The sequence below is a fragment of the Schistocerca nitens genome, chromosome 3 (genome assembly GCF_023898315.1).
Source record: "Schistocerca nitens isolate TAMUIC-IGC-003100 chromosome 3, iqSchNite1.1, whole genome shotgun sequence".
NCBI lineage: Eukaryota > Metazoa > Arthropoda > Insecta > Orthoptera > Acrididae > Schistocerca > Schistocerca nitens.
Window position 1 is genome coordinate 703,463,431 of NC_064616.1, and position 72,089 is coordinate 703,535,519.

The window sequence follows — 72,089 nt, forward strand, 5'->3', positions numbered from 1 at the left end:
GGTGGCGTGCGGAATATGGATGTAGATGTAGATTGATAAAAATAAACTAAATATAGTGACAATTAAATATCCACAAGGAGAAATATTATCAGTTGGTGATTAAAATTAATATTCTCTTAGTTTTTATCCTTTTTTTCTTGTTTTGACGGGCCATTCTTTCAGGTCATTTTGTTGATTATCTGGTGTGACACCCGTGTTTCATTCTAACCCGACCGTATCAACTTCATATATACAACTGGGTTCAAATGGCTCTGAGCACTATGGGACTCAACTGCTGTGGTCATAAGTCCCCTAGAACTTAGAACTACTTAAACCTATCTAACCTAAGGACATCACACACATCCATGCCCGAGGCAGGATTCGAACCTGCGACCGTAGCGGTCGCACGGTTCCGGACTGCGCGTCTAGAACCGCGAGACCACCGCGGCCGGCATATACAACTGGGCAATGAATTCCCACTAATATCATAGTCTAACAAGTATTAAATAATATGCAATCTCTTATTAAAGTTTCTCCATTTTCCTCTTCCAGTCTTGTTCACATGAAGCTGGGGCTATAATTACCCGAAACCGGTCATAATCGAACCAATAACTCTATTTACAACTGAAGCGGTTTATTACCTGATTCCTGAAGTTCCATTACTTAGCAACTATCAGGCAGTACCGTGATTATGCTACCTGAAGAATTCTGGTGTGTTTTCATAGTTATGCTGCTCTTAATAAAGAGTAATTTGTTTGTCTGCTTGGGAGCCAGTTTATTCTATGTTCGCCATGCCCTGGTTACGATATTATTAAAGGCAGTCATCTGACTTGATACGTGAATCTGCATCGCGGTCGGGGTGGGAGAAGGTTTCACAAAAGCCTTATCTTCGATTTCCTAAATGGTGCGATAGTGGTTGCTTACAATATACCTCGTTTGAGCCTGGTTCTTCAGCACGGAGGTGGGGAAAGGTTGCAGTTAAGAGCTCTTGTGGCACTCTGAGATGCAGCGTTGGTTTGTGTGTGGTGAATTGTAAATAGTTTCCAAAAATACGTTTGTAACTGAAAAATTTGACATATGTGACCAGTAATTTGCGCTTACGGAAGCTGACATACTAACAGATACATGTATTGGTTACAATTATCTGCCAATGTACAATGACGTGAAACAAAATCTCGAGAAAAGAAATTACAGTCTCTCGAAGGTCATTAAAATCTTGCATATAATGGCAGTTACCGGTACTACAGGACAAAAGGTGCTTTCGATATGCATCTATCTGAAATGCAACACGGGCCCTACGGTTTAAAGCATTCCCACGCAAGCAGTGAGCATAGAATTACAGACCACAATGAAGAACGTTCTTCTAACTGAAGCTTTTAAAGTACTTTCTGAAGCATTACTTCTGATGTGTGACGTCTGTCTGACCGATTTTACCGTGTGATACATGACTGTATTAACACGAAACCTATGTTCACGAAGTCTACGGAAATACACTGGTGTCCAGAATTAAAGCAGCAAAGGAAAATTTTGCAAAGTTGCGTTTATTTTGCTACAAAACAGTACAAACAGGTGACAGTAAAGTAGAATGAATGTAAAGAATAAAGAACGTAAAACTGCAACATGCATCTCGGTAGGCAAAAAATGTTCGTTCTTTTTTCCCAACTTAACGGATCTGCACGCATATTCCGACAACTGGTTAATGTGCTCATGTGCTCAGTGTGATGTGTGATCACCTCTGGCAGCGATACAGGGCTGACAACGACAGGGCATACTGTAAATGATGTCATCAATCTCATGTTGAGGCAATAACGCTCATTCTTCATACAGAGGTGCTCGCAAGTCTTGGAGAGTGGTTGGTGGATGCTGACGTCATGCAACCCGTCTCCCTAGTGCATTCCGTAGGAGCTCTATTGGATTCAAATCGGGAGAGCGAGGAGGCCACGCCTTGCGTGCAGCACCTTCCGTTTCCAAGAAAAACATCAACCACCCGTGCCGTATGAGGTCGAGCATTATCGTTCATCAATACGAAGTCTGGACCCACAGCACCTCGCAACAACCACAAATGAGGACCCAAGATACACGGCAGCAGTTAAACCGTACCGATTCACCCCTACAATTTCGTGAATAGGTGTTCGAGAGGTCAACATAATCCCTGCCCACACCAATAGGGATCCCACTCGATATTGGTATCTTTCCACAATGTTTGGGCCCCAAAATCGTGTTTCACGTTCTCTCCAGATGCGAATCCATCGAGAATCACTCTCCAGACCAAATCGGGTCTCATCTGTGAAGAGGACATTGGCCCATTTTTCGACCGTACAGGTAGCATGTTGACGACTCCACTCTAGACGCTCCGCTCTGTAAAGACGCGTCAGAGGTACACATGCAGCAGGTCTCCAACAATAAAGGCCGCTCTGTCGAAGCCTTCTGTGTACCGTTTGCCTCGATACAGAACATCAAGTGGATGATGCCAGGTCAGATGCCAGTGGCCGTGCGCTACTAAGGCGGTACCGTGTTGCCATTATAGCCAAATAACGGTCCTCTCTTTGTGGTGTAACAAGTGGTCGGTCCTGTGCTGGTCTTCGGGCTACAGTTTCGGTCTCTTATAAACTGTCTCCACATTCGAGGAACAACAGAACGATTCACATTAAGCGATCGGGTCCCATCAGTTTGCGTCTTTCTGGTTCGTTCCTTTCTATGGTCCTCCACCGCTGAGAGTCGGGTAGGCATCTTCTATGTGCAATACTGCACTGTCTGTGACTGTGTACTCAGCGATTGTGGATGTGGGACTACCCGACAAACACTACACCGCTTGATAGGTGCCCTGACGTCATCGTTGGCGTGGATCTCAGTTGACCGGGATGCCATCCTCCGCGCAGAGCACGATCGTACGGACATCTGTTGACATTTTATATGAATATATCCTATAGTGAGTTAGACACAGGACGCGGGAATAGTGGTTTGTTCCTTTAATATTGGGCGCCTGTGTAAAACCGTCGATAAAGTACGCTAAAAGTTTCGAAAATAAATAAATGACAGAGCAAATAGGAAGAACTTATTGAATTACAGAGATGATTTTATATATTGTCTATGTCAAGGAAATATTACGAATGAAATTTGTAGGTGTGAATTGGGGAATGTCACTTAAGCAGTGGATACGGACCATGGCATTAGTATATGTGTACAGTCAAGAAAGGTACATTAAAATGTCTGACTTCAGTTAAGCAAATTTCTTACAGAAATGCATACTAAGAACTCCAGAAATTACTGTATCCATGGGAGGAGAGTATTAAATGCAATTTAAAGAGTAACTTTACATGAATACTTCCATTTATGAAAGTGATTATGAAGTGTAAAACAGTGATGTGTCAAAACAGACTAGAAGAACGACTACAACTCAAAGTTAAGTGCTACATACAAGGACGGATTCCTGACTGGAAATCGAGGAAAAAAGGTCCTATGAACATGAAAGCTCATCTGACCACGTGCCGTGTGTTCCTTGTGTGTTGCAGGCTGTGTGATGAGGCATTGTGCTATAAGCTGCAGAATGGACCGTTATTCACGTCGGGAACAAGCCGAGATGGTGTTTCTGTACGGCCAAGCGGATAGAGACGGCCGAGAGGCATCACGGCTATACCAAAACAAGTACCCTCACAGACACCGACCACATCACACAATATTTCATAATCTTTCTTGGTGTCTGTGTGACCGTGGGTCCTTTCAGACGGACGAATGTGCAGAGAGGCGGCAGACTGTGCGTACACGAGAATTGGAGGACCGGATTCAACAGGATATTGAGACGAACCCTAATAAAAGCTCCAGGTAAGTGGCGAAAGAGTGCGGATGTCCATGATGCGACGTATGAGCGCGTGCCTTGCATTCAGTAGAGATCATTTTGAACATCTGTTGTGACGTGAATGAGCTGCAGGTCTGTACAGTGTGCCGGGAGGATTTGTTGTCGCTGCACGCACCCACTCCATTTATGGACACATGTTCATAGGACCTTTTCTTCTCCATTTCCAGTCGCGAACCTATCCCGGCAGTTTCTCGGCTTATTAATGTTCACCCTGTATACAATGGTATACCAAAACGTTATCTTTCGTATAGCGTCCCATCATCTAACTCAAGAAGCCGGAGGCCTGTAGCATAACCAGGATGTTCCTGTGACACATCATGGAGATGAGCAGTACATAAAGACTGAGGTTATTTGTGTATGGAGGCCGATTTGAGGTGTCTCCAGCAAATGGGGGTCTAGAATTGAAGATATGTTGGAAGTTGAGTCTCAGAAGATGTCTTGAACCTTGAACCTTGAGCCGTTTTTGCAACTCTAAAAGATGTCACAGCTCAACGGTAAGAAAGCAGTTTTAAGTGGACTCAACCGCACTGTAATGTCTGCAGCCTTTTACAAATGATGTGAAATAGAAGACATAAAGTACCCTCAACGTTAAGTGATGTATGTAAAACGAGTTAACAGCTGGGAAAATGTGGCTAACAAATTCGAGTGTCTTTGTGCCGTATTTGGTGTTCACAAAGTCGACAGGTAAATTCAACAGTTCTCACAAATAGTGGAAAGCAAATCGTGCCATTGACAGCTTGTAAGAAGTGTAATGGGTGTGTACGTCGGATGGTCTCGTGCGATCAAACAGGAAGGGGCATATCCGTTTACGCACATATGAACTGGTCTGGCAGTGCTGATCCGTCGAATAGCACAGCTGCTGTCCGCCAACAGCAGCATAATCGATACAGTCATCAATCCCATCAACGTTTCAATTAAAGCTCCTGTGTCAACATTCATCTCACGGACACCACAGAGGAAAACAGACATAAGGGAGTATTGGCGCTCGAAATCTAAAACTTATCAGAGGGTGGAACATACTTAAAGAAGACGTCTAGCAAGCAAATGGTGACCAAGACACCTGCAATGGCAGATCAAATTTCACCTTTTGACATGTCGTAACCAAAGATGCACCGAGAAAATCTCCAGAGTTTAACCGGATGCAATTACATGGGGTGAAGTGCGCTGCTTCACGAACAGGATATGAAGACTGCCACCATTCACAGTTTCTAGTAGTATTGTATACATTCTGGTAGAAAAATTTATTACATTTGCCGATATTCATGAGCGCAACTTCCAACCTATCTAAGAGCCATAGAACCCAGCACAAATTCAACTGGCAGAACAGATTCATGTCGTACGTTTCCAAAGAGGATAAAGATAACCACGACGTAATTAACAGGACTGAAGAAGAATAGCATCAAGAATCTATCCAAAAAAGGAATCCTGGGCATGATAAAGTAAAGCAAAGTCGTAACATATGAATGGCTGGAAGGCCCCGAAATGCAGGTTCAACCGATGAACTGAAAGTTGAGTGAGAGTAGATTCCGTTGTCGGTTCTGTTGGGTTCATGTAGATTCAGATCAGTTTTCAGCTTCTCAAGGCTTGGATGCGCCAGTTACAAGGCGGTTTACTGAAGGTGCTCCCTAAGAAATTGAAGTATTGCTTAAAGCGTGAGTTACATGTTAGGACGCAGTGTCGTTCGTTGAGATAATTCCAATATTCTAGCACTGGCTTATTGCCAGAATTAAAAAGATAACGGATTCTCTGATCACAGATCCAGTTCACAGAGTGAGTTTTTGTGGTGGGGCAAAAAGTCCGTTCCGGAAATAAAAGTGTATGGTTGACGATCTGAGAGGGTGTTCGGAGAGTAAGAAACGCCAAACCACGCCGCGTAAGCATCTGGGGCAGTAATTGTGGTGGGTACTCTTTTCTGCTTTAGCTCTGCTTGAAAATGCGTCAGAATTTCGTGTACAGCTGCTATCATTTTTGAACCCATGTTTGTACGTCTAGGTGTTACATCCCCTGTTGGGCTTGCTCGTCTGGTTGCTCTTTGTTCCCATATTGGTGTCTTGTCATCCCCGTTTCCTACTGATGCTACAGAAATGTATAATTTAGGGTCTGGCCACCTAGATCGGTGTTTGATGCAGCCGACGCCAACTTGGCCCACAATGTATGCTTCAGTGTCCGCATGCTAGTGCGGACTTCGAGATTAGCCTAGATGGGAGCCCGATATGCACGTGCTCAAAATGTTTCACAAAGTGAGGTAGAGGGTGCCCACACCGTGTGGTACTTGGTTACCGATAGTCAGCTCCCGATATCTGGGTCTAATGTACGTGAAAAACCGTCTTATGTCCTAGTAAACGCTGTTAACTCGGCTTTTGTGCTCAGGCAGTGTGCCAATGTCAAAGAAGCGCGAGGGAACAAGAGCCACATGCCAGTAGAAAATACCGGCAGCCAGCTTTCGGTAGACGGCGTCCCCAGAGTCGGCCGCTGTGATCTGGGATGCCTGATGCAACGAACAGCTGTGGCTCGCGCAGTGAACCCGCCGCAAGCCGCGCTGTCAGCACCGTCCTGTCCGACGTCACTCCAGCCCGCTGCACGGCGCACCGTCAGCGGAAGGCGCCACGCGTCGCCGCCGCCAGAGGACAATGGACACCTGCTCCGACGAAGAAACTTGGTACACGGCTCGCAAGAATACATTCACTATCACGGAGAAACAAACCTTTCACGGCCAAACTACAGTCTCGAACTAGTCTTTATAGCGTAACGTGACAGATTACACCTTTAACTAGCCGCGCAGAAACTTAGCTGCACTCCAACTAAGTCTTCAACTACAAAAGCGAAAAAAACCAGAGCTCTCGCCGAACACGTCCGCACGCCACGCCATGTCACGGTAAGGGGGGCGACACTTCTCGCCGGTAGGCCCTTAACAGTGAGGAAGACATTGCCTTGGACTTCGACACGTTGAGAGAGCTGCCCGGTGCTTCGCAATAAGTCACCACCCTTTTCAAAGCTGCCTGAACTTCATCCTCACTGCGGAAATAAAAAACTAAGTCGTCTGCATAGACCATGCAACAGAAACGGTGCCCCTGTAACGTCAAACCTTCCAAACGTTGGCGCAGTCCCTGGAGCGGGGGTTCCAAAGCGAAACTATGTAAAATCGTAGAAAGGGGCCAGGCTTGCCGGACAGATGGTGCTATTAGTTTGGGCGCCGTGAGGCGGCCGTTGTACATGATTCTGGAGGTCGCGCCGCTCAGAAGCCGCGAAACTACTGTGACAATACCGCTGGGGAAACCCATGCTCTGATGAATTGTCCGCATGGTATCAGACGGATGCCACATTCCTTGACTTCCGGAAAGCGTTTGACTCGGTGCCTCACTGCAGACTCCTAACTAAGGTACGAGAAAGTGGGATTGGTTCCCAAGTATGTGAGTGGCTCGAAGACTTCGTAAGTAATAGAACCCAGTACGTTGTCCTCGATGGTGAGTGTTCATCGGAGGTGTGGGTATCATCTGGAGTGCCCCAGGGAAGTGTGGTAGATCCACTGTTGCTTTCTATCTACATTAATGATCTTTTGGATAGGGTGGATAGCAATGTGCGGCTGTTTGCTGACGATGCTGTGGTGTACGGGAAGGTGTCGTCGTTGAGTGACTGTAGGAGGATACAAGATGACTTGGACAGGATTTGTGATTGGTGTAAAGAATGGCAGCTAACTCTAAATATAGATAAATGTAAATTAATGCAGATGAATAGGAAAAAGAATCCCGTAATGTTTGAATACTCCATTAGTAGTGTAGCGCTTGACACAGTCACGTCGATTAAATATTTGGGCGTAACATTGCAGAGCGATATGACGTGGGACAAGCATGTAATGGCAGTTGTGGGGAAGGCGGATAGTCGTCTTCTGTTCATTGGTAGAATTTTGGGAAGATGTGGTTCATCTGTAAAGGAGACCGCTTATAAAACACTAATACGACCTATTCTTGAGTACTGCTCGAGCGTTTGGGATCCCTAGCAGGTCGGATTGAGGGAGGACATAGAAGCAATTCAGAGGCGGGCTGCTACATTTGTTACTGGTAGGTTTGATCATCACGCGAGTGTTACGGAAATGCTTCAGGAACTCGGGTGGGAGTCTTTAGAGGAAAGGAGGCGTTCTTTTCGTGAGTCGCTACTGAAGAAATTTAGAGAACCAGCATTTGAGGCTGACTGCAGTACAATTTTACTGCCGCCAACTTATATTTCGCGGAAAGACCACAAAGATAAGATAAGAGAGATTAGGGCTCGTACAGAGGCATATAGGCAGTCATAATTTCCTCCTTCTGTTTGGGAGTGGAACAGGGAGAGAAGATGCTAGTTGTGGTACGAGGTACCCTCCGCCAGGCACCGTATGGTGGATTGCGGAGTATGTATGTAGATGTAGATGAAGGCCTGGCTGATGTCCAGCGAGGCCAAGGCACCAGGGGGACATTGGTAAAGAGCAAATGCTATCATGTCTCGGTAACGGTAAAGGGCAATACAGATATTGTTGTCGCCTCCTATGGAAGTCTGGTCGCAGGATGTGACGTAACGTGTGTCATTCTTGACTCGCATTGCCAGCAGCCGTGTAAATATTTTTAAATCGCTGCTGAACATCGTGATTGGTCGATAACTATGCACCACCGTTCGCCCGTGAGGTTTATGAATGGGGATAATGATGCCATCGAGAAAGGCGTCAGGGGCCACTGTTACCAGAGACATCAGCTCTTGTGTGACGGTCTTCCATGTGGAAGTCAACAAAGAGGTAAAACTTTTGTAAAAGTCGATGGGGATAGCTTCGGGTTCAGGGGATCTGTTATCAAGTGCCGCCTTCAAAGCATCGAGCACGTCATCTGTGGTCACGTGCTCCTGGAGTTCATGCGGTACCTGCAGAGGAAGAACACTTCTAGTAAGTCGTGCGACCTCTGTGATCAGTCCCGTGGAATGCGGTACAGCTGCATACAACCCAGCGAAATGGTTGTTGACAGCACGACTGATGGTTTGTTGGGTATCATGCGAGTGGCCTTCCGCATCAGTGAGGACGTTGATCAGAGCCCTGCATCGTATTTGGTTTTGCTGGAGGAGTTAGTACATCGACGTTTGTTCTTGAGGTATACTATTAGAGGTTCGAGATCGGACTACAGTTCCTTCCAGGGCATGATCAAGGAGATCTGCGCCTTCGATCGATGTGCCATCGTCTGCAGGGCTGGTGAGAAAGATATCGTCTCACATTCACGGAGAACTGAATAATGGAAGTGCAAGGTGTTAGTTCGCCAGGCCTTGACGTCCTTACAAAAACTCATCAATGTTTTACGCAGGATCGGCTTTGCACAGGAGAGCCACAAAGATAAGGTGGAGTCATAGGCGTCGCGATGACGCCAGAATCGTGCCCACACATCCTCGACCAAACGGCGAGAGTCTGTAGAGGTCAGTGGGCGACACTGAATTTCCACAGACCATGACTATGCCACAGACGCTGTCGGGCGAGAATGACGTCGCAGATGTATGCTTCATGGTATGATAAGGCTATGGGCCTGACTTCTGCATGGCGGGTGCCATCAGCAGGAGGGGGGGAGGGGGGGGGAGCGTTAGATGCGGTTTACGCTGCTTGACAAGTGAGTGGTGTAAAATGTGTAACCCGATTGGGTTCTGTGGAGCTTTGTCCAGGTGTCAACAAGTCGCAAGCGATCGATGACTACCGAGAGAGCAACACAAGGGTAACGCCGTGGGAATTCGACAGTGGGCCCTTGTGTCAAGTTCCCACCAAGCACCAAATTATCTTATGGACCTGTGAAGAGCAGTGTGACCTCCTTGGCGAAGAACGTATGTCGGTCATGACAGCGGCTAGAGCCAGACGGTGCGTAGGTATTAATGATGCACAGGCCAAATTGGGTGAGGGCCATACCCCTCACTCCTTTGCTGCAGGGAGCCCGTTGCGTAAGAGGATGGTGACACCGCTACCAATGTCCGAAGCATAAGAAGCATGGGTGGTGTGCCCAGTGGGCACTTGGAAGTCGGCGACGAACACTGCAGTATCAACATACGCACTGTAGATGGTGTCTCGGAACATGACCTGTTTTTTAGGGGCTCAGATGGTGGCAAGATTCATTGTGGCGACACTATATTGCTGTGAACAGTCACTTGCAGTCGATGAAGAGTGCGTGATGGAAGTATTCAGTGGGTATAGACCGGCCGGGTCTGCCGCTGTGGGAATAATTACTGGCAGCGCGCCAGCTTAGGCGTCTCCGTTGGGTACACCCGCTCGGACACGCAGGCTGTCTGATCCGCAGAATGCTGATGTCGAAGACTCATGACGGCCGTCTACTCTCGGAGCGGGTGAAGCGGGTGCTGCGACAAAATCTGTGGGGATTCAGTTATCCTAATGTACTTGCAACATTGAGCACTTGTTCTGGATTGAGAGAGGATATGTCACGGGAGAGTCTCCTGGAGTGGCCGCACTGTGTGACTGGACGCAATACGAGTGGTCACCGTCAGACATCTGGTTGTCATATCGCGAAGCCATCTGAAGGAGAGCGTCGTCGGAGGTTGTTCGGTGTTCGACGGCGTTTCTTGCGCTGCCGGGGGTACCGCTGTTTTCAGATGTGTTGTTCCGAATCTGCATGTGGTCGCCCATCGTCCAACGCCATACCCGTCTGGATAGGCAGAAGTCGACACGACATCTAGTTCGACGTCCATGGCGCGAACTGTCTTCCGTCACTGTAGGTGGCGCCATGCTGATCTCGTCGACGCGTTTTGGTGTGTTCGGGAAGCGTTGACGAGGCTTCAGGCGTGTCCTGGAGTGGCGTGGCAGGGTTCTGTGCTACCATCGTGTAGATGAGGGGTAGGGACGTGAACGTCGATGCCACGGTCACTTCGTCCAGCCGTGTCTGCATCAAACGTCGGCGCAAACATCCTAACTCGACATGTCTTTCCTGTCCACATCCTGCGCACGTCCATGGCTGGCCATCGTACTGGCCAATCATTAAGTACGATTGAACGTGTTTCGTCAACTTAATTTTGACCTGCCGGGCACCATTTAATATGTTTGCCACTTCTCCGCGAGGTGGCCAAAAACGTTGCCATACGGTTGGAAAGTGGCAATGACCACTTCTTGAGGTACTTCGAACGGGAGCTCCAACACCTGCTGGGTCCATAGACCGAATATCGCATTGTCCACCGTCACCATACCTACACGTCAATCAGAGTGTTTAAATATTTTCCGGTGGCATGTCGTTGGACAACTTCAGCACATAGCGCCTCCGTCGACATCTTGATGTATACAACACTTCTTCTGATGGAAAAATGTGTTCTGACCATTTCCAGGGGTTTCAAACGCAGGTCCTCGTGTGTGAACTGTTCAACTCCAAAGGCTCTTGGTCTTAGATCTTCGGCCTGAAACGTTACTTTGAACGTCGCACTGCGGTAAGAGTGCGCCATGAGGTACGTTATTAGTGGGCCCTAGATACACAAATAACATGACACAGAAGTAAACAACTCCGAGAGCGGAGCTCTGGCCGGCTCCCGGAGCAGTTCCGCACGCTACCAAGAGGAGACTGCGCTCGTGCGTCACCACACAGACGTGCTTTAACGACCTCGGCCACGGGGCCAAGTATGATGAGGTTAATACGATGATGATGAAAATTCTGCTTGCAGCGGCTGTCATATATATCACACGTGCCTTCAAACGAATGCTACACCAGAGGACTTACCTAACAGAGTGCAAGGGTGCCGTAATTAGTTCGGTATCAAAAGCCGGAATAACCCCTTGAACTCCAAGAAGTACAGGCCAGACCACTTACAATCAACTTCGAGCAAGTATTAGAAATTTTTTTGAAGGGACTCTACCAAGGCTGACACATGACGCCGTCCTACCAGGTAAGCAATTGTGTTTCTGTGTGGGATATTCAACACCGCAGCAGCTACTGATAATTGTTAAGGGAAACACCTTGGCTATCAGCGACAGAGACCACTGTGGTATGATTCTGTTAGATGACACTTGGGCGCTTGACAGCACTTGGAAGCACAGATTTGTTTATAAATTCTATAGTCACGGAAGGTCAAGCTCGTTTGTGAAGCTGCTGCAGAACTACATCAGTGGGTGTATTTTCTGCAGTAGGAACTGTAAACAGTGAATACGCTCACCGCTAGATTCATGCAGGTGTGCCCCAGGAATCGGTGATAGGATTTGTCTTCCACGATGCCTATTACGTCATCTTCCCAACTTAACCACGCATCTCGAAGTACATTTGCAAAAATGCACCTATCTAATTACCAATTACCAATTACTAATTACTAATTACTAATTACCATTTACAAATTGTAATTCAGAGCATAGGATGCTTTCCGAGGCCTAGATAAATAAGAAACGGCCTGGCCAGTGGGATTCAGTCGAGCCAAAAATTAAGCACTCGTACTCAGGAAGAAACGTCCTCCAGAAATCGGAGTGCTTCGATCATCTCACACTCCATTTCGACCGACTGAGATAGCCGAGCATAGCGATGGTTTATAAACGGCTTACGTGGAGACAGCATGTACACGAAGTATGGGAAAAGACCTTCGAAACCCTCAAAGCATTGCACCCACTAGGTAATGTAATGAATCTCCATTGCTGTCTGCTAATTTATAGGGCCTGCATCAAGACTGTGATCGACTGCGTCTGCCTTGTGCGGCACCAACCAGCAAAGACTCACTTCGAAAAATAACAACGATTTAGATGTGCATCCCACCATTTATTCCACACACCAAGAAACACCCCAACATGGTTTCTCCACGGAGCACCTGAGGATGAAACAAGTGATACACTATTCCAGAAAAACTTCTGAAAAATTTAGTCTACACTTAAGATCTCCCATAATCCCTTTAACAGGCCATGCAGAAGAGTGTAGTGAGAAACAGACTGCTATAAGCAACTGTTGGTCCTGCTGTGTTGGCAGTAAGGCTAAGAAATGGTAGCAAACATGTTTTTCAAAATCCACCTGATACCAATAGGACCAACGTGACAACCAAACAGCCCATCATAACAATCACCTACGAATGAGAGGCAATACATAAAGAACTGTGTCAAATCACTAAAAATAATGTGTAATCCTTTAAGAGAAGATAGACTTGGCGACGGGCGAAAAGGCTTGTTATTATTTATCTTATACCCCGTCATTCTAGCAGTATGGTGGTAGGCTTGGAGAGTGGCGGCTATATTATTTGTGTGTCATACAGTTCCGTTTTTGGCTATCGCAGCTGAAAGAGAGGCGGCAAACAAGACACACGGGGATGGCCGCTGGCCATCTACAGGAAGTAAATACTCCTCGTGGCGAGTGGATCAGAAGAGCTTAACTTGTAGGGTTGCGATCTACCGGAGCTAATGTACTTTATTTTTGGCACTGTACATAATGACGTAGTAAATAATAGGATTACTGGTATTGTTGGTAGCACTGGTAGGGAAAGAAAACTAAATGAATGCGTGAGAGAGAAACTGGGAGCTAACGACTTCTGTTTGTTTTTTTGTTTGTTTGTTTTGCACGTAATTAGAGCCAGAAGTAGTTCGGTCTTAGTATATTGTGTATCGTATACCATTACAAAATATAAAATGCATTTTAGAAGAAATAAAAATTAATTGATCGCGTAACTTCTGCACTTTTATGTAACCAAAGCAATTACTTCTGATGCAAGTACAGTTTACATGCGCAAACATAAAAATTTATTTGGTATAATTACTGTTTCTTTTACTCAATGGAACGTTCTTTATCATGATCGAAGGCAAGAGCTTCCTGTTGTTGTTGATAAGTGGAACAATTATTTATGAATAATAGAAATTTGTTTTATATAAGCTCGACGATGTACTGAAGGGACGATTGATAAGTTTTTGTTTTGTGTCCTTTTTTGTTTTTTTAGGAAACTGCTTTTTCTAGAGCTGTGTAATAAATTATTTAAGTTTTTATCTTTACCACAACATCCCTCTGTTCCACGTTACAAATCAACAGTTTTCAAAACCTGATTTAAACATTAACAGTTTCAATTTTGCTATAAATGCTGTTTATTTTTAAGTAACAGACAGAAAGATAATTACGTAGAACAAAAATGTTCCGTAGGTTATGCGACCTTGTATATATTCCCTCACCTACTTGCTAGACGGTTCACCGTTTTCGGTTCCTGGGGGCATCTAATACGACACTGACAGCATAAGCGAACAAAGCGATTGAAATGAGGTAACGCCCGACAGATGTGCAACACAACTCTCGCGGTTATGAACTTAACTGACCAAAGCTACTAGAAAACTACCGCACTCTGTGTTTCCTTATGATAGTCTTCGGTAGGCTACAGTAGTTTTACAACGACAGTATCTCATTATTGAAGCCTTTATACGCCGATTTACGTAAACAACTGTTATTTCAATTTGTGGACCTGGACGTTGATTTGGATCACTGTGTGATTGAATGTTATTACTCAAGACGATTTTGCCTTCGTTCATCTACCATCGACTTAGCGTGAAATCTGATTTCCACACAAAAGTTAAAAACACGACTGGCGATAAGTTATGAGAAAAAAATGCCTACTATTATATGCATAGGTATAGACGTCTCATCTGACTTCAAAGTGAAACGACTGCGCAAAACTAGTTGTGGGGTATGTAGATACCGGTGTCTTAAAAACAGATTTTCCCACGAAGGAGCTAGCTTATGAAATTCTCGTTTGAACGATTCTTAAGTACTACGCAGGAGTTTGGGGCCCTTACCAGGTATGATTAATAGAAGAGAGCGGCAAGTCGTCTATCTCCTGAGGTAGACATTGTGTATCCCGGCGTGATTTATTCTCAGAATACCTAGATTTTACTTTACACAGTCAGAGATGCTCCTCTGAACATAGTTACAGTTATTGAACGCCTTGACGTTAAGTCAATCGAGTTCTTGCGAAACTCAGCTTGTCCTTTTATCGCATGATATCGCACAAACCATGGATGGGACACAATAGGCAGATTCCATATTCCTCGATTTCTGGAAAGCGTTTGATATGGTGCTCCACTGCAGACTGTTGACGTAAGTCCGAGCATACGGTTTAGGTTTTCAGATATGTGAGTGGGTCGAAGAACTTTTAAGTAGTAGAACCCAGTACGTTCTCATCGACGGGGAGTGTTGATCAGAGACGAGGATATAGCCAGGAGTGCCCCAGGGAAGAGTGATAGCGCCGCTCTTATTTTCTATTTACGTAAATGCTCTGTCTGACAGTCTGGATAGCAATTTACGGCTGCTTCCTGACGAAGCTGCGGTGTACGGGAAGCTGTCGTTCTTCAGTGACTATAGGGGGGGGGGGGGGGGGGGAGGGGGATACAAGATGACTGAGACAGTATTTGTAGTTGGTTTGATGAATGGCAGCTTGCTCTAAATGTAACAAAAATAAAAAGAAAATGTAAGTTAGTGCCGATGGGTGGGAGAAACAATCCCGTAATACTCGAATACAGTATGTAGTGTAGAGAGGATATAAAATGTAGACTGGCAATGGCAAGGAAAGAGTTTCTGAAGAAGAGAAATTTGTTAACATCGAGTATAGGTTTAAGCGTAAGGAAGTCGTTTCTAAAAGTATTTGTATGGAGTGTAGCCATGTATGGAAGTGAAACATGGGTGATAAATAGTTTGGACAAGAAGAGAATAGAAGGTTTCGAAATGTGGTGCTACAGAAGAATGCTGAAGATTAGATGGGCAGATCACATAACTAATGAGGAGGTATTGAACAGAATTAGAGAGAAGAGGATTTTGTGGCACAACTTGACTAGAAGAAGGGATCGGTTGGTAGGACGTGTTCTGAGCCATCAAGGGATCACCAGTTTAGTATTGGAGGGCAGCGTGGAGGGTAAAAATCGTAGAGGGAGACCAAGAGATGAATACATTAAACAGATTCAGAAGGATGTACGTAGCAGTAGGTACTGGGAAATGAAGCTTGCACAGGATAGAGTGGCATGGAGAGCTGTATCAAACAAGTCTCAGGACTGAAGACCACAACAACAACATGACAAAACACAAAAAAACTTTAAAAGAACATACATTTCTTCATTTGCAGCACATTTAGTTTCGTGAACATCTGTAGTTTGTTTACACATTGAAGAACTCTCTTGAAAAGTGATGAAAAGGGGATGAATTTTCTACAAATTGACAATCCATATTCAATGATTTTCAGCTGGGTTCTCTACTCATATATCGCCGTATTCGTCAATATTATGAAGGTGTTAAATCGTGATACCTACAGTTTTACAGAAGATTTGTTCGACCACTGTTGGATTACGGCTGAATTATGTACGAGTCAGCGTGACCTTCATACCTTACAATTCTTTACTCAGTACGCCATGATGGCATCTCATTAGGTCCACTAGAGGAGGTAAGATGTTATTAGGAGTGATAATTCCTGAAGCGCTCTCTTTCCTTTATAGCATTGCAGACCACTTAGCGTTTGTTTCCAGTACACAGATCAGTACACACTTCACAATTGCAAAGAAAGGAGAACATTGTGTCGTAACGTAAGGTACGAGGCGACGTGTGAACTAAGTAACTGAACTGAACTGGCAAATACCACAGTCAAAGAGACATGTTGTTCAAATTACGTAACTCCCCTTACAATTTCCCATCATTCAGTGGCATGACTGATATTTTAAGTATCATTCGGAGTCGGGGCGGTCGGAGGTGATTAACAGAAAGTATCTATACATCAGGTCAGTAACACGGTCGTGTCTTACATCTCTCCAGCCAAAGAGATACGATGAAGTTAATTCCAGTAGACTTGGTATCAAGTATGAAGCATGTCGCCATTTTCGGGCGAGAAATCCCAACATAATGTGGTAATTTTAGCGTACTAATTTCGATTCTAAAGGAAATTTAGGTTTTATTAGTTTAAGGCTCACTCTTTAAGCAATAAATTTGCAGGGGCATTGAGCGAGGAATCTGAAACCCAATCAGTTCCATGTCTTACAAATTCCACTGTGATTCTTGTACCAGTTTCTGGGATTACCTGATACGATCGTGGTCTTAGGTTATTAACACTTGGTAACTATGTATAGATGTCAGTAAGACAATCTTACCAGTAAGACAGTCTCGACGTATGACAGACTAGTGCTTAGTACACCATCGCTACGACATGCAACGTTAAATGACCTAACTGACGCTATAAATACCACGATAGGATGTGGGGATAAGATACTCAAAGCACTAGGAATAATAGATGGTAGCAAAACGTTTCGATTGCGACAGCCTAACAGTAGGGATACGTAATCTGACATGCGAACCAGCACACATCATAATTAAGCATGAAATAAAATTGTGAAACAAAGTGAAATGCAATAAAGTGAAAAAGTATTGACAAAAGTAGGAAATAAAGAGCCTTTTTCAGGATATGCGACAACAGTGAGTCTGTGTGACAGTTGTTGGCTATATCCTGAAACTTTAAACGCAAAAGAGGTAAGGTCATCCAAGTGACACCACGACCAGCCGAGGTAAGTCTAAATCTGATTCGATCGCGCTCCTTGAAAATACGAGTCCAATGCCTTAGGCACTGCACCATCTCTCTCACTAAAACTCTAAGACTCCATCTCACTGCTATAATGCTCCAGTTATGAATTTGGTGGGTAAATCTGATGTAAATCCGAACGTAATGATGTTAATTTTGACATTCTTATTTTCAAATGTAGAGTGGAACTGTAACGAAATAGTCAATGGCTTTGCGAAGAGCGCCACTGAAAACGGCACATTAAAAATATTAAACTACCGTCATCAGACATGAAGAGTATGTGATATTTACGAGCAAATAGGAATTGGGACGACGAATATGGAAATCTAGTGAAGAGAAGTATTACGGACAACTACGTCCGAACATTCTTGCGAAGCTCAGGCTCCACACAGTTGAAGCTAAAAAAAAGTATGTTTCATAACGCGCATTAGATTTAAAAATGGATTATTCTCTAACCATCTTCACCGAATGCGCAGTGAATGCACTGGAGTAAAAGTGAGTGATACAAATAATATTTTATTCGCATGTAGGTTTTATACAAACCAGAAGGTGGATTTCTTGAAACATTTAAGCAGATATATCATCAAACATTACCTGCTAACATAGCAATTCGTTTTCATCAAAATAATACATTAATATTAAAAATAATTATGAACTTTAGAATAAATGTAAAAGTGCATTGTAAAATTCCAGATAATTCCTAAAAGAAGAGCAGAACCTGCCGTACATAAATTATATATCTATAAAGGTTCGATGTTTTTCACTACTAGAATTCCATATTTCATGTGTTTTTCACTTGCGAACCATGGCTACTAACTAGAACGAACGGAAAGGAAAGAAAAGCGCTCTTTTGTAATTCTCGTAGCTCAGACATCGAAAGCTTTGCACATTCCATATATCACTGATACGGAAATCGCTTTCTTTGCTAAGCAAGAGAAAGTTGCGTAGAGCTCCTCCTGCTAGAGAATAAACGGTTGCCGTCTCGGCGCCGGATGACGTCAAGACAAGTTAAAATCCATTTGTAGAGTGCGAACAAAGAGCGGCTACCAGCTGCATGCACAAGCGACGCAGCCCAGCAAACGGAATGAGGCCCTCGGTTCCACAAAACGCCACTCGAAAACGCCGTTGTGGATAAAACAGGGCGAAGGGGCTCCCGGAATCCAAAGCAGATAAAACGCAAGAAACGGATTCGAGAAACACGGCCTGCAGAACGCTGATAAGCGGTTGCAGAAGTGTGGACGCGAGACGAGGAAGAGAGTACTTGTCAATCCTTTACGATCTCTTCATAATGGCCTGGCTTTGGATACATACTTTATCCTGGAAAGAAGGAAGTTCTGATGTGACTTTCCGTATATATCAAGGTGATTACACATGAATATGAAGATTAGTCTTTCATAAAAATATGCAGTGATTACATAATGAGTTTTGCCTTATATGGGGATGATTCCTTCTAAATCGCTACAGCTGATCTTTTGCTTTATTCCTATCGAACCTGAGCTTGTGCTCCCTCTCTGATGACGTTAAACTATAATCTTCTTTCGCCAAAATTCTTCGACTAAAAAGTAATGTAATGATCTGAAAACGATGTCTTTGTCTGAAGAAACAACATTTACAGTTTACAATACAAATTCCACATAAGCACTCCGTCAAATATTTATTGTTGAGCCAAATAAGGCCTTTTGAATTCTCGACTGCAGAAGAAATAATTATTTAAATAAAAATGAATTTTTAATATACTATCCTTTTAAATTGTACTAAAAAGTACAAAATTATTTCTCCTAGCCCCATACACATTCCCAACTCCATGCAGATAGTGCCAAAAAATGTGATAGTGAATTGTTAATAGCTGTGAAAATACTTGCTTGATTTAAAGGAAAAAACTAGTGGCTTATCCAATAGATGATAGTAAGGAACTGAACTATTAATGCAACAGTTAGTAAGCTCGTATAATTGTAAGGAGTGAATTATTCGTGAATCAGTTATGTACTGAATGCACCCCGCGTTTTTCGTTTTATATCTATTTTCATAGTTGTTAAAAATTCACGATCACAAATTTTCAAGACTTCCTGTGTCGGCTAGGCATCTTTATAGGACTAGAAGAAATTATTTTATACTTTTTAGTCGGACTTAAAACGTGGTATATTAAAATATCATTTCTATTTAAATACTATTTTCTGGTTTTTAGTCTTTTGTGTGAAATTTTTTTAGTCGCTTTAAACATTTCGATAAGTTTTCAACAGAGACATGTGATAAATTTCAAGTATATTTCAGTCTCTTCACTTGACACAACCAGTTATTGCTTTCTCCTGCGTATAAAGGGCGAAAATTCGCGAAGGTGAGAGATTGGAGCTCACTCTGAGATTTACCAGCAATCTTTCTTCCTGTAGGCCATTCGCGACTGGAACAGGAAAAAGGGTAAATGGCAGTGGTACTTGTAGTACTCTTCGCCACACCAAAGACAAGAAATCGAGTTAATAGTTTTGCTTAGAATTTCAAGTATCTAGCTTATCCGGGAAGTTAGTTTAGAATCAGGTGCAAAATTTGCACCAGAAATACTGACAATGTGGTAAAAGCAAAATAAAATTAAAAACGCCCACCTGACGCAAAACTGTGTCGTTTTGATGCTCAGCCAAGAACAAATCATAAAGACACAAAATACAGGTATTGCCTGAATGAAAAGTGGGGTGTCGTCCGAAGAACTAGGTACAGTGGCAAGGTTGTTACCTCGCTCCGGAACCACAAGCAAGCAAAGTCGCTGCCAATAGCAACGACGATTGAGAGACGGGGTCGTAGACACGCTCATAAGAGTTTCCGTACGCCACTACCTCAGCTTCCTTACTTAGTTCTAAGCGTAGTGCCGCGCAGCCCAGTCAGCATTCAACGCCAGAGACGACAGGATCATCTCTCTACCGAGCCAGAATTCGACAACTGTATTAGACAGAACTCTGAATAAATGTTAATCGTCAACTGTACTTTGTCAGACGAGACTAGTTTCTTGTCCTGTATCAAGTGATACGAGGGCTATTCGGTAAGTGAGGAACGATCGGTCGCGAAATGAAAACCACTGTGAAAATCAGACGAGGCTTTTCAAAGACATTGTGGGCAGTGTCTCTAGTATGCCCGTCGATCGCATCAAGACGCTCTTTTCAGTTGTGAGCGCACTGTGAGCGAGTAAAGGTGCCTAGAACAACGATGTCTCCCGCCAAGTAGGAGGGCCCGCTGAGAGGCTTCACCTTAATGATTGCAGCCCACCTAACACAACAGCCACGCACTTCCTTCTTCATGGCAATTCTCAGACGCACTCTGCAGGGGCAGTGAAGACGCTCCTACAGCCTTTTCGATAGGAAGTGCTCGATCGCCACAACACAGCCCTAATTGGCTCGTCCTGAGCATAATCGTTGTTCACATGAAACGCTGGATACGAAAACACTTGGCCGCAGGCTAAGCGCTACAGACAGTGTAGAGAATTATCGGAAAGCGCAGGCGGCTGCCTTCTATGACGATGGTGTTGGAAATTTTGTATAACGCTCCGGAAAATGTCTAAGTCGGAGCGGCGACTATGTAGAGAAGTACATGGAAGGTATAGCTAATTGAGCAAAGAAAACAGTTTTGGTGTTTTCTGTGGTTTCCATTTCGTGACCGAACGTTCCTTACTTTCCGAACAATCCTCGTACACTAATTTTCAGTGATAGTAAAAATACTCATGATATTCCTGTGGGCCTGGGTTGTAATAAAGTTAAATATTTCATTTTGTTCAAGTCGTAATGAAGTCCCTTGATGTTTTAAGTGTTGTAGTATCTCGATCCCTCCAGGAGCAACGGTAAGAAATCACCACTGTAGTGACGAGTGTTATTTCGTCCGGTACAACAAAATACTTGCACTGCTGTGAAAACGAAATGATGGAAGCCTGTTGTTTACTGTTTACTGTATTGCTGTTAATTAGAGACATAGCTCGAGCTCGGATAGGACAAGTATGGAGGTGAAAATTAGGCGAGTGCGTTTCAAAGAGACAACAAAGGCCTTTCTCTTAATCAATTTAGTGAAGCCACGGAAAACCTGAATCTACATGACAGGACAGAGATACGAACTCTTCTCCTCTCTAGTGCTAACCCCTATGCCATATCGCTCTGAAAATTTACGCTCTACTCAGACGAAACGTGTGGCATCGTTTTCAGACCTTGCTGAGGATTTCTTCCTAGTAGAGAAATTTTAACGAACCCTGATACGTATTAAACATACAAGTGTCAAATTCTGATTACTTTCTAGTGTCTGCAGAGGCGGCAAGGAAACAAGGTTTCGGTTGAGCAGTGGAGGACTCTAGTTTTAGATAATAAATATACTTGATTTTCATTGTGGTCCTACTGTAACGTCAGTGAAGTTTTGGAGCTGTTTTTCAGTGAGTAGATTCCATTCTTGAACTGCGAGTCTGGTGAGTCTGCAAGGTACTCTTCTATAGCTACATATTCTCTTCATCGAACTAAAAATTTGCTATTGGTATGTTTTGTTAAAGACGAGCACTGCTGGAAATCTGATTTGCCAAACATGATGAAGTGGATGGACGACCGATAAATTCGTACTCCACGTCTCGTAGTATTGTTGTTGCTAAACAAGTTTTGTTGACAGTTGCATTATCTTGATGAAAGATGACCCTTTCCTTTTGCTATCAAGTTCTATTCTCACGCATTTCTTTACGCATTTGGTCAAGAAGATGTGCAAAACATTCTGCAGCAGTCATACGAGGTGCATTCAAGTTCTAAGGCCTCCGATTTTTTTTCTCCGGACTGGAAAGAGATAGAAACATGCGCATTGTTTTAAAATGAGGCCGCGTTCATTGTCAATACATCCCAGAGATGGCAGCACCGTACGGAAGATGGAATTTTACCGCCAGCGGCGAGAATGAGAACTCTTTTAAATACTTAAAATGGCGACGTTTTCCTTACTTGAACAGCGTGCAATCATTCGTTTTCTGAATTGGCGTGGTGTGAAACCAATTGAAATTCATCGACAGTTGAAGGAGACATGTGGTGATGGAGTTATGGATGTGTCGAAAGTGCGTTCGTGGGTGCGACAGTTTAATGAAGGCAGAACATCGTGTGACAACAAACCGAAACAACCTCGGGCTCGCACAAGCCGGTCTGACGACATGATCGAGAAAGTGGAGAGAATTGTTTTGGGGGATCGTCGAATGACTGTTGAACAGATCGCCTCCAGAGTTGGCATTTCTGTGGGTTCTGTGCACACAATCCTGCATGACGACCTGAAAATGCGAAAAGTGTCATCCAGGTGGGTGCCACGAATGCTGACGGACGACCACATGCCTGCCTGTGTGGCATGTTGCCAAGCAATGTTGACGCGCAACGACAGCATGAATGGGACTTTCTTTTCGTCAGTTGTGACAATGGATGAGACGTGGATGCCATTTTTCAATCCAGAAACAAAGCTCCAGTCAGCTCAATGGAAGCACACAGATTCATCGCCGCCAAAAAAATTTCGGGTAACCGCCAGTGCTGAAAAAATGATGGTGTCCATGTTCTGGGACAGTGAGGGCGTAATCCTTACCCATTGCGTTCCAAAGGGCACTACGGTAACAGGTGCATCCTACGAAAATGTTTTGAAGAACAAATTCCTTCCTGCACTGCAACAAAAACGTCCGGGAAGGGCTGCGCGTGTGCTGTTTCACCAAGACAACGCACCCGCACATCGAGCTAACGTTACGCAACAGTTTCTTCGTGATAACAACTTTGAAGTGATTCCTCATGCTCCCTACTCACCTGACCTGGCTCCTAGTGACTTTTGGCTTTTTCCAACAATGAAAGACACTCTCCGTGGCCGCACATTCACCAGCCGTGCTGCTATTGCCTCAGCAATTTTCCAGTGGTCAAAACAGACTCCTAAAGAAGCCTTCGCCGCTGCCATGGAATCATGGCGTCAGCGTTGTGAAAAATGTGTACGTCTGCAGGGCGATTACGTCGAGAAGTAACGCCAGTTTCATCGATTTCGGGTGAGTAGCTAATTAGAAAAAAAATCGGAGGCCTTAGAACTTGAATGCACCTCGTACTAAGAGGAGGTAGGAAAGCGGGTGACTCCGTCCGGTCGGACTCCTCAGGCAGGCGTCCCACTTGCGAGAGCGCTGTCATCGGTCGCCGACCGGTGGGCGCCGAAGTGAGGGCCGTCGGTTAGGTGACAACAGATACTTTGGTGGAGTCTCCGTTGGCATTTCAGTGGGCAGCAGTTGAGTGATGCGCCGTTGAAAGGTATTCCGAACAGAGGAGATTCTCCTTACGACGCCCAGAGCAGGCCTTGGGTTGGCTGTCGTATATAACGATGGCGTGACACCCACTGATTATTATATAGGACATGACAACAAAGATCAATCGTGATCTGACGCAGCCCACTGAAAACAGGATACATACTGAACTGCACCCATCGTTCTGCGGTTTGACCATGAGCCACGCCGTAGGGCCAGAAGGCCGCTACAGCGTCTTCTGCCGGTAGTTCGAAAGGCGGCTCAAACACGCGTATTGTACGAACGCCCAAGACCGCATGTGCCTTTGTGACCGCGTAGACGTTACCGCCAGCGTGACAAATCCGGAGGCCATGTTTGCCAGATTTCAATATCCTGTTACAGGTCGCATTGTCAACGACCTTGACATATACGGTACTACTAAGTACGGAAAAGCCTATTCCCAGAATGTCCGATGGCGGTATTTTTGCTTGATCATGGAGCAAGCATTCTACCTCAAGCGCTTATGGTCTTGCGTATTCATTATTAAAGGCGAGTCGATTTGTTGCTTTCGTAAAGCAGTTGTCCATTTTCTTGTGCACATTCAAGCGGAGTCTAGGACCGCAAAGTAAACAAGACAGGCTCCACGCGTCGCAGGCGAGAACTCAGCCCGCGTCCGCAACGCTCGGCTTCTAAAGCCAGACTGTCTTAGCTAATGAGCCCGTCACGCCACGAGTACGCTATCACCATGGTTTTTTTTACTAAAAGAGATAATTAGTAATGTTAAATATGATATTAGTTACAGATTCTGTGTGGAAATACCTTCTTTGAATTAAATAGTAAATGATGCGCCAATGTTACACCTTAAGTGAGGTTCATTCAGATTACTTATCAGAAATGACAACTAAATAGGGGAACTAGTATGAACCACACCAGGAAGTAAACCGCCGATCACGTAGTTGTCAAACGCATTCTACAATTCTGTCAATTCTCCATTAGGCTAGCAACAGAAAGAATGGGTTCGCTCAGTCAGTGAGCTAAGCTGACTAGCAGTTGGGAAGTTAGCCTTTCAAATACGAGGCGAAACCTACTGCTACCGTACTGACTGGCAGCTGAAACAACCAAAGCATAGCCCATTGAGTTTCATTTGCATTTCTGTAAATATGATTTTGGTCTAAAGCTTAGTTACAAATAATAATTAGGCTCACCGACTATAACTCAAACATCATAAATAAAGAGGAGAGGAAATCATATCCAGCAGCTATCGTAGCTATTATTATTTTTAATGTCTTATATGTACCACAGTCGTGAAGCTCCTTCACCAGAAGTGGTTCGCTTTTTTAGCATCACATGATACAATTAACATCATTAGTAAGTAACATTCTTTTTGATATTTTTCACTCAGAAATGCTTTTCTTACAAATGCTTTCATTGGCGTCACCCCTAAGATATAATACAAATGAAAAGACTACATAACACTTATTATAAGCTGGCCGGAGTGGCCGTGTGGTTCTGGCGCTACAGTCTGGAACCGAGCGACCGCTACGGTCGCAGGTTCGAATCCTGTCTCGGGCATGGATGTGTGTAATGTCTTTAGGTTAGTTAGGTTTAATTAGCTCTAAATTCTAGGCGACTGATGACCTCAGAAGTTAAGTCGCATAGTGCTCAGAGCCATTTGAACCATTAGAACCATTTGAACTTATTAAAAAATACAAACATCCACAAACTTACTTCATATTCTGCAAATAACACACAGTTTCAAATCAAAAAAACAAACAGTACAAGGAAATCTTTCGTAATGACCAAAAAACAGAACTCAAAAAGCAGTGAAGAAAATGAATCAAGTGAATGAGTACAGTGTGAGTTCGATAATATTAGATAATGTGGGAGATTACATTACTACTGATTAACTTCCTTCATATGTTTTTCTCTGGGGTTCTACAAACTAACGAAAAAACGCTATAAAGTGCAAACTGTACAAATATAAATGAAATCAACTGAGCATGGTGACTTTAAAAAAGAAGTCTTCTACAATAAAACAAAGTACCCGTAACACAAACGTCACCAAATCGTCACGAATTAGCAATATATTAACCAACTTTGATTCCATCAGGAACCGTTGTGCACAGCGACCGTAGATTGTAAGGGAAGAGAGACACACTGCAGTCAGTCGCAATCCCATTAGTTTTTATTAAGCTTGCAAATCTAGATTTCGGCTATAAGCAACCATCTTCGGTGCTAAAATACAGTGGAAAATTGCAGAATCAAAATTAGTTTGACATACATAGAACAAGATATTATACACTTTTGGTATAAAAACCGTCTTTGTGTATGTGCAGTTCATGATCATACTGCAGCAGCGTTACAGGACTACAACAAAAGCATGGAAATGTAGCAGTGCATACAGACATATAACGAAATCCTGTTACCAACCTATGCAGTGCTCTCGTCAAGTCGCTACAATTGTTTCTTCGTAAAAACCTAAGAAATACCTGAGAAAAAGCAAAAAATGTGTGTAAAGTTGTAAGTTTTTCAATTTTAGATCTACAGGCTATTGAATCAAGCTAGTAAATGTACTTACGAGGGAGCAGTTTTCTATGGATTTTTTTACTGGTTGTCAATCCACTTGAATGTCACTTTCTCACAGAAGAAGTAAAAATATTGTCTTCTACAAGGTTGCAACCGAGAGCAGCTACCACGGCCTTCCGTATTAAAGATGAACACTTTACCTCTGAGTTAGCAGACACCTGTCACGTCGAGCTTTATGTTTGCCCTGGTGATGCACAAGACGGATAGTTTGAAATGCAAAAGAGAAAAGTGGTTGTAGTTTCAGCTTTGAACGAGTTTCCTGCTCTCAGTAACATACTTTTTCTAACTAGGTGTCATTCCTTAAGTGAGAACTATTCAGTATATTTAATCAAAACGGCGGGAAAATCTCAAATAAATAGAGAAGGATAATCCTCTGTCCCTCCCGGAAGTAAGTCAGAGGTCACAGGGTTGCGAAATGTTCTCGAATGTCATGGCTCTAGCTAGTGGCAGCTAAGCTGTATCACGTGCGTTTCCCACTTGCTTCTGAAAAACATAGAGCAGGCAGCTGGATAGCTAACCAGATGAGTAGGCCAAGAAATTTTATTTTCATTTCTGGAATTAGGGATCGAAGCTAAATTCTAATTACGAATAGTTTTCTGATTCACCTACTACAGCCAGAACACCATACATTAAGATTAGGGGGAATTACTTGGGGGTCCCAGCTCTTCAGTAGCTGTTGTAACTATTTTTTTCTCTCTTACGTGTAATATGAACTGGAGAGTTCATTCGCCGGACAAAGTTCCACAGCAGCTGTTTCTGCATCATTATAACTCATACTTAACCTTTGACAGGGTAAAAGTGGCTAAACCATATGTTAATTGCATCCACACCTTATGAGAGCACTATCATGTTTGGTACGTAAACTAAGTGATGAAAAGTATCCGGACACCCCCAAAAACATACGTTTTTCATATTAGGTGCAATGTGCTGCCACCTACTGCCAGGTACCTCATATCAGCGACCTCAGTAGCCATTAGACATTCTGAGGGATCACAGTGGGGCGCTCCGCGGAACTCACGGACTTCGAACGTGGTCAGGTGATTGGATGTCACTTGTGTGAGATTTCCACACTCCTAAACATCCCTAGGTCCACTGTTTCCGATGTGGTAGTGAAGTGGAAACGTGGAAAGATAAGTACAACACAAAAACGTACACGTCGATCTCGTCTGTTGACTGACAGAGACCGCCGACATTTGAGGAGGGTCGTAATGTGTAATAGGCAGACATCTATCCAGACCATTACACAGGAACTCCAAACTGTATCAGGATCCACTGCATGTACTATGACAGTTAGGCGGGAGGTGAGAAAACTTGGATTTCATGGTGGATCGGCTGCTCAAAGCCACACATCACGCCCGTATATGCAAAACGACGCCTGGCTTGTGTAAGGAGCGTAAACATTGGACGATTGAACAGTGGGAAAAACGTTGTGTGGAGTGACGATTCACGGTACACAATGTGGCAATCCGATGGCAGGGTGTGGGTATGGCGAATGCCCGGTGAATGTCATCTGCCAGCGTGTGTAGTGTCCACAGTAAAATTCGGAGGCGGTGGTGTTATGGTGTGGTCGTGTTTTTCAAGGAGGGGTTTGCACTCCTTGTTATTTACCGTGGCACTATCACAGCACAGGCCTACATTGATGGTTTAAGCACCTTGTTGCTTCCCACTGTTGAAGAGCAATTCGGGGATGGCGATTGTATATTTCAACACAATCTAGCACCTGTTCATAATGCATGGCCTGTTGCGTAGTGGTTACCCAACAATAATATCCCTGTACTGGACTGGCCTGACCAAAGTCCTGACCTGAATCCTATAGAACACCTTTGGAAGGTTTTGGAACGCCGACTTCGTACCAGGCCTCACCGACCGACATCGATACCTCTCCTCAGTGCAGCACTCCGTAAAGAATGGGCTGCCATTTCCTAAGAAACCTTCCAGCACCTGATTGAACGTGTGCCAGCGAGAGTGGAAGCTGTCATCAAGGCTAAGGGTGGGCCAACACCACACTGAATTCCAGCATTACCGATGGAGCGCGCCACGAACTTGTAAGTCATTTTCAGCCAGGTGTCAGGATACTTTTGCACATAGTGTACGTTATTTACACCGTCTGTTGTTCGTTTATCATCATCATAATCGTCTCAAAGGATTAGGCCTGATCTGTTCCACCTCAGAATTATTCACACCATCTGTTTGTGGGACGTCTAACGTACCTCTTGTCGGTGGGGTCATGCTGCATTGCCGCTTTAGCTATTCAGTCATTAGACATTCGTTGGACATGATCTTTCCAGTGCAGTCGGTATTCTTCAGTTATATTTGTAACAGGTTCATCATTTAGTTCTTGTTTAATATCGGTATTTCTTTTATGATCCAACGATGAATATGCCACTACAAAGCGGAGGAACTTGATCAAATGTTAGGATCCAACATTCGCTACCATACTGTAGCAAAAGTAACGCTGTCACTTCGTAGAGTTCAGTTAATGTTTCTTTCCGGACGTCATGGTTTAAAGTACGTTGTATAGTTCCACAGAAATACCTGAATCTGACCAACTTCATCTCTACATCATCTGACTTTGGAAATTTTAAATTATATTCCAAACATTTGAACTCTCTTATTTGTTCTATTATTTGTCCATCTATACCAATTTTCTGTTTTATCTGTTGAGATTCTCATTCCGTATTTAGCGGCAATTTGACTCAATTTGTGTACTGAAATTTGAAACTTTTCGCCAGCTTCTCCTATTATAATCTGATCATCGGCGAACAGCAGCTTCATAAAATTAAAATGATCACTTCTTAATATGTCATTTAATAAAATCAACCATTTACGAACGATATCGTTAGTGTGAACATTAAAAATGGTGGGAGACAGTGGGCAGAATGTTCTGACTCCTTGATTAATATCGACAGATCCTGTCCCATTCCTCACAGTATGGATCCTTATTTTATCATTTTTGTATAATGACTGAATTACCGTTATCAAATATGCTCGAACTCCAAATTCCTTAAGTGGTTCCCATACTATTTTCTTATTTACCTCGTCACACTCCTTTTCATAGCCGATAAAAACAAAGTAAGTTTGCAATTTAAATTCCCTTCTTTTCTCTATTAACTGTGTATATGACAGTCAGAACAGGGTTTACTTTCTGTGTTTCCGCTATTGGTACTAATCTCTTTTTTTATAATTCTAGCGTAGAGTTTGTAACAGGAGTTTAATAGACTTGTTACTCGGTAATTTGCCCATTGGGATTTGTCACCTTTCTTGTAAACAGGGCATAATATTGCTTAATTCTATTCGTGTGGCATATGTCCGCTCAGCCAGCAAACATTCACAAAATTTAGGAGTTTACGCTTTAGTTCATCAGATGCATATTTAATCATAATGCTATTTTGTCGAAAACTGACATTCTGAAGCCGTGACTGTGTACAAAATATAGGTTGACTCTTATAAAGAAGATGAGAGCAACCAGCCATTTTTTACAATGCTATTTATTTAAATAGTGCCGTTACCGGTTTCGAACCGACAGGTTCATCTTCAGACGGCTAGTTCACGTTAAGATGCGTTTTACATTAGCTTTCACTTTTTCCGAAATTATTAAATTTCCTTGGCGTGGTGGTGCCGCTGAAAACTCCGCGCCATTACGTTCCACTGCTGACTGCTTGTGATTGAGTAGCAGCGAAGACTGTATGATGCATTTTTTTATGTATACGTACACTAATCTAAAGCACTACTTGCACACCAGGAAGTTTCACCTCATTGAAGTATGTATACAAAGATGGCGATATCACAGACATAACAATGCCAAGTGGAAGTCTTTGGCATTGTTATGGTTGCGATATCGCCATCTTTATGTACATACTTCTATGTGGTGAAACTTCTTGGTGTGCAAGTGGTGCTTTAGATTATTTGTATACAAATACATAAAAAAATGCATCATACAGTCTTCGCTGTCAGCACTGGAACGTAATGGCGCGGAGTTTTCCACGGCACCACCACGCCAAGGAAATTTAATAATTTGGGAAAACAAAAATGAAAGCTAATGTAAAACGCATCTTAACGTGAACTAGCCGTCTGAAGATGAACCTGTCGTTTCGAAACTGGTAACAGCACTATTTAAATAAATAAATAAGATTGTAAAAAATGGCTGGGTGCTGTCATCTTCTTTGTAAGAGTCAGTATATTTAATCAGCTGCTCGTTTATACTATCAGTGCCAGGTGACGTTTCGTTTCGTGTTTCTTCAATCACATTTTGTGGCACTTACCTTTTTATCAGATCTACAGAGTCGCTGGTATTGGTGTTTGTTTTTGGTTTTTCTTATTTATCAGTCCATGGACATTTCAAGTATTTTAACAATTTTTTCGGATGTTACGAGGGCGGTTCAGAAAGTAACCTCCGATTGGTCACAGTGCGGGTTGTGGGGGGAGTAGCGACGCCATCTGTGCGTTCACGCACTCAACAGGTCAGTCGGCATCAAGCCGTGGTCGAGTGAACGTCGTACCTGCGCTAGTTTAGTTTTTGTGGCAGTTTGAAATGTGTGCTGCAATAGAAAATCCCGCCAAATGTGAAGTGCGTGCTGTCATAAGGTTTTTTACAGGCAAAGGATATTCTGCAGCAGCTATTCATCGTGAGCTTTGTGCCGTGTATGGACCAAGAGTTATGAGTGAAGGAGTTGTCCGTGAATGGGTACGTTTATTTAAAAGTGGACGAGAAAACGTTCATGATGAAGAGAGGAGTGGTAGACCATCATTGGTGACTGACGAACTCGTTCAGACAGTTGATGCAAAAGTTTGTGAAAATCGACGTTTCTCAATGTCGGAGTTGTCTACTGGTTTTCCACAGATTTCTAAGACTCTCTTGTACGAGATAGTGACAGCAAGATTGGGTTACCGTAAGTTCTGTGCACGATGGGTGCCCAAAATTCTTACCGGCCACCAAAAAACTCAAAGAATGGCCTCTGCATTAGACTTTCTGTCACGTTATGAGGACGAAGGAGAACCATTGTTAAACAGAATCGTGACCGGTGACGAAACCTGGATTAAGTACGTGAACCCTGGGACAAAAGAACAATCAAAGATGTGGGCACATTCAAATTCGCCTACCAAACCAAGAAAAGCCTCGCAAGATTTTTCTGCCAGAAAACTGATGGCAACGGTGTTTTGGGATGCCAAAGGGGTGTTGTTGGTTGAATTCATGGAACGTGGTACGACCATTAATCAAGACGTGTACTGTGAAACAATAAAAAAGTTACGACGGGCTATACAGAACAAACGCCGTGGTATGCTGACTTCCGGTATCGTTTTTTTGCACGATAACGCCCGTCCTCACTCTGCTCGCAGAACAACGGCCCTTCTTGAGTCCTTCAAGTGGGACGTTATCAACCATCCACCTTACAGCCCAGACCTGGCGCCAAGTGATTATCACCTCTTCATGCATTTGAAGAAATGGCTCGGGTCACAGCGGTTTGATGACGACGAAGAGCTCAAAGATGCGGTCACAGGCTGGCTCCAGGCACAAGCGGGTGATTTTTATGCAGAAGGAATTTCAAAGCTTGTGAAGAGATACGATAAGTGCCTCAATCGCTATGGAGACTATGTAGAAAAATAGTGCAAAGATGTAGTTGTAAGATGTATATATTAAAATATTTTTATTTAACTTGGTGTATTTTTTTAAATCAACTGGAGGTTACTTTCTGAACGGCCCTCGTACATATAATTGGAAAGTATCTCGTTCTTGTTTCTTCATGTTCTTCATGATCTCGCATACATTTTTTTGTCTTCCATGAATGTCATGTCCTATTTCATTCACATATCAGTCCCAACATTCCCCTTCAATTTTTCCTATTTCCTTCTATGCTAAGGTATGTTTACTTTTACAGTCCTCATATTATTAGGTAATGGCAAAGATACGCCTTGTTTTTGTCTTTTATTAACTTGTTAATATGATCATTCCAAATCGTTAATTCCCATTTAGAGTACTTCTTTTTCCTCATTCCTGGTGCTTCAGCGGCTGCTTGCGTTAGAATTTCTTTAATAGTATTCCATTCTCTGTTTATGTTATTGCTTACTGGTTTCGTTTAATATTTCTCATTTAGTCTCCTCTGTCGTAATGGATTGGTACTATTTTCTTGGAGTAGATGCACCTTGTAAGTTCTTACAGCCGACTGGGTGTTTATGCGTGGATTCTCCCAAATTTTTTAAAAAAATTACGTTATTTCTTACTAAAAGGTGTAAATTCTTGTGTCTTTTATTCTTGACCATGCCCTTTTATTTGCAAGAATGTAGTCTACTATTGAAGTTGTACCTCCAGTTGCCCATGTAAATTTATGGATTCACGATGTTTAAAATAAAAAAAATGTTTTTTATTCATAATTCATTGTTTCTGGCAAACTCTATTAGCTTCTCTTCATTGCCGTTCAGTGTAGCCTCATCTTCTACACCTACTATATTTTTAATGGGTCTCTTACCCACTCGATCGTTAATTCTCCCATGACAAGTATGTAATTACTTTTATTTATTTTTCCTACACTGTTCCTGTAAAAGGCTACAAATTCAGTAGAATTTTGAGTGTTTCTGGTGCATACAGAGACAATATGGAGAGGTATTCTCTCTCAGCTTTATGAGGTAGCGCTACTATTCTTTCATTTATAAATCTGTACGAATGTATTCTGTTCCTTTAGCTTTTCGCTCCCAGATGGAGACTCCAGCAGTTGCACTTTGTTCTTGCGATACTCCAAAATAGATTATGACATAATTCCGAAAATTGACTGTTCCCCTCATTTATTTTTTGTTTCAGTTATGGGAGCAATATCGATTTTAGCATCGCCTCGTTCTTGTTCCAGTTCTGTTTCTTAACGTGTCAGACCTCGAACATTCCATGTTGCTGTTTTAAATGTTTCTGATGTATGTGATTTGTCCTTCCTCTTTACCTTATTTCATTCATGGGTCGGCAGGCAATTATGAAACCGGTGTGAAATTTTCTATGGGTTTTTAGCAATTCGAGTGACCCTGGCCGCGCTGCAAACGCTGCCACCTTTAAGCTTCCCTAACCGTTGATTTTACTTCAGACTTGATCTGTCCTAGACAGATTGCCTTCCCTGCGGCTTCGAGATCTGTCCTCCCTTTTTGCTAGTCTTGGTCCACCCTGGGTGTTTTATTTCCCCAGTGGCCGCCATATCTAGTGAGCGCTCTCCTATCTGTCACGTGGGGAGGCGCCCAATGGGAGACTAGCCAGCTCACCTGAAGTCATGGTTGCAAAATACTGACACAAATTATTTATAGATGTATCAAAGAAAATGAGTAGAAAAAGCCGGTTCAGCGAAGATCAATTTGGACTCCGGAGGAATGTAGGAACACGTAAGGCAATACTGAGCCAATCTCAGAAAGTGGCTGAAGAATGGAAAACTTACGTTTTTAGTATTCATTGATTTTGAGAATACATTTGGAAATGTTGGCAGCCACACTGCAATTCTAAAGGTAGCAGGGATAAGACGCAGGGAATGAAAGGTTATTTGCAACTTGTATGAAAGCCAGGCTGTGGCTGAAGGACATGAAGGGTAGCAGTAGTTGAGAACGCAGTGAAGGAGCATTGTAGTCTAGTCCTGAAGTTATTTAATTTCTCCATCGAGCAATCAGCCAAAGATACGAAGGGAAAATTTGTAAAGGAGATTAAAATTCAGAGAAAAAAAAACTTTGAGTTTTGCCGATGACACTGTAATTCTTTCGCTATCAGAAAAAGAGAAACAGTTGAACCGAAGGACAGTGTCGTGAAAAGAGGTGACATTATAAATACCGACAGAAGCAGAACAAGGATAATGAAATGTAGTCGAATTGAACAAGCTGATACTGAAAAAATTCGATTAGGAAAGAGGACACTAAAAGTAGTAGATGAGTTTTGTTATTCGGGTAGAAAAGTAAGTGAAGATTCTGAAGTAGAGAGGACAGAAAATGGAGGGTGCAATAACAAGAAAAACATACCTGAAAATGAGAAAACAGTTTACATCTAACATAAAGTTAACTGTTGGAACGTCCTTTCGGAAGGAAATTGGCTGAAGAGTAACCTTGAACGGAACTGAAACGTGATCCAGACAAAAATAAAATAGAAGCTTTTGAAATGTGGTGCTTCAGAAGTATGTTGATAATTAGAAGGGTATACAGGACAATAAGGAGGTACTGAATCGATTTTGCAGGGAAAGATATTTATTTTACAACTTGTCTAAAAGTGAGGATCATTTGACAGGACACATCCTGAGGCATCAAGAAATCGTCACTTTGTAACGGATGGAGATGTATGTTGGAAGGGGGGGGGGGGGGGGAGAGGAAAGAATAGTTGAAAAAGATCACGGTTTCATTATGGTAAGAAGATCCAAGTGGCAGCAGGTTGCAGCAGTTATATAGAGATAATGCACTTGTTGAATTAGCTCAGAGAACTGCATCAAACCAATCTCCAGACTGAACAAAAGCAACAACGTATACAGAATGAAACTGCGTGCCGGACCGAGACTCGAACTCGGGACAGTTTTAATCTGCCACGAAGTTTCATACCAGCACACACTCCTCTGTAGGGTGAAAATTTCATTCTAGAAACATCCCACAGGCTGTGGCTAAGCCATGTCTCCGCAATATCCTTTCTTCCAGGAGTGCTAGTTCTGTAAGGTTTCGCAGGAGAGCTTCTGTGAAGTTTGGAAAGTAGGAGACGAGGTACTGGCGGAATTACAGCTGTGAGGAGGGGGCGTGAGTCGTGCTTGGGTAGCTCAGTGGTAGAGCACTTGCCCGCGAAAGGCGAAGGTCCCGACTTCGAGTATAGGTCCGGCACACAGTTTTAATGCAAGGAAGTTTCAACAACGTATACATACTTCTCTAATTAGGTGTTTTTATTTTTCCTCCACTGTTCTGAATAATTTGATGCAACTCGTCATGACTTTTCTCCTGTGCCATCGCCGCTATTTGCGCTAAACATTTTCATTTATATGATGCATATATTTCAGTATCTGCCTACCCCTACAGCTTTTTCCCTCTACAGCTCACTCTAGCACCATAGAGGTTTTCTCCTACTGTCTTAACACGTGTTCTGCCACAGTGTTTTAATTTATATTTTCCATGTACTCCTTTCGTCGTCGTTCCTGCAGCGGAAGACTCTATATCTTATGTTATCAGATATTTTTCATCTTTCATGTACAAAATCACATCTCAAATGAATCGACTCTCTTCTTTTCCGGGTTTCAAATGAAAATATAATTCTATGTAAATTGAAAGTGGAGGGGGCGAGAAAGGAAATGGAAGGAACTATTGCTCTCTGCTGCATCTAGGCTTTATGCAGAATCAGTGGCTTCGAGTGAAAATTTGTGCCGGATCGGAATTCGAACCCGGGATCCCCCTGTCACTAGTTGGTTTTGTTAACCAGTGCACCATTCTAACACAGTGTGTATTACAACTGCGCTGAGTATCTAGACATGTCTCCTGGCCGATCCACATTCCCACCTAGTGTCACATATCCACAGTTCCTGTCTATGTCCTCCATGCTTAGTACTTTGGAATTTCCACAGGAGGTCTAACGTGATTGGGCATCCGCACTAAAGTTGGCGGATTCATCGCCCATCGAGGCGAATTAATTATATGAATGCGTGGTGTCTGTCCTTTCGAACATGTCCGAAAGAACAGACACCACGCATTCATATAAAAATAAATATACACTGAATAACCAAAGAAACTGCCTAATATCGTGTAGGGCCTCCGCGAGCACGCAGAAGTGCCGCAACACGACATGGCATGGACTCGAATGATGTCTGAAATAGTGCTGAAGGGAACTGACACCTCGAATCCTGCAGGGCTTCCATAAATCAGTAAGAGTACGAGGGGGTGGAGATCTCTTCTCGACAGCATGCTGCAAGGCATCCCAGATATGTTCAATAATGTTCATGTCTGGGCGGTTTGGTGACCAGAGGAAGTGTTTAAACACAGAAGAGTGTTCCTGGAGCCACTCTGCAGCAATTCTGGACGTGTGGAGTGCGGCACTGTCCTGATGGAATTGTCCAAAACCGTCGGGATGTACAACGGACGTAAATGGATGCAGGTGATCAGACAGGATGCTTACGTACGTTTCACCTGCCAGAGTCGTATCTAGACGTATCAGGGGTCCCATATCACTGCGACTGTTCATGCTCCACGCTATAGAGAGCCTCCACCAACTTTAACAGTCCCCTGCTGGCATGCAGCGTCCATGGATTCATGAGGTTGTCTCCATACCCGTACACGTCCATGCGCTCGATACAATTTGACACGAGACTCGTCCCACCAGGCAACATGTTTCCAGTCATCAACAGTCCAATGTCGGTGTTGAAGGGCCCAGGCGAGGCGTAAAGCTTTGTCTCGTGGAGTCATGGAGAGTTGCACTTCTGTCACACTGAACGATTCTCTTTAATCATCGTTGGTCTCATTCCTGCAGGAGCTTTTTCCGGCCGCAGCGATGTCGGAGATTTATTGTTTTACCAGAGTCTTGATATCCACGGTAGACTCATGAAATGGCTGTACGGGAAAATCACCACTTAATCGCTACCTCGAAGATGCTGTGTCCCATCGCTCGTGCGCCGACTATAATACCACGTTCAAACTCACTTAAATCTTGATAACCTGCCATTGTAGCAGGAGTAACCGATCCAACAACTGCGCCAGACATTTTCTGTCTTATATAGGCGTAAAAGTTTTAAACTGAGCCATTCCAATAGTTAGAGTACATTAGGAATTTGTGTAGTATGAAAAACATTAAGGAGCATCCCAGTATCTCGGCTTTTTGCATTTTTGAGCTTTTGTGAAAAGTTGCTAAATTCTGAACATTGAAAGTTAGGTTGCAGTGACTGATTATTTATGAAATTGTGACACAGAACATGTGCTGTGAGAAACGTCTCTCAGACGATAAGATTTGTTATGCAAATTATCTACGGAATTAACAGGGTCCGTTTTAGGACCAAGGGACACAAGTCACCACTTGGGATGGTAGCGCATAGAAAGTCAAATCCAGACAGAAATGAGTTTATAAAAATGTGTTATCCTCTTGGAAACTTTCAAGCAGGACGTGCTAACTTTCAGTAAAATACTGAACATTGAAAGTTAGGTTGCAGTGACTGATTATTTATGAAATTGTGACACAGAACATGTGCTGTGAGAAACGTCTGTCAGACGATAAGATTTGTTATGCAAATTATCTACGGAATTAACAGGGTCCGTTTTAGGACCAAGGGACACAAGTCACCACTTGGGATGCCAAGCTGAAAGGGGTGCCAGAGGTGCCACAACAGCAAGATTTCCATACAGGAATTTTATCATCATCAGTAACGGCCAGTTGTGGCGCCCTTGGAGCCCGCATCTCGTGGTCGTGCGGTAGCGTTCTCGCTTCCCACGCCCGGGTTCCCGGGTTCGATTCCCGGCGGGGTCAGGGATTTTCTCTGCCTCGTGATGGCTGGGTGTTGTGTGCTGTCCTTAGGTTAGTTAGGTTTAAGTAGTTCTAAGTTCTAGGGGACTTATGACCACAGCAGTTGAGTCCCATAGTGCTCAGAGCCATTTGAACCATTTGGCGCCCTTGGCGTCCTGATGCAAGATTTGTATACTGTGCATATCGAAATTGACAGCGAAGATTGACTCCGATGAAACTGCAAGGGGAAAGAGGGGAGATGGGGGGAGGGGGGGGCGGGGAATCAAATGATTAGGGAGCCTTGTGTTGAAAAGTTTTCTCGAACCGGCCCTGGGAGTTAACACAATAGTTTTATCAAGCAACGAATTACGGCAGCAAGCAACAAGTTGTTAAGAAGAGATGATCCCGTGCCGTACTGAGGAGTTAAGCACATCACTGCAACCAGTGATGTCTTTGAGTTTCACAAGGCAGGCAACACTACTTTCAGAGCAGTTCGGACTCATTGTGAGTGCCATAAGAAGTTGAAATGAAATTAAAGTTAGGATTAAAGACTGAGTCATATTCAGCCACAAGTGGAGTACTTACTAACGTAGGAGCTTGCTTTAACAGTTACACTGTGTTAATTTGTCATAGGAAGTTTCTGACACCTTAGAGGCTTCGCTAGTACGAAAAATCAGGAACTGATTGTAAAGCAAACACCGCCAATTCCGAAGCACTGAGTAGAAACTTCATGCCACACTCAGATTGATGGACCTCTTAGTGATATTTTGGTTTTCCTCCGTCAGAAGTGCATGTTGACAGGGCCATCCAACAGTAGCATTTCGCTTTCACTGACAAAGTAGTATATATGATACTGTGGTGTCACCGCCAGACACCACACTTGCTAGGTGGTAGCCTTTAAAACGGCCGCGGTCCGTTAGTATACGTCGGACCCGCGGGTCGCCACTATCAGTGATTGCAGACCTAGCGCCGCCACACGGCAGGTCTAGAGAGATTCCACTAGCACTCGCCCCAGTTGTACAGCCGACTTTGCTAGCGATGGTTCACTGCCTACATACGCTCTCATTTGCAGAGACGACAGTTTAGCATTGCCTTCAGCTACGTCATTTGCTACGACCTAGCAAGGCGCCATATTCAGTTACTATTGATTGATATTGTGAATCATGTACCGTCAAGAGCGACGTTCATCATTAATGGATTAAAGTTAAGTATGAAACTAATTACGTCCGCTTTCTGAATTCTCATTCCTTGTCATGTTCCAGACCTCACGTCAGTATAGTTCTTCCCTCATCACGCCAGTCCACAACTCGTGGTCGTGCGGTAGCGTTCTCGCTTCCCGCGCCCGGGTTCCCGGGTTCGATTCCCGGCGGGGTCAGGGATTTTCTCTGCCTCGTGATGACTGGGTGTTGTGTACTGTTCTTAGGTTAGTTAGGTTTAAGTAGTTCTAAGTTCTAGGGGACTGATGACCATAGATGTTAAGTCCCATAGTGCTCAGAGCCATTTGAACCATTTTTCCTCACGCCAGCCTGCGTGAGCTAAAACGCGTGCATTTCGGTCTCCTCTAGTAACACGGTGTTGGCTCTGCTGCCAACACAACAGATACTACACCTTATTGTGATTATTCCAGACGGAATAGCAGTTTTACTTAATGTAGACATATGTCAGACAATACAGGCAAAACTCTCTGTGTTTTATGTTGCTTTTTGAATATGCTGACGACAGCTACTTCTACCTTCGTGTTATCAGAAGCACAAATCGGATTTGCTCCGCACACACTCGCCAGGTCCATTTCTTTTCGAGTTTTTGAGCCCACTTCTCGTCCTTGATTTGAAACCTTATGTCATGCCAATACACTTATTCTTGAGAAGAATTGTTTTTAAGTTCATACTGGTCAAAAGAATAGAGAGTGCCGTTTTCTCATAATCTTTACACGATAACCACGGGTGATGCTGGAAAATAAAAAGAACTGAATCGCGTCTATCGAATGAGTTTCTCAGTTTGACGAAAAAAAATAATTATGACAGCTACTGAAGTGGAGGGCGGTCTAAATAATTCCCCCTTCTCTTTATTTATGATGCTTGAGCTGTAGTCAACGAGTTTCGATATTACTCGTAACTGTGCATTAGATAAAAATTATTGGGCTATGCTTCAGTTATTTCGGCAACCAGTCACAGCGGTAGCAGCCGGCGTCGTCACTTCTTAGGAAAGCGAGCTTCCCAAATGCTAGCCAACCTAGCACGTCGGCTGAGCGAACGTTCTCCTCCTGTCTCCGTGTAATGGAGAACTGTCGACATTGTAGAATACGGTTCGCAACTACGTCCCCATCGATTTACTTCTTGATGTGGTTCAGAACTGTCCTGCTAAATTCACTTTAAATGTCGTTGTCATTTCCGATAAATAATATGGAAGATTCTCACTTAAAGCGTAACGCTGGGCTGTCAAATTAATTATTTGATTCCTAGAAGGCTATTCCAAGCAGAGTCAATAACTGATCTCATATTTAACGTTATTAATTATCTCCGTCACTCAACAATACCGCAGTGGGAGCATAGTATTAGCAGTATCGACTCTCTAGCTAAGTGGTAGAGCGACCGCTTTGTGAAGGGGAACGCTGCATTAGCTCTACATTCTCTTCTCGCAAGAGGCTTAAGGGCTTTGTCAGCTTTTTACATCATCTCTTACCGAGCTGTAAGCTTCCAGATCGAAAACCATTAAGGAAATCTTAAGTTCACCATCTTAAGTCTCTTTGTGGAAGAAGACGAGCGATACGAATTGCTTTCCACCCACGCGCCTGGGAAATCAGAGTGTAGATGGGCGTTATCGAACAGCAGCAACACCAGTTGCAGTTTCCTTGATTGCTTTTCATACACCGAGCGAGGTGGCGCAGTGGTTAGCACACTGGACTCGCATTCGGGAGGACGACGGTTCAATCCCGTCTCCGGCCATCCTGATTTAGGTTTTCCGTGATTTCCCTAAATCGCTTCAGGCAAATGCCGGGATGGTTCCTTTGAAAGGGCACGGCCGATTTCCTTCCCCATCCTTCCCTCACCCGTGCTTGTGCTCCGTCTCTAATGACCTCGTTGTCGACGGGACGTTAAACTTTAATCTCCTCCTCCTCCTCCGCTTTTCATACGTTGCGACCGCAAGAGGCCTCATTTGTTGAAACAAATGACAACCGTTATGGACACACCTCTGGGATGCAGTTACTAACACAAAACATCTTATTTGTGCCAGTAGATGAATGATATTATATTTCGAGGACTCAAACTAGCATACGATTCCTAGTTTTATTTAACTATTACTTTCTGTTTATTAAGTTAATACGTGGTGGTTCACATTCCCGTCTGACCATCCTGATTTAGGTTTTCCGTTATTTCCTTAAATCTACTTTTTTGCCACTTATTGTTCGTCTGCCAATCTTTCCGTCCATTAAGACCTCTTTTTCTTAAGAGCTGTTAGAAGTATTGAGTTGAAATATACGTCAAATACTAATGTCTACTGTCCCTTAGCGATGTTAACCATTTAAGCTTCGACATAAACTCAATCAAAAGATACAGCCATACATGTCGCATATTTTGATACTCGCAGACTCATGCACGAAAGATGAAGAGCATATAGCCGCGTTGGTCAGTCTGCTTTCCACAATGGGGAGGCGAGCACGCCTTTTGCCTTTTTTGCGTCTCGCTTGTTGTGCAGTTGGCAGCGAGCGCGCGTTTATTTACTTCCGCATAGCGGCCTGAGTTCGTGTCGGAATTCACCGGCCATCACGGCGTTTTACTATCGCCAAGCCACGATTAAATTACTGCTTCCTTTGGGTCACGAACGACCCAAAGCGTACGAAGTTGAACGGTTTGAAGTTTTTGACAATTGCTGTTGTTGTTTTAGGTTCTTGCTTGGGTTATCTTATTCCTAAGTTGAGAAGAAATGCGTCTCCCGCGGCAAGAAATAATCGGAATTCATTTTTAGATCCTTAGTTCTACTTTGTACATAAGGCTGGCGAATGAAGAGCTGTGCGCGGACGTTGTGCGGCGTCATGCTAACGATCTCTAGTTCAGATACTCTGACGGCCATATAGAAGCTGTCGTGGTTGATCACACTGGTTTTGGCCTCCGAACTTTGCGGGTATTCGAACTCCCGTTTGAGATGCCGTCGTACGCTGTCGTGCCGGCCTGTAAATCTTACGGCAACGTCGTCAGTCACGTTGCTGAAACGTGAAAGACATTCGAAACATACCGTGCCCTCAATGGTGCCCGGCAGATAAAAATTGAATCGAGGAAGTACGTGCCTTTCTACTTGGTAATTGTTGGTTGCATAGCTGTCGTCATGTACGATGGTCAGCCGCACACTTGTGCAAGTTGTGGCCAGGAAGGCCATGACCTTTCTGAATGTATCCGAAGTAGACTGCTTCAGATGCCGATGGGAGACTCTGCTCTCGCTACGGCACCCACTGTGTTACCTCTATCTTACGCGTCCTCGGTGGGGCTGCCTGCTGCGCCCACTCTGAATCAGCTGGCACCGGCGTCGACTCCTCTGGACAAAGCAATGGACGTTTTGCCTGTCTCTCCCGCACTGCCACTGGAGGCGGTACCAAAGGCCGATGGTCGTCAACAGACGCAAGCCGTCAGTCCCGGCCCCATGGTTCTTGATAATGGAGCTGTACCGGCCTCCGCTTTTCTGCCGTCTAGCCATAAGTCGGACGATAGTTGCCCGCCATCCGACACGGAACAACTTGTTAGGAAGCAACGGTCGCCTTGGAAACGGAAAATACAACGCCGTACCCCTTCTGATGACTGCCTCTATCATATGTGTGAACAGGACGACGACCTTCCGACTATTGATGCGCTGTCCTCTGGCGCTCTGGCACCTGACGACACGACGTCTTTCCCCGCCTCCCTCTCCAGTCAGCATCCATCTACGGATACCGACCTTCCCTCGCCTGCGTCTGATGCGGTTGCCTTTCTTTCTGTTCAAATGGTTCAAATGGCTCTGAGCACTATGCGACTTAACTTCTGAGGTCATCAGTAGCCTCTAACTTAGAACTACTTAAACCTAACTAACTTAAGGACATCACACACATCCATGCCCGAGGCAGGATTCGAACCTGCGACCGTAGCAGTTGCTCGGCTCCAGACTGTAGCGCCTAGAACCGCACGGCCACCCCGGCCGACCACCCTTCCTGTGTCTGACGCTACCTGTGAGCGCACCTCTGATATTATCCCACTGAACCGGCCCGGTGAGACGTTTGTCTGTCGATGCTGAGGATGGGCGTTCTGGAGGTTACAGAGCGATGTACCACCCTTAGTGAGTTGGCTCCCTCCCCGTCACAGTGACGTGCCCTTCTACGAGGATCTAACAGAGAGCTCCCTCTGCTTCCTCCGTGTTTGTCTCGCCCGTTCTCCTGGCGATGACAGCTTTTCAGACCTATCGCACAGCCACGGTCAATATCAATACCATTCGTGTACGCCACAAACTGTCCTTACTCCATGACATGCTGTATGCTGCTGACGTGAACGTGCTCTTCTGCAGGAGGTGCACGTTGCAACCTTATGTGCTCCACATGGTTTTACAACACACGTCTCCCACGCTACCCCTACTGGTAATGGGATGGCGTACCTCCCACGTGACTGTATCCTCGTTGGTACAGCTGCCTATCTGCCTGATGCCAGAGGTATGGCTCTCACGTTTAGTGGCGTCAAGACCATCAACGTCTTTGCGCCATCTGGTTCGGATCGCCTCCACAAACGTTCCACTTCCTTCTCCAAGAAAGTCACGCCACTTTTCGTGGGTCGGCAGAATGCATTGATCATGGGCACTCAGGGACCTAAAGACCAACTACCATGTCACTCTCAGCGTGAGGCGCTAGCAACAATTCTCTAGCATCTGTCTTGAGGATTCTTGGGAGCATGTTCATGGTGATCATCCAGGGCAAAAAACAAATGGGTAGCGGCGGTAGAGAGCGTGTCTCTAAACTAAGAGGTAGCGCGATCGACTCTCGGTCGGTTCACCGATTTTTGAGACTTCGTTTTAGCCTAGCCTTCACGTCTCAATGATGCGACAGAGCCCTTTGTTGAGTTGGATAACTGTGAAAGGTTGGGGACCCCCAGGTCGCCGAAATGGCATGGAATAGAAAGACCGGCACCAGGGCAGTGAGCCACACAAAATTACTATCATTATTATTATTGTTGTTGTTTATAAACGTAGTTATGTTTGTACGGAATCCTCAGAGCACTACACCTTCTCGCCCTCGTCCGGTCTGTTAGATAAACTTTGCCCTGGTGCTTCGCATACATCAATACACTTCACATAATATGCTGTATGAGAAAAGATCACTACGCTGTTACCTAAGAAATCATAGCATACGAAATGAGGTTTAACAACGTAAAGATGAGAGTGTGCTCGTGATCTGGTCTTTGCGTTCACACTGCGCTATGTTTATGAATAGATTATAAAAACATAAATTGGTATAAAATCACAAGTGGAAAGCAACACTTCCAGCATTAATTCCTTAATCCTACCTCGTTGCCAGTTCGTGCACCTGGCTCTTTCATAATTTTATTTCAGTGACTAAAATATCAAACCAAAAACACGCATTGGAAAGACAGCTAATGAATATCGATGTGGACGAACAAGGAAATGAACGTATGGAACAGGTTGTAGCCGCCGTCCAGAAAATCAGTATCCTCTTTCAGTTTGGAGCTTCCCTCTTTATGACACAATCAGAAACCAATGTTCTCTGTGGGCTGGTGGTCTGTTGGAATAAATCTAGGTGCGTATGCTTGAGTGCCAGGTTCGAATCCCATATCAGGCAACCGTTTTAACAAGAATAAACATACCCTCTCCATCTCTGGTAACGCGGATTGAAAAATATAGGGTTGCACCGTGGTTTTAAAGTCACATTAAACATAACGTCTCCTCGCTTCTTACTTCAGGAGAATAGATGTAGATTGGACTATGACAGAGTCGATCGCTACGCAAGGTAGGAACTGTCACGAGCTTGCTTTCTTCGAGGAAAAGCTTTTTTCTTTTAATTAATTATGGAAGCGCCATTATTTATTATTGTATCTGAACTTGAGACGTTGAAAATATCGATGCTGGACTGTGATAAAAACTCAGATCTCTCCTTTCGCTGGGTTCGACTCCGTTGGGACGATGCAGTTTAATCGTGTCATTATTTCCCCAAGGTTCCGAAGTCCTCAAGGACTCCATGAAGAACGCGTGTTTCGGTTAGGCACAAAGTTTTCATCGTGTCATTTCAAGTTGTAGCACGCGAACACCAAACTACGGTTGACTAAAGTTTATAATTTTTAATACCTCTCACTGCGTCTTCAACAATAACGATTGGTACTAGTTTCGACTCCCATTTAGACACGGAACTTTTCGTTATATCATTTGAGGTTCAAACATGGCTCTCTTGGTTACGGGTGGAAAAGAATGCTATAGGCAACGTCTCTTCGTGTTTAGTGAAGGGCGATGATATGTGCAGGGTTCGATTTCCAGTCAGTGCAAAGCTCCATGCCATGTTATTTTCAGTTCAGACATGTGCACATTACTACAGGTGAAATAAACAGATATTTAATGCCTATTCGTGAGTAGAAATCAATGACGATAGGTGCTGGGTTCTAATTCCGGTAGATCAAATTCTTTTCGTCTCGACTTTTGAGTTTGTCAGCTAGCTAATGGTGAAAAATTACGATTTCTAACACGTGATTGTGCTTAGTTAACAATATGATTAGGTCCTGGGTTCGAATCCTCATCCAACACAAAACTTTACACCCTGTCATTTCGAGTTTGAACCTGCGGACACTTTTTTACTTGTGATCGAAATTATATTTAATATCCCTCGTGATTAGTTAACTACGAAAGTAGTTCCTGGATTGGTGTGCCCAGTCCCAGTTTAGTACAAAAATGTTCGTTATGTAATTTCAAGTTGAAACTTGCTGTCTGAAATGACAGTTACTGCAACAAATTTGAGTTTACAAGCGCAATAGTTGTGTCATCTCTAAAATAACATATTTTCTGGTATTTTCATTATCTTAATATAAATTTGCATCTGGAGTGATAGAAATACAGAGCAGTTATCTCTAGCGGCTTCTTGAAGTAGCCATTTTGAGTAGTCAAACTATTGTACTGAAAAGAGGGTGCAGGACCTGCAAGACAGTTATATACCTAATGTGAGTTGCACACAAATAACGTGAAACGCAATTTATATTGCTGGCCATTAAAATTGCTACACCAAGAAAAAATGCAGATGATAAACGGGTATTCATTGGACAAATATATTGTACTAGAACTGACATGTCATTACATTTTCATGCAATTTGGGCACATAGATGCCGAGAAATCAGTACCCAGAAAAACCACCTCTGGCTGTAATAACGGCCTTGATACGCCTGGGCATTGAGTCAAACAGAGCTTGGATGGAGTGTATAGGTACAGCTGCGCATGCAGCTTCAACACGATACCACAGTTCATCATGAGTAGTGACTGGCGTATTGTGACGAGCCAGTTGCTCAGCCACTATTGACCAGACGTTTTCAATTGGTGAGAGATCTGGAGAATGTGCTGGCCATGGCAGTAGCCGAACATCTTCTCTATCCAGAATGGCCCGTACAGGACCTGCAGCATGCGGTCGTGCATTATCCTGCTGAAATGTAGGGCTTCGCAGGGATCGAATGAAGGGTAGAGCCACGGGTCGTAACACATCTGAAATGTAACGTCCACTGTTCAACGTGCCGTCAATGCGAACAAGAGGTGGCCGAGACGTATAACCAATGGCACCCCATACCATCATACCAACACGCCGGGTGATACGCCAGTATGGCGATGGCGAATACACGCTTCCAATGTGCGTTCACCGCGATGTTGCCAAACACGGATGCGACCATCATGATGCTGTAAACAGAACCTGGAGTCATTCGAAAAAATGACGTCTTGCCATTCGTGCACCCAGGTTCGTCGTTGAGTATACCATCGCAGGCGCTCCTGTCTGTGATGCACCATCAAGGGTAACCGCAGCCATGGTCTCCGGGCTGATAGTCCATGCTGCTGCAAACGTCGTCGAACTGTTCGTGCAGATGGCTGTTGTCTTGCGAACGTCCCCATCTGTTGACTCAGGGATCGAGACGTGGCTGCACGATCCGTTACAGCCATGCGGATAAGATGCCTGTCATCTCGACTGCTAGTGATACGAGGCCGTTGGGATCCAGCACGACGTTCCGTATTACCCTCCTGAACCCTCCAATTCCATATTCTGCTAACAGTCATTGGATCTCGACCAACGCCAGCAGCAGTGTCACGATACTATAAACCGCAATCGCAATAGTCTACAATCCGACCTTTATCAAAGTCGGAAACGTGATGGTACGCATTTCTCCTTCTTACACGAGGCATCACAACAACGTTTCACCAGGCAACGTCGGTCAACTGCTGTTTATGTATGAGAAACCGGTTGGAAACTTTTCTCATGACAGCACGTTGTAGGTGTCGCCACGGACGCCAACCTTAAGTGAATGCTCTGGAAAGCTAATCATTTGCATATCACAGTATCTTCTTCCTGTCGGTTAAATTTCGAAAGTCTGTACCACGTCATCTTCGTGGTGTAGCAATTTTAATGGCCAGTAGTGTAGGTCGTTCGGATTTTTTTTGATTATGATAGTACCTAGAACAAATATTCTGTTCAAATTTAAAAGTGTTGCAATCGAGCAAATCTTGGTAATATTGTACTGAATAGTATATTTGCTACATTATTACTCTGCTACACACAACTAATCAGTAAGTGCCGTCAAATTATGAAGAAGTACTATCAAACACAAATTACAAGTTGGAAATATTTTGGCAACTAACACAGAAGTCTATTTTCAAGATACGGAAAAGTAAGAAAACTCATTTAATTTGCAAATATCAGGTGTTCAATTATAGAAGACTTCTGTTTCAAGGTACATGATGGTTCAGACTGATGGAGTACGGCTTAATCGTCTACAAGTTATGTAATTAGATTTAAAAATATACAGAATTTTACTAATCATAAGACGCTTTAACTGAAGAATTAACAGTATCCTCCAAACAACTTAGATACATTATACGGCACTCAATATGTATAACTCGTAATACTTACGAATGCTGCACAAAGCGTAACATCATGTCTCTCAACATCGAAAACAGTAGCAAATGAGGTAAATCGCTTATGGTGGTCTCTAGTGCGCGTTCCTTCATGTAAATTCCAAAATTTACACACCGACCACAAAAAAATTACGTGTTCCTAGGTACCCTGTCCTCCCGGTAAAACACTTTCCCTTACTTAGAACTGACAGTTTCCTTACGTCCAGCACTATAGTCAAGTCAAATTCTTTAATGAACTTAGTGTTGTTTCTCGATTCTGACAGCTAGCTTTCGGCCTAAGCACAGTGGAACTTAAGAACGTTCTGCAGACCTGGGTTACTCCCTTGATGACTACACAACATGACGTACTTCTGAAGCTTAATTGAATTTATCACCTTGGAGATGAAGGTCTTCAACATCAAATAAAGTTCGTTTCTGTAATGGTGCGAACTATGGCGGGGGCCAATTGCCATAACCCGATGGCGTAGCATTTTTCTTTACCCGCGCAGATGACACAGCACGGTTGTCCGGGCAAAGACCAACGAAGTTCAAAAAATGGTTCTAATGGCTCTAAGTACTATGGGACTTAACACCTGAGGCCATCAGTCCTCTAGACTTAGAACTACTTAAACCTAACTAACCTAAGGACTTCACACACATCCATGCCCGAGGCAGGATTCGAACCTGCGACCGTAGCAGCAGCGCGGTTCCGGACTGGAGCACCTAGAACCGCTCGGCCACAGCGGCCGGCACCAACGAAGTCATTTTAGCCTGTGACACTTTGGCGACGTTGTGGCGAATGGCATATGTGACATCTGGGGCTACAGCAAGCCCACACTGGTGCATACAAACGCTGGCTGCCCAGCCAGGCTGGGCATGGAATCAGTGGGTCAGCGAGACGGCGTCCGCTGTAGTGTGGGCTTGCGCCTTGATGCCGCCATTGCTCAACCGTCATCCTGACAGGACCGCCGCGGGTATCAGGCCGCAGCTCTGATGTGCGAGGGTCGAACAGGGGCCCTCCCAACTAACAAACCACTGAGCCTCCACCAGCGCGACATACTGCCAGCTAGAAGCAGTCCCGGGATTCGTACCTCGATGCCTCCACTGCCAAATGCTTGGGCCGTCAGCCAGACTGTCTGGTCGAGGTGCCTCGCCTGCAGCTGTGCCAGCAAAACCTCCCACCCCGAAATGCAAGAATCGCAATGTCCCTTCCTCACATCATGCACTCACGTTTGCAGGTTCCACACCCAGCGCTCACCTGACGTACAGCAAGAGTCTTCTGTAATAAACTGTTGGGAAATAAATAAAGGCCTCAACCAGGGATTCATCCTGCCCATCTACCGTCACTAGAGAGCCGCTCCCTCCTCCCAACATTTCTGTACCAACATGGAAAATCAGTCACTTTCTTTCGTTAACAAGTAACCCAGCACCAGTTGAATATTCCAACGTCTCCCATGAATTAAAATAGCTGCTGTCGAATCGCAGTGGAATAACTTGGGACATGACACAATATCGTGTTCGAGAACCTTCAGGTCGTCATGCAGCTGCGATTTGTCGTTGAGTGGATGTGCAGAATACATAAGTTGTGTCCTGAGGGACGTTTTGTTATTAATAAACAGTGCAAAACTTCTCCTCCTGAATGATAAGAGGTAACAAAATCCGAATTGAACCTTCAACGACTGTTACATGTGCTAGATAGTGTTCCAACTGAGAGATTTGGGGGACCAGGTAAGCTATTGCATTTCATCCATTTGATCTCAAATTTCATTTGCAGTGACTGCGCTGTGTTAATTGAGGAAGCATATCATTATTTGGAAGTAATATATTCCCCAGAAGATAGACATCTGCAATACATTCGGCGGTAATTTGTACTTCAATGTAAAAACAGTGATGAAATTATGCCCTGAAACTACAGCCTACGCCACCACAAACATCCATTGAGGTGTCACAGAGGATGAAGTTTCAGATCACCGTCTGACCATCAAGGTTCACGTTTTCCGTGGTTTTACCTAAATGAATTAAAACGAATGCTGAGACGGTTACTTTGAAAATGGCACAGACTACTTCCTCCTTCACCCCTGTCCCAAACGAGTTTTTCTGCATTCATATTTAGAAGGATCGATTAAGAGGTATATGTTTGTCTGAGTGGTCATCTTCCGCAACAGCTGTTAAAGTCAATTATTATTGGTTTCGCCGTTTTATGCTTACTGCGGTTAATTAAAGAGAATTTCATAAGGTATATAGAATTGGCAGTTTTTGCCTTTTAGCACTTTCTTTTACGCTGCGTTAGCGTTATTTGCACTTCACCTCATTTTTGTAAAGAGAACAGCAGTTATATTTGTTCAAGCAGTTATATTTGTTCACACTGAGCAGAGTATTACAGAATTTATTGTTGAGAATTTGCTTTTTGTGTAGGTTGTGAACGTTGCCGACCTGTGAACTATTTTTGTAATATATATAAATAATTCGTTTGTGTGTGTGTGTGTGTGTGTGTGTGTGTGTGTGTGTGTGTGTGTGTGTGAGTGGGTGGGTGGTGGGTGGGAGTGGGAGTGTGTGTGTTTTAGCGAGTGTGGGTGAGCGTATGGAAGTTAGTGTAAATTAGTGAAGCTGTCTTACATGTTCAGCAGAGATGTGAGCGGGGATGGGGCGACTTGGGGTCTGAAAGTTGTGGTTCGAATTTTGGGGGGATAGTGATTATAGCAAAGAAACTATAAGAAGATAGTAGTGGTGAACAGGGATTGGCCATTTATATATGGTGTTACAAAAAGGTACGGCCAAACTTTCAGGAAACATTCCTCACACACAAATAAAGAAAAGATGTTATGTGGACATGTGTCCGGAAACGCTTAATTTCCATGTTAGAGCTCATTTTAATTTCGTCATTCCAACGTGATCAAATTGTAAATTTTCACAATCAACATGTGTGGGCTGACGAGAATCCGCACGCAATTGTGCAATCACGTCATCAACACAGATTTTCTGTGAACGTTTGGGCAGGCATTGTTGGGGATGTCTCGATTGGGCCCCATGTTCTTCCACCTACGCTTAATGGAGCACGTTATCATGATTTCATACGGGATACTTTACCTGTGCTGCTAGAACATGTGCCTTTACGACACCACATGTGGTTCATGCACGATGGAGCTCCTGCACATTTCAGTCGAAGTGTTCGTACGCTTCTCAACAACAGATTCGGTGACCGATGGATTCGTAGAGGCGGACCAATTCCATGGCCTCCACGGTCTCCTGACCTCAACCCTCTTGACTTTCATTTATGGGGACATTTGAAAGCTCTTGTCTACGCAACCCTGGTACCAAATGTAGAGACGTATTGTGGACGGCTGTGATACAATACCCCATTCTCCAAGGCTGCATCAGCGCATCAGGGATTCCATGCGACGGAGGGTGGATGCATGTATCCTCGCTAACGGAGGACATTTTGAACATTTCCTGTAACAAAGTGTTTGAAGTCACGCTGGTACGGTCTGTTGCTGTGTGTTTCCATTCCATGATTAATGTGATTTGAAGAGAAGTAATAAAATGAGCTCTAACATGGAAAGTAAGCGTTTCCGGACACATGTCCACATAACATATTTTCTTTCTTTGTGTGTGAGGAATGTTTCCTGAAAGTTTGGCCGTACCTTTTTGTAACACCATATATATATATATATATATATATATATATATATATATATATATATATATATATATATATATATATACCAGCGTAACTTCAAACACTTTGTTACAGGAAATGTTCAAAATGTCCTCCGTTAGCGAGAATACATGCATCCACCCTCCGTCGCATGGAATCCCTGATGCGCTGATGCAGCCCTGGAGAATGCGGTATTGTATCACAGCCGTCCACAATACGAACACGAAGAGAGTATATATATATATATATATATATATATATATATATATATATATATATACGCCATAGCCCGCATCTCGTGGTCGTGCGGTAGCGTTCTCGCTTCCCACGCCCGGGTTCCCGGGTTCGATTCCCGGCGGGGTCAGGGATTTTCTCTGCCTCGTGATGGCTGGGTGTTGTGTGATGTCCTTAGGTTAGTTAGGTTTAAGTAGCTCTAAGTTCTAGGGGACTGATGACCATAGATGTTAAGTCCCATAGTGCTCAGAGCCATTATTATACGCCATAGCATATATATATATATATATATATATATATATATATATATATATATATACGGTGGAAAAAGTCACCCAGTATATATAAATACACTCCTGGAAATGGAAAAAAGAACACATTGACACCGGTGTGTCAGAGCCACCAAACTTGCTCCGGACACTGCGAGAGGGCTGTACAAGCAATGATCACACGCACGGCACAGCGGACACACCAGGAACCGCGGTGTTGGCCGTCGAATGGCGCTAGCTGCGCAGCATTTGTGCACCGCCGCCGTCAGTGTCAGCCAGTTTGCCGTGGCATACGGAGCTCCATCGCAGTCTTTAACACTGGTAGCATGCCGCGACAGCGTGGACGTGAACCGTATGTGCAGCTGACGGACTTTGAGCGAGGGCGTATAGTGGGCATGCGGGAGGCCGGGTGGACGTACCGCCGAATTGCTCAACACGTGGGGCGTGAGGTCTCCACAGTACATCGATGTTGTCGCCAGTGGTCGGCGGAAGGTGCACGTGCCCGTCGACCTGGGACCGGACCGCAGCGACGCACGGATGCACGCCAAGACCGTAGGATCCTACGCAGTGCCTTAGGGGACCGCACCGCCACTTCCCAGCAAATTAGGGACACTGTTGCTCCTGGGGTATCGGCGAGGACCATTCGCAACCGTCTCCATGAAGCTGGGCTACGGTCCCGCACACCGTTAGGCCGTCTTCCGCTCACGCCCCAACATCGTGCAGCCCGCCTCCAGTGGTGTCGCGACAGGCGTGAATGGAGGGACGAATGGAGACGTGTCGTCTTCAGCGATGAGAGTCGCTTCTGCCTTGGTGCCAATGATGGTCGTATGCGTGTTTGGCGCCGTGCAGGTGAGCGCCACAATCAGGACTGCATACGACCGAGGCACACAGGGCCAACACCCGGCATCATGGTGTGGGGAGCGATCTCCTACACTGGCCGTATACCACTGGTGATCGTCGAGGGGACACTGAGTAGTGCACGGTACATCCAAACCGTCATCGAACCCATCGTTCTACCATTCCTAGACCGGCAAGGGAACTTGCTGTTCCAACAGGACAATGCACGTCCGCATGTATCCCGTGCCACCCAACGTGCTCTAGAAGGTGTAAGTCAACTACCCTGGCCAGCAAGATCTCCGGATCTGTCCCCCATTGAGCATGTTTGGGACTGGATGAAGCGTCGTCTCACGCGGTCTGCACGTCCAGCACGAACGCTGGTCCAACTGAGGCGCCAGGTGGAAATGGCATGGCAAGCCGTTCCACAGGACTACATCCAGAATCTCTACGATCGTCTCCATGGGAGAATAGCAGCCTGCATTGCTGCGAAAGGTGGATATACACTGTACTAGTGCCGACATTGTGCATGCTCTGTTGCCTGTGTCTATGTGCCTGTGGTTCTGTCAGTGTGATCATGTGATGTATCTGACCCCAGGAATGTGTCAATAAAGTTTCCCCTTCCTGAGACAATGAATTCACGGTGTTCTTATTTCAATTTCCAGGAGTGTATATATACACTCCTGGAAATTGAAATAAGAACACCGTGTATATATACACTCCTGGAAATTGAAATAAGAACACCGTGAATTCATTGTCCCAGGAAGGGGAAACTTTATTGACACATTCCTGGGGTCAGATACATCACATGATCACACTGACAGAACCACAGGCACATAGACACAGGCAACAGAGCATGCACAATGTCGGCACTAGTACAGTGTATATCCACCTTTCGCAGCAATGCAGGCTGCTATTCTCCCATGGAGACGATCGTAGAGATGCTGGATGTAGTCCTGTGGAACGGCTTGCCATGTCATTTCCACCTGGCGCCTCAGTTGGACCAGCGTTCGTGCTGGACGTGCAGACCGCGTGAGACGACGCTTCATCCAGTCCCAAACATGCTCAATGGGGGACAGATCCGGAGATCTTGCTGGCCAGGGTAGTTGACTTACACCTTCTAGAGCACGTTGGGTGGCACGGGATACATGCGGACGTGCATTGTCCTGTTGGAACAGCAAGTTCCCTTGCCGGTCTAGGAATGGTAGAACGATGGGTTCGATGACGGTTTGGATGTACCGTGCACTATTGAGTGTCCCCTCGACGATCACCAGTGGTGTACGGCCAGTGTAGGAGGTCGCTCCCCACACCATGATGCCGGGTGTTGGCCCTGTGTGCCTCGGTCGTATGCAGTCCTGATTGTGGCGCTCACCTGCACGGCGCCAAACACGCATACGACCATCATTGGCACCAAGGCAGAAGCGACTCTCATCGCTGAAGACGGCACGTCTCCATTCGTCCCTCCATTCACGCCTGTCGCGACACCACTGGAGGCGGGCTGCACGATGTTGGGGCGTGAGCGGAAGACGGCCTAACGGTGTGCGGGACCGTAGCCCAGCTTCATGGAGACGGTTGCGAATGGTCCTCGCCGATACCCCAGGAGCAACAGTGTCCCTAATTTGCTGGGAAGTAGCGGTGCGGTCCCCTACGGCACTGCGTATGATCCTACGGTCTTGGCGTGCATCCGTGCGTCGCTGCGGTCCGGTCCCAGGTCGACGGGCACGTGCACCTTCCGCCGACCACTGGCGACAACATCGATGTACTGTGGAGACCTCACGCCCCACGTGTTGAGCAATTCGGCGGTACGTCCACCCGGCCTCCCGCATGCCCACTATACGCCCTCGCTCAAAGTCCGTCAACTGCACATACGGTTCACGTCCACGCTGTCGCGGCATGCTACCAGTGTTAAAGACTGCGATGGAGCTCCGTATGCCACGGCAAACTGGCTGACACTGACGGCGGCGGTGCACAAATGCTGCGCAGCTAGCGCCATTCGACGGCCAACACCGCGGTTCCTGGTGTGTCTGCTGTGCCGTGCGTGTGATCGTTGCTTGTACAGCCCTCTCGCAGTGTCCGGAGCAAGTATGGTGGGTCTGACACACCGGTGTCAATGTGTTCTTTTTTCCATTTCCAGGAGTATATATATATATATATATATATATACTGGGTGACTTTTTCCACCGTGTACAAACTGTAGAGATTGATCGATGAGAGGATGCAGAACAAAAAAGGTCTAATGAATTTATGTCCGGAAATGCATGGTTTCCATGCTAGAGACCATTTATCCAGTCATACATCGTTACAGAGAACACAGACTGCGGTCTGATACGCACAATACCATGCAGCCACAGTTACAATATGTGTTGAAAATAGTTTCAATGTGCCCCAACGCATTCTTGTTCGCGCCATAGCATATTCTCTCTCACACATTCACATTGGTCAGGATGACTCACAACAGTGTCAAAGGCAGCATGAATTCCTGCTCCAGCGTCTCCACATCTGGCTTGGCTCTGCACAGACGATACGTTCGAGATGGCCCCATAACCAGAAATCGCACGGGTTGAGATACGGTGGATGAGCAGGCCGTGCAACTGGACCCCCTTGTTCGATCCATTAACCAGTAAAGACACGACTGAGATGCTTGGATCACCATCATGTAGCAGCCATCATCAATGGCGCTTCTTGTAGCAGTGGAGGCAAAGTCACCAGCAAGGAACGCCAATAGTTCCGGCCTGTTAGGCGACGTGGAAGGAAGACTGGTCCCAACATACAGTCGCCAATTATCCCGTCCACGCATTCCGGCTGCTCCGATGCTGATGATTCGCTGTCACCATACTAGTGGGGGCTCTGAATAGTATCCCGCAGATGACAGTTACGAAAGCTGAACACACCACTCCATGCAAAGGTGCCCTCATCTGCAAATAGAATGGATCACACAAATCCTGGAATCGTGGTTGCCTGGTGAAGAAACCAGTGACAAAACTGCTCTCGATGTGGAAAGTCTGTCGCTAGTAAGCCCTGCACACGCTGTAAGTGATAACGGTAGTAACAGTTGTCATGAAGAATGTTCCACACGATCGTCTGGTTTACCCTTACTAGCGAGCCAACTACCTGGTACTAACACAGTGTTAATCATATTTTCCTCGAAGCCTGGTCCCCGAACTTTTCGGGTACGTCCTTCATGATTTCCTGCTTCCTGAAACGACCCTGTCTCAGATAAATGGCGAAACACTGTTGCAAACATTGCATGCTGTGGTTGTTGTCGGTGGGGATAGGTCTCCTGATACACCCCACTGCCCGCCGCCCGTTGCCATCTGCCTTTCTGTAACTAAACACCATGTCAGCTACCTCTCGATTCGAATACACGACCACTGTATACAACGCCGTATTACATTCGCTAAAAGGTGAGGCAGCAAAAGAAGTGAATCAGTCACAACACTACCAATTACTATGGCAGGAAAGGGCGCTATAGCATGACGTATGAGGTTCAGTACCACCCTCGTGGAGGAAACCATGCATACTTAACTGTGACTGCATGGTACAGCGCGTATTACACCGGAGTCTCTGTAACAAAGTATGATCGAATAAATGGTCTCTAGCATGGAATCCATGCATTTCCGGACAGAAGTTCATTATATTTTTTTATTCCGAGTCCTCTCATCGATTAATTCCTAGAGTTTGTACTCGGAGGAAAAAAATTACACTGTGTATTTAATGTTATGTTAAGTGGTCAAATAGTTAAAGAGTGTGTGGTTTTGCCGGCCGCGGTGGTCTAGCGGTTCTGGCGCTGCAGTCCGGAACCGCGGGACTGCTACGGTCGCAGGTTCGAATCCTGCCTTGGGCATGGGTGTGTGTGATGTCCTTAGGTTAGTTAGGTTTAAGTAGTTCTAAGTTCGGGGGGACTTATGACCTAAGATGTTGAGTCCCATAGTGCTCAGAGCCATTTGAGCCAGTGTGTGGTTTGCCACGTTAGTCTGATCATTTATGGGGTGTTCCTTTTCTGTAAATACATGAGATGGAAAATACATGGATCAAACCAGGAGGACATCTGACGCCAGATACAAAGAACATGTAAGAGCATGGAACTATAGGACAAACCATTCAACTTTTGCAAACACACTAACACCAACATAAAATCAACGCCAGAGAGACAGACTGGCCCCTCCCGCCGGAGGTCCGAGTTCTCCCTCAGGCATGGGTGAGTGTGTTGTTCTTAGCATAGGTTAGTTTAAGTTAGTGTAAGTAGTGTGTAAGACTAGGGACCGATGACCTCTGCAGTTTGGTCCCTTAAAAACTCACACACATTTGAACACACACAGAGACATACGTGGAAATCATAAGGATAAACAACAACAAAAAAACACCGCCTCCTCTTACAAGGAAACTAAGACATTCAGAAAACCATTCCAGAAAAGAAACACCTCTTAAATGATCAGGCCAACCTGGCAAACCACACACTTTTTAAATTAATTGATCACTTAATACAACGTTAAATATATACATACGACAAATACCTATTCACCATTAACATCTTCTCTCAGTTTCTTTCCTATAATCACAATTATCCCAAAGTTCGAACCACAACTTCCACTCTCTCCCTCTCTCCCCACCCACTGACGTATATGATGAACATAAAAGGCAGAAATTTATACTAACTTCCACACACAAACTCGCACTCACTTACAAACACACACACAACTTATTTATATATATTTTAAAAAAGTAGTTCACTAATTGGCAACGCTAACAACCTACTCAAAAAACAGATGAACAACTATTAACACTGTAACACCGTGTTAACTTTTAGCACATATAGCTGTTGTTCTATTTCCAAAAGTGAGATAAAGTGCATGTTACGCCAATGTAGCGTAAGAGAAAGAGCAAGTGTATATGTACAACGAAAATCTTTCGACTTCAGCATCTACTAACAAAGAAGCCAAAAGCAGCTGTTTGCAGAATATGTAGAGCCGGAAACACCGTAAGTAAAATGCACGCCCATTTTATAAAGAAATAGTGATTTCAATCTATAACAACCAAAATGTTCAAACATATAAACATCCATGTGTTTCCATAACGACCATAGAATATGCTTTGTAAATAAAAGCGGAATTCTTCTGGTGAAAAATTGTCTTTGATTAATCGTAGTAACCTTAAGACGGCGAAATCAATAATAATTCATTAAGATGAATGTTGCGATGATTCCTCCGAAAATTGCACAACCAATTTCCTCCTCCTTCCTTTTCTTATACCAGTTTATGCCCAGTCTCTCATGACCCTCGTGTCGAGGAGACGTTAAGACTTGACGTCCTTCCCTCCTTCCATAATACGATCAAAATCATATTTAACAGTAGGAGGTACACTGTGGGACGCGTAACAAATGTTCAAATGTGTGTGAATTCCCATGGGACCAAACTGCTGAGGTCATCGGTCCCTAGACTTACACACTACTTAAACTAACTTATGGTAAGAACAACACACACACCCATGCTCGAGGGAGGACTCGAACCTCCGATGGGAGGGGCCGCGCAATCAGTGACATGGCGCCTCTAACCGCGCGACCACTCCGCGAGGCTGGGGCGCGTAACTTTGTGTCGAATTACACGATACGTAAACCCATTCTGTTTTTGAACCTGTTATTAATGCTGACTTAGCGTTCACTTTACATGCTTTAAGCATCTGTGGTACATTTATCTCGGTCTACACATAATATGTTTCGTGCTAATGTCTCATTGTTAGTTATCAGAGATGTCAGTATTGGATGTTCATTTCCGAGGTTGTTCGATTCTGTGTACAACTGCTCTACTAAACCAATTGGCGCCATGCGCATACAGGACACCATGCTTCCCTCCTAATGTTGGTTCATCCATAGGGCTATGGCAATGGCACATGGATTCCACATCGCTCTCTTACCCATTAATGTCGTCTGCTGGATTTGTAGCTATTACTCCTAAGTCGTGTAGCTCCCCTGTTGCCCTCAAGAGGATTAATACATCCTTTTCCACTCTTATCAACTGGATAAAGAACTTGGTGGTTGCGGGGATCAAATCCAGAACCTCTGAATTGCAATCGCACTCTCACTGCTGTAACATTAGGTGTATGTAGACGAGCTAATCGGCCGCGTAAAATAGCTACGACGTAAGATGAATCTGATGTACGGATGACTATCAGGCTCGGGGTCATGGCTGGCTGCAGCGGACGCTGCAGGCCTGTTGGAGGTGAGACAAGGAGCACATGGCCAGAAACCAGAAAATCCCAGTATGGGGAATTTGTACAACGTGTCGGTCGCTTCAGAGAGCCGGCTATGCTTCTCCAGTGATGGCGTTTGAGGCAAACTGTAAGACAACATATTACAGCTCTCTGGGAGTTAATAATAATATAAGATCTAACACTAATGCAAATCTGAATACACTGGCGATCTCAGATAAATGAGGTGCATCCAATGACACAACTGTATTTAAATATCTTGGAAACTGCAGAAGTTAATACTTCTCAGTGAGTAAACATTCAATTAATGAACCTCTGAATTAACAATTTTTAATCGCTTCATTCTATTTCAACAAACGATATCTCAGATGATAGCATTGCTCTACAGCGATAATCCCTGAAAGCTACGTATCTACTTTTATTTTTTTATTGATTTAGGACATTTTTATATCTTTCATTATGCAAATGTTTGTTAGAACACCATATTCTCCACATTTACGCAGCTAATGAATAAAGCATGAATACCTCTATTTTTGTAATACTTGTGTAGTCATTTAATGAACAGTTTACTATTTTGCCAGTTACTTTATTTAAATGTTGATTGCAGGTGCTGTTAAAAAACTACCCTAATATAAAAGTGGTCAGTTGCATGTATTAGCGGACAACAGTTAAAAAGAGAATCAAACAAAAGACGCTTCTGTCAAGAAGGTATAAATTATTGTTTAAACTATATTTGTGGACAATCTGTTGTCATTTATTGTGAGCACACTTGTGCAAGAAGGTAAATTCATTGTAAATTATCTGAATATAACTGAATGTTTATGATATTTGTTTATCTAAATATTATTTTAATACATTAGTTTAGTCCAGGAAATGGCTCAATGTGAATCAAATCACGTCTGTAGAACTTACAGACGATGTATGTTTGGTGGAAATGGCCTTCAGCCAATGGAAAAGCAGATAGTAGCGGAGCACTACAGGAGTCAAGTGGTGACTGGGACTTTTCCAGTGAAGAGCTCAAGGGAGCGACTGTGGACACTGTGTCGACAGCTGTAAGAAGGCAGACCTGCCTATGGTAAAATGTGTGATTCAGTTGTATAGCTGATTGATTTTGGGCGGTGAATGTCCACTGCAATATTCTAGCTTTTGAAGGGACTCAAAGTTATGAGAGGTCTGAATGTGCTCCAGAGTAGGACTCTAATTTATTCCACTTGATTTACAGAACCGAGAATACACCAAGTATGAGTTACTATTCCCTGTATCATGTGTGTTAATTTGTGAATCATGTTCAACTCTGAACTCTTATGAACTGGGGACTCTCTCGTGTATTGTGATCATGAAATGGACTTAGTTTTTAAGTATCTTTGATGACTGTTTAGTTTGTGGATTTTGCTACCATTCTCGTAACACTCTCAGTGTAACTTTACTGTATTTGATAAGGATATTTCCTATCTGTATTTCAACTGAACATCGTAGGACCACTTCCCGTTTATTTGAGATGTCCTTTCTTGAATAAACGTTATTCAACATAATCCCTTGTCGTCTGCATCAATTATAGACGTTATAATAGAACCCTTGTTATTAAACTATTCATTTAACTTTCATCTTGTATTTCTGTATATTTTAGATATTCGCAATTCCAATCAATGCATAGACTATTTCACTGCAGGGTCACAGCTACAGATTATTATTTGTAACGAATTAGCTATGGGGCATGAGAGCTGACGTACAAAACTTAACTCTATGACTACATCGAGCTATTCTTTTTAAATAGAGCCTTGCATAGCCCAAGTAGCTAAAGCACGAGAAACGACAGGTACAGATGTAATTGGTTTGCTCTTATGAGATTCTGTTTAGAAGAGCAACTACTTAGCAGTACCGTTAGGCACCGTCGCACTGTATAGCCACCGAGACACACCTTCAGTGCAAAGAGTATTGTACTATAGAGGTCCAAAGCTTGCGGTGTGAATATTACTCTCTTCTGATACAGCCAAGCAATTTTGCGAGAATGTTTTGAGACAAACACTTGAGATCTCTTTTGCAAAAAATTTAGTTCAGAGAGAGACTTGGTTCAAATGGCTCTGAGCATTATGGGACTCAACATCTGAGGTCATCAGTCCCCTAGAACTTAGAACTACGTAAACCTAACTAACCTAAGGAAATGACACACATCCATGCCCGAGGCAGGATTCGAACCTGTGACCGTAGCGGTTGCGTGGTTCCAGACTGTAGCGCCTAGAACCGCTCGGCCATGAGAGAGACACTATCTGTACATTCAGCTAGACTTTGAGCCCTGGCTTAAAATCGTTCAGGTAGCTGAAGTAAGCTCACGTGAGCCCTGTACCAAGGAATTCAGTTCCTGACAATCTGTCCATGCGCGAAACACCACCTATCAGACATCATGCAGAATACCTTGAACAGTCCATGAGCAACTGGAAGCGGACATACTGCAGGAAACAAAGTGCTGGACAGCATAGAGGGAAACGAGGTTCAAATGGCTCTGAGCACCATGGGACTTAACTTCTGAGGCCATCAGTCCCCTAGAACGTAGAACTACTTAAACCTAACTAACCTAAGGACATCACACACATCAATGCCCAAGGCAGGATTCGAACCTGCGACCGTAGTGGTCGCGCGGTTCCAGACTGTAGCGCCTAGAACTGCTCGGCCACTCCGGCCGGCGGAAAACGAGGGATGTAATCATTATGCAGTAAGCACTGGTACAAAAAGTGAAGCACCTAGAAGCCACGGACGGATGTCGATTTAACTTCGTACACGCACACGCCATCTGTCGGTATATAAATTATTAGAGTTGCAGTTCTCTGTGTGAGGTGGAACGGCCAACAGGGTTCGTTATTATTCTTCGTATTTAGTGTTGTTGCCAGCCCTGGTAGAGTACATAAGGGGCGAATAAGGCGTCAATCTTGAGTGATCACTGTGAAGGACACGGATATGCTGCACACTCGTGTGTGAAGAGCACATCATCAGAAATTGAAAGGGACCTCATTTTGGGTTTCGATTTGACCCGCTGTTCGAATCGTGCAATATCCAGAATTGTGGGATGTTCGGACGTGACAGTGGCCTGATGGTGGACTGCAAAGGATCCTGAGGGCAGGCATTCTCGTTGTGAAGGTTTCAGTCGACCAGTTCTAGAGAAGATACGTCGTAACCCTTTTACATCTGCGCCTGCCTTCCAAGAACAAGAAGTGGATTCCCTGCAACACTGCATGTCATCTCGCACTATTGGTGGGAGACTAACAGCAACCGGACTAAGGAATTACCGTCCTATATTACACCACAATACAAACGGCTGCATTTGGATTGGACCACGACTCTGAAGCTCAGATTGCTGGTGAATGACTTCGCACTGGAGTCAGCAATGATTCGCGGTTCTGCATTACCAGATGACCATCGACGGCGAGTGTGGCGGCGACCTGTGAAGAGGCCCCATTCTTCCAGCGTTTGGGAGGGGCACAGCAGTGTTGCTCTCGACGTCATGGTGTGGAGAGCTATCGGGGACTGCTGGTAATGATTGAGGAACTCTGACGGCGCTCTCACAGCATAACTGTACATCACGAACATTCTGCGTCCTCATGAGTTACCTCTCATGAGACAGTCTCATGGTGTCATTTTTCAACAGGACAATGCACGTCCACATTTGGCACTTGTCTCTATGAACTGTGTTGAGGCACTCCCGTGGGAACTGTAAGGGATCCGTGATCCCACAAACATAGATATTAGTATCCGACACCCAGGTCGATAGCAGACAGGAGTCGACTGTCGAGCGCTGCAGGGGGCTGTGAGATTAGTGTCGAGTGGGGGCAGTACTGGGAAGACTGGCAAGAATGGTGGTCGAGCTGAGTACGGTGTCAATTTCGGATGTGCGGAATGAGGAGCAAATTGTAAGTTTACCGGAGTGTGACAAATGAGCACGTCCCCCTTACCGTCGTGGGGTTGACCCTCATCAATACCGATTCGCCAGTGATATAAAACAAAAAGTGACAAGTGCCGAATTACGTGTTTCGCGTCAGCCGCGTCGGCCAGCAGCAACCATGGATTGCAGTGAGGATTGTTGTGAATGTTAACCATCATCAATGCGTGTTACGAAGTACTTAAAATCAGCAACTAATAACAGATATAACCGTAATTAAACGTGTAAAGCGAAGGTAGCAACTGCCTCAGAATTTGTGTGTTAATAGAAAATGCATATCAGTTTGTATATCGCTACCTTTGTGGTCTTTAATAATAGAAAAACTTTCAATCATCAACTATTCCGTCTCAGAACAGCCGCACTCTGTTGAAATACCCCCGTAACCGCAGCAGAAAAATCGACGGCCTTTCATCCATTAAGCACACGGTCATATATTCATGGTAATTAACTGTTTGGCGGCTTCGGTAAATCACACAAAACCCAATAAAGGACATAACGGGGGTGTTTCAGCACCCTAGATCTCCTGATAGAACATGTGTACGACCAGCTCGAACGACACCAGTTACAACAGTTGTGGGCATCTTGTCTCAGGAGAAGATGCAATGGCTTCATGACAGCTTTTCAAGTTGAATCAGTGCACGCGTCCAGGCCAGAAGGAGCACAACTTCGTACTGGTGAGTAGACTCGCAATCCGAAGTTCTTAGTAAAAAATTTGTATCTCTGAAATAACGTCTCATACCCTCTCAACCCGCGAACTTTCGTTTCCTTCTTAGCTTCTGGGTGCTACACTTCAATGGTTCAAATGGCTCTAAGCACTATGGGACTCAACTGCTGAGGTCATTAGTCCCCTAGAACTTAGAACTAGTTAAACCTAACTAACCTAAGGACATCACAAACATCCATGCCCGAGGCAGGATTCGAACCTGCGACCGTAGCGGTCTTGCGGTTCCAGACTGCAGCGCCTTTAACCGCACGGCCACTTCGGCCGGCTGCTACACTTCCTTTGTCAAGCAATGTGTAGAGCGAGTTGCATATACCTGGGCGATTGAGTAAGGGAGAATGTTGTATCATAGTTCGCTTCTTCGCCGCTAGCCAGCCCTCTAATAGAAGTTAGTATATTTTCTTATTCTATTTATAAATTATGGCATTCAATTTGTTGTTCTGTAGCCTTTTTTATTTTACCAAAATTATTCCGAAAAGTTAAGGTTTTTGCTAACTTGAGAACATTTCCCAATATTCTCTCGAAAGCTGAAAGCGTTGCACTCGAGAAAGTCTAGAAATTCGGTGTACTGTCTTTAATAGTCAGTTCCTTATTACTTTACTACACCAATAATAAATAAGTGAAAACCAATTAAACAGAAGTATTATCAAAAACCAGTTATAGCTTAAATTCATCTTGAAACAGAAACTATTAGAAATTGAAACAAATTTCCATTTCCAAGATAGGTAAAATTATTAACACTTAAGAGAAACTTACTTCATTTGAAGTATCGCATGTTCCATGGTAAAAGACCTTCTTGGGTTTCAAGTTAAGAGATAGCGCACGTCCGACTAAGTATTGCTTAAATGTCAACGTATTGTATAAATATTTGTAAAAATATATAGTATTCTACTTACCATAAAATTCTGTACATGAGGAAATAACAATATACTCCAAATAGCTTTAAAATTTTCTTCTTCTTTTTCTTGCAGGCAGTTGTGGCCGAGCGGTTCTAGGAGCCTCAGTCCGGAACCGCGCCTTTGCTACGGTCGCATGTTCGAATCCTGCCTCGGGCATGGATGTGTGTGATGTCCTTAGGTTAGTTAGGTTTAAGTAGTTCTAAGTCTAAGGGACTGATGACCTTCGATGTTAAGATCCATAGTGCTAGGAGCCATTTGAACCAATCTTCTTTTTCTTCTTCTTCCTAGCTCCTTGCCATTGGACCAGGATACGATTTTTGGGTTAATGCACGTCATTTGCAATGATCTTACGCGTCTTATCGACTAATGCTTCTTGATCGACCTGCATTTACAGTTTCCAGTCAGCGTAATGAAGGTCTTCCAAGGTGTCTCGGGCATTCGACAATGAGATGATGGTCTGAGTTGCGCGGTGCCATAAATACGTGTCCATGACAGTGAAGTCTCCATTCTTGCGTCTTCTCATCGATTTGATCCACTCCAAAAAGTTTTCGAATCGTGTTGTTGATGTCTTGTAGAGAAATTCCTGAGGATTTTCACAGTATTAGCATTTCCATGACATGTAGTGAGTGTTCAGTACTTCTAGGTGTGTGCCAAAACTCGGTATCATATAATGAACTTAGCCTCACCACTGTAAGGTATATCTTTGATTTTAAATGGATAGGCATCTTCTTATCACAAAGAACACAAGTAACGGCTCTGATCTGCATCCAGGTCGCTTTGATTCTTGTCCACACATCCTCATCCACATAGCCGTCACTTAGTCAAGAACCAGGATATCGAAATGTATCCACTTTGATGAGAGAAGCACCATTAATTTGTATAGTTCCAGGAGATAGCATCGTTTCTAGGTACTCGGCGTTATGGGTGTTTCAACGAAGTCAACATCTTTGCAGTCGACCAAACCATTTTTGGACTTGAATTACAAGATCCTTCCCGGCATCCGCTGAAAGCATCTCTTCAGTAGCGTATAGCATTGTCCATGGTAGACACTTCTGTAGGTCGAGTGATATGGTGTACATTACGGTAACAAAGAGCAGCGGAGCCTTGGTGAATGCCAACTGTTACAGGGAAGCTGTCAGTCAATCCTGCAGAGCATCGCACCTGGCAGCTGGTGCTGTACAGCATTTTACCCAGTTTATATAAGTTTCCTGCAGAGCATCGCACCTGGCAGCTGGTGCTGTACAGCATTTTACCCAGTTTATATAAGTTTCTCTAATTTGGTGATCTCAAAGAGCATACTAAATTATCTCATGTGCTACTCTATCAAATAACTTCTGAAGGCTGAGAAAGGTAAGATGCAGTGGCCTCCGTTTCTTTTGGAATTTCTCTACCGGCTTGCGTCTTGAATTTCTGAGAGCTGGACTATGTTCTGCAGCCTGTTGTCGAAGTTACGAGCGAATATCTTCATAGTGTGGGAGAGTAGCCGTATTGTACAGTAGTTAGCACATTCAGCAGGGGCACCCTTGCATTTGGGAAGAGATACTGGTATAATAGATGACCAATCGGTGGGTGTGTGGCAGCAATGAATGATGGAGATGAAGAATTCTGCCTGTCAAATGATGGCTACGTCGTTAAGTCCCTTAATTTTCTATATGTCTTCAGGAAGATAGTTTGGGCCCGAAGCCTATTTTTTTCCTCTTAAGAACAGTGGCTTTGACTTCATCTGTTGTGCTACATGTAACTGGCCCAGTCGTGACAATGCCTTTTGATATTTGTGAATGAGGGAGTTCAGTATCGGATAATTCACTGGAATACTCTCGCCCACGTTCTAGCTTTAACATATTATACAGCACTTAAATGTGTAGAACGAAAAATATTTACGAACACTGCACAAAACACGACCTAGGCTGTTTCCCACACCCGACTACGTGAATACCAGACTGGTACCCAAGTCCTGCCTCAGTTACATGATTTCGCAAACATTTAGAAAACTTTCACGCACTTTCACATGTACCACACTACACGCAGACAGTTGGGGTGCACCCATTCCGTCCCAGGGGTAACGGGGTGGCAACAGGGAGGGCTCCTGGCCACCCCTTAATTAACCCTGCGAAATACACTCATGTTCAGAAAAAAACAGAACACCATTAACGGCTAGAGATAGGACGTTCATATTTACTGGACATGTATATTAAAATGTTCTGCAGAAATGATTAGCATTTGAACCATGTAGGCTTGCGGGTTAAAGGTCAACATCGATATCGTGGCGCGACACCACTTACTGGTAAAATGTACCTGTGGCTCTCGTTGTCGCTACTAACCGAAGGTAATTGATCAGTGTGGCCTGAGTAGACGAGCTGGATGTCTCGCAGACATATGCGCGAAGCGTGCCGTCAAATCAGTGAGTTTCAAAGAGGGTGCATTATCGGCATTAGAGAATGTGCTGCATCCATCCGAGAAATTTCTGCTCGTGTGGGACGAAGTGTTTCGGCAGTGCAATGGGTGTGTGCAGAATGGTTCACGGAAGGCCGTAGAACACGACGAGATGGGTCAGGTTGCACCAACCAGACCGCCGCATCGTGAAGATCGATACTTCATACAAATTGCATTTCAGGATAGATCTGCGTCCTCCTTGGTTCTGGCGCAACAGTGGGACAGTATAACACATCTTATACTATCAGGGGTGACAGTCCATAGGTTACGTGCGCATCGTCCACTTGTCTGCCTGCCTTTCACGGATGTGCAGAAACATGCTAGACGGCAGTGGTGTATGCAACGACGTCACTGGGGACAAGAGTGGCATCAGTCAGTGTTTTCAGAAGAATCCAGGTTGTCTTTATTTGAAAACGATGGCCGAATTTTGATTCGCCGCAGACAGGGGGAGCATCATCACAGTGATTGCATTCGCACAAGATATAAAGTGCTAACTCAAGGCCTTGTGGTGTGGCGTGTTATTGGGTACAACCAAAAATCACAGTTGGTGCGTGACCAGGGCACTGTGACCAGTAAGACTTACGGGAACAACATCCTGCGATCTGTAGCCATACACTTTCCGCACGACACCCCATATCCCATTTTCCAGCAAGACAATGCACTGCCACATGTTGCTGCACGAACACGTGCCTTCTTGGTGTCACAGGGAGTCAGCCTATTGCACTGGCTCGCCAGATAACCAGACTTGTCACCAGTCGAAAATGCGTGGTATATGGTGAAACCACGGGTGCAGCCCCGTGACCTACTGCGTACCACCACAGATGAACTTTGGAACCAGGTGAATGCAGCGTGGATGGTTATACATAGACCACGGATTTTTAGGTCGTAAAAAAGTGTGTTTTAGGCACCTAAAATAGGCTCCTTCAGTAGCTTATTTAGGCTATATAAAACCTAAAATAGGCTCTAATAAAAATGATACAGAGAAAATAAAAATAAATTAAAATACACATTGTTGATAGTATGAACAACTTATAAGTCATTAAAACAAGGAGAATGAATATTTACACAGTTACAGAGCACAGCAATCTACAACATTAATGTTGAACATAAAACTCCAAATATTGAGTTCCTGCAAGATAAAGATCTCCGTAAAAAAGATGTGGCAATGGTTTAATTAACACATTCGTAGTTTCACATATTCTGACCATAGTTGGCTTCACAATAAATAACCTGAAGCTTTTCTAGGTTTTCTAGCGAAAAACTGTGGCGGTTGTCAGTCAGAATCAATTTATTCGCTGAAAAAGAACGTTCTACATCAACAGATGTGACAGGGGCGTACTTCATTTTCGGCACATGTTGGACAGGAATGCTGCAGTCAGGACTGCTGGATTTTCCACTAAGTATGTCGGCAGCTGCACACAACTCCTTCAGGCCAGTGTTCTTCTGCAAACCGTTTGCATTTTTGCCCGTACTTTTTCCCCTACTTCACCTGGCGCTTCATTAATTTTCATTTTGACTTCTTCAAGCAAGGAAATATTGTCGTAGATAGGTCTCCCTGAGCCTTTTAATTGTGAAATTATTCTTGCCATGTATGTGTAAAGGGCCCTAATGTAAGATAAGTCACGTTTTAAAGATGAATCTTTGAGTAACTCCATTGCTGCAGTTACGGATGCAGCATCCTCCGGTATATTTTCAACCACCTTCTGGACAGCTGAGAGATGCGAACTATAGTATTCCGCTGCTATCAGCTCCGTGCCCCAGCTGGTGACAACAGGCTCTGGCGGCAATGGGACATCTGGAAGCTGTTCTTTGAATGCCTGTGTTCTTGATGGTGCCTTAACAAAAATTTTCTTCACCATAGATATTACTTTATTTACTTTAGGAAATTGTAGCCTTACTTGCTCTGCTATGCGGTTGATCCCATGCACTACACAAGTTACGTGCAGCATCAATGGGTATGAAACGCTGCTATCATATATACAGCAGCATCAGTGACGGCCAGAAGCAACTTATTCTCATCCACTCCGTTTGGGTATAGCACCTTAAGCCCATTGTTCACAAACTGTGCTATTGTTTGTTGGTTAGTTTTTGCAAGCTGTTTTCAGTAAATCAAATGAGCCCTGGATGGAGCATCTGGATCTAGCTTGCCAATAATCAGGTTTGCAATGTAACTGCCAAGACTGTCAGTAGTTTCATCCACAGAAATCCATATACAAGATTCTCCAACATCTTCTCGGATTCTGTGCAATGCAGCATTGTAAGCTGAATCCACATAATTCTTACGTAAAGTTGACTGCAGGAATAGACTGATGGCAGTACTTCTCAAGAAAACCTCTGGAAATAGGATTTTCTAGTTTCCGAAGGGGGATGTTTGCTGCCACAAGTGCATGACACAAATCACTGCAGAACTTGTTTTTTTTTCGGAGGATTCACCAGATTTATTGGTTAAAAGAGTTTGCTTCAATGTTGACTTTCGTTCAACATTAGCTTTATGTGCGATTCCATCTGCATGCTAAGTGAGATTTCTTAACACTCGAAACCTAATACGAGAGAAAATGGAAATGCAGTTTAGAATCGCATATAAAGAGTATTTCGTATTACTAAAGGACAGCGATAAAAAATAATCCTGAGTGACAGGAAAATAAGAAGTCTAAGGAAAACATCAACGAACCTCCTTGTTGCATGTTTCGCAGAAATTAATTTTCCCATCTGTTGTATAATGCGGAAAATCTTGAAACTACTGTCTTATATGAGTAGACTTTGAACTAGCTGTTTTCGGCATGGCGTAGTATTCTCACACAGAAACTAGAATTTATTTTGCACTTAGAACGTCAGTAACACTTAACACGTCGGTCGCTACACAATGTACTGATTTGTTTTCTCTGGGAAAAAGTGAACGATGACCTATTTTTTTCTTTCTTGTAACTGCGGTGCATGGGAGCGGTAGGGGAAGTACGTACGCGTTGCTGGACATATGGCACCTGACAGATGGCCGCCCCTTCTGAACAAGCGAATGGAATCTACCGGTGCTTCAGATGCCAACATCTCACTACTGGCAAATTATTTTTCGAACCGGAAAATTCACGTATAACACCTTTCACGAAACAGAGTAGCTTGATAGGACTGCCTGTAGACAGCAGCGAGAAAATGCGCGAAGGGCAGTAATTTAGCTGTAGAGGGCGTCTACGATTAACATTGTGATTTTTTAATCCGTGCTCAGCTTAAGGCCTATGAAACCGTTTCTGGCCAGAATCCTATGAACGAAATATTTTCAAATGTAACATTTAGTACTCCCACGTTCGATTCTAATGTGTAACTCAAATCTTTGACCGGTTCCCATTCGCTCACCGAAGTTAAGCACTGTCGTGCTCGGTGCGTACTTGGATGGATGACCATTCAACCGTGCCGAGTGCTGTTGGTAGTAAGGCAAGCAAAGGAATTGTAAACAGTCTTTAACGACCTTCGCCTTCGACGAGACGTAAAGCCCTAAGTTTACTTCCTTTTTCTAATCTTTGAAAACACAAGAACTCTATGTCAAATTAACGAAATAGGTACTTTTTAGGATTTTGATGCCGAAATAGGCAAAATTAGGCGTCAACGTCGAATACGCAGTTTTGGGTCCTATAGAACTTACGGTATTCAGTTTAGTTAGTCATGAAACGCATAAGTACCAACTTATGTGCAAATTGGAACTTAGGAAAAAAATATGTTTTAACCTAAAGATCCGTGATCTATTTTTTACTTATGAATAATAAAACACCTATAAAGAGTATTTGGTATTAACAGGGATAGCGATATAAAAAATAAAAAAAGGCCGAAGTGTTAGGCAAATACGAAGCATGAGCGCATATCAACTAGCCACCTTGCTGCACGCTGGGCAGAAAATATTTTTTCCATCCGTCGTATAGTGTGGAAAAACTTGGAGCCACTGTCTTATATGATGAAATATGCACTTTTTAGGATATTAAAGCCGAAATAGGCAAAAATAGGCACTAACGTCGAAATAGGCATCTTAGGTCCTATAGAATTAGCGCTATCAAGTTTAAATAGTCATGAAACGCATAAGTACAAATTTTTATGCAAATAGGAACTCAGGAACAAAATAGGTTTTCACCTAAAATCCGCGGTCTACTTATACAACAGGACGCAATCCACCCCTTATACGCATCGATGCCATCACGCATGGATCAACTTATCACGGCCCATGTCGGACGCTGTGCTTACTAGGCAACACGGACACATGCTGAACTGTAATGCTAATCATCTCTGACAGAGCATACTAATGAACATGTCCTGTGAATATGAATGTCCTATCTCTAGCTGTTCAACGTGTTCTGTTTTTTTTTTTTTTTCTAAACATGAATGTACTTTAATAACCACGCCGAACCTGCGCTGATGCGACACAAATGCACAAGGAAAAGAAGAAGAAGGAAGATGGCAGTAACAACAACAAAAACTGTATAAAATGTCGGAAATTATTTATGGCGTACTCCAGTGCCCATTCCTTCATATCATTCTAAACTCAGTCGACAGACTGAAGTACCAGCTAATAAACATCATGTGTCCCTAGGTACTTTATTTTCTAGGCGCAACACACTCCTCTACATTATGGAGCATCTGATGAACAGAAGTTACGTCGTCGAAATACAATCCCAATAAGGCACGATAAAGCGATGAAATGCACCAGACAACTTTACATTGTATTGTTCTTAACTATTACTGATTGTATCTGATAGAGAGCCGGCCGAAGTGGCCGTGCGGTTAAAGGCGCTGCAGTCTGGAACCGCAAGACCGCTACGGTCGCAGGTTCGAATCCTGCCTCGGGCATGGATGTTTGTGATGTCCTTAGGTTAGTTAGGTTTAACTAGTTCTAAGTTCTAGGGGACTAATAACCTCAGCAGTTGAGTCCCATAGTGCTCAGAGCCATTTGAACCATTTTTTTGTGTCTGATAGACGATCACACTGTCGATTAAGTAATGCATCAGTTCTTATTACAATATTGTTACTGCGTACGCGAGTCTCGTGGTTAACTACTGGGCGGCAAACGCACGAATATTCATCTCTTTGACACTGTAAATTGATGCGTGCTGTGGGGCAGGTTCAGTTAATGTCAATACTCTGTAACAAAAAAACAGAAGCGTAAGTCAGAGTCTCATAATAAAACGCAATACTGCAACTCAATATATTACTTCGTGATGTGACTGTGTATTGACGACTGACGGGAGACCTACAAAACGAAAATTTGACCCGGCCAAATTTCAGTGAAACCGCAAACACT